Raw genomic sequence first — 72,089 nt, 5'->3', positions numbered from 1 at the left:
TTTGAAGATTTCTTTTTTGCCCAGGGAATCCTAACAGATGAGTCCAGTGGCTCCAGCGGTCACGTAGCAGACTCCTGCTCATCACTCATTTGTCTGGGCAAATTTCATCTCACGATCGTTGGTCTCGCTCACCAGGATGCCAGCTCCCTGACAGCAAAGACTCTTCACCTCTGCGCCTCTGGACCAGCACCTGGAAGAGGGCCTGGGATAAGGAGGCGTGCCTGGGACACGGTTAGCTCAATGCTTACTGACTGAACTGCTACATTCTCAAGGAGAGAGATTTTCCAAAAATAACTAGTGAGTATGAATGAATAGAAGCTCAGATTATACTCTGAACTTTGCATCTCACACTATATTACATTTAGTTTTTATGCCAACATTTCTTATTCTACATTTTTAATTGAATAGACAGCTTCTACTCTAATGAAAGAATTTTCAAAAATAAACTATTACTCATTTGTTCTTTTCCTACAATAATGTCCAACAGGAGCTACTTCAATTTCTATTCTTCCCTGACTCAGGCAGAAAAAATATTTGTTTTTCTCATTTCTGTTCATAGTACTTTATAGTGCTATGCTCCTATTATACCATTTGCCACAGCATAATTATTTCTTAATGTGTTACTTTTTTCATTAGTCTTTGAATGCTCCAGAAAAGAAAGCATCTTTAATTTTTTTTTATACAAATCCCTAGTACCTTGTAGTTGCTCAAGACCATTTTCTGAGATATTATTGAAAAGCAAAATAATTTTCTTACGTTATGCCTTTTGACAAACAGGTCACAATAACATGGTAATTTACTTTTTAAAAGAAAAAATATAGCTAATTTGGAATTACCAAATAGCTACCATTCTTGGTTAAACTCCTCTTGTAATCTTGCTTTGGAAAAACAAAGTGATGTTTTCTTTTAACCTGTTGTAGTATCAATTCTTACAATGTAACTTTGTAAACATGAGTCGCCTTTCCTTGGTTGTTTTGTCATCTCAGTGGATTACCTTTTCCATTTAATAGTTAACAGGATTTTATTTTTATGAAAGTATTCAATAAGAGACATAATTGGTTTTTTCCTGCTTTAAAAAATTTTTTTCCCACTAAAATTCTTAGAGAAAGGATTTTGCATATCCAAAAGCCTGGTTAGCAGTTAGTATTTTGGTTTGACTCAAGTCTTTCAGTTAATGCAAAAGTAATTGTGACAGTCTTTGGGACTGGACTTTGTAGGTCTAAGCATTACATTTCCACCCTCTACTCAAATTTCATGCTCATGAACTAAGCTATCTAACATAACAATATAGAGCACAAAACCTGATATGATTTTAAGATGCCAAAAGCTCCTACCTGCTTTCAAAATTTTTCATCAAAATAAAAATCCTTTATCAATACCTGCTCTTTGCCAGGTGTTTCACTGTCTTTTTACCTCAGCTACCAAGTCTGTTTTCAGGTTCCCTGTTACTAGTCATTCTTTTTGGTTTAGTTGAACTTATATCTTCAACTATTTATTGGAGAACTACTATTCTAGGTATAAAGATGAGGAAAATGATCTCTGCTTTCAAATATTTTGTATGCTAAAAGAATTATACTACTAATTAAATCAAACAATACAATATGTCTCTTCTGTATGCAGGATTCAGAGAAGAAAAATAAGATCTGTTACAAGCATCTATTGAATGCTAAATGTGTTCTCCAGATAAATGTGTTAGCTAACAAAGGGATGGTCATTGTCCTTAAAAGAGCTCTAAAACAGTGCAAGTCAGAGTAGAGGCGTACATCGCTGAATGACGGGGATACATTCTGAGAAATGCGTTGTTAGGTGATTTTGTCATTGTGCAAACACTCGACAGTGTACTTACACAAACCTAGGTAGTATTGCCTAGTACACACCTAGGTCCTACGGTACTAATCTTATGGGACCATCTTCCTAAATGCGGCCCATTGTGGACCAAAATGTCGTGATGCAGGGCGTGACTGTAGTTTTAGATATCAAGTGATCTTTCGTGAATGTAGATCTGATCATGGTGTATCTCTGATAAAAATCCACAATGGCTTCTGTTTTCCACTGATAAAACTCCCTGGGTTGCATAACAGGCCCTTAAACATCTGACTGATGTTAGTTTACCAGCCTTATTTTTAACAGTTTCCTGCACTGCACCACCCTTCCAATCGTGAAAATCGTGTCCTTTGGTGGTATGAAACTTGTTTACCCAATGACTATATTCTTACAATTTTGTCTTTGTTTAAGCTGTTTCCTGTGCCAAAAACTGCCTTTCTGAAATTTGTCTACTTTTGCTCCCATCCAACCAACTGCCCGCTCAGGGCAGAGTTTGGGAACTCCATCCTCTGTGCTTCCATTGTGTCTGATGTCATTGTGTTGTAATCATTTCTTCCTTGTCTTACTCCTTAAGGACCAAACATCTATTCATCTCTGCATCTCCACAAAGCAGTGTATACTATAAGCGTTCAAGAAATAACTGCTAAGTAGATAGACAAATGTATCTGATGTCGGTGTGCCAAAATGTTCATATATATATAATATCTGCTATTATATATATTACATAAATAATATTTAGGTTTCAGAAAATATCTGAATAGATTGAAGTTTTCAAAATTTCCCTGGATATTGGATGTGATACGGCAACAGTATTTTCAACACTTCCTCCTTCTGTCCATGTCTATTGTTTTCTCTGTTCATTTGTTTTCGTATTCCCAGCAGAATAAGATTAAAGATAGGTTTTTATTTTTTGCCATTTTCTCTGCATGATTTTCTACCCATGTGACCATGCAGTGTCAGGTCTAAGATTAGTGTTTCATTAGCAATGTCCTTTGAAAATAATTGTTGTCATGGGCCCCAAAGGTACACATTGGAATTAGGCTATGTCAATAGATTTTAGAACATAGACAGCTTTAGAACTAGGCTCTGCCTACTTATGTTTAACAGATTGAAAATTAACTGAGAGTAAAAGGGAAAAAATAGTGTTCTTATCTATGGCCTACAGGAAATATTGGGAATCTAAATGTTAATTCTGCCTTTGTGTTAACAAGACAACCTCTTTTTCCTCTGATTGTAACTTTCTTGCACAAAAAGCAAATTTTTTTTCTTGATTTACACCAACTTTAAAGTGTGCTTGCCTCTGGTAGCTTGTAAATTAAAGGGCTTTTATTGTATTCTGGAATCGTCACTTACTCAATGTGTCTCTTGCTTGAACATGTAAATTTTAGCAAGACTTTATATATTCTCAGCTACATCCAGTGTAGTAGTTTTGCCATAATACCAGTTGAAAAAGTTATAAAATGCCTGGCCATATGGTCCCTTCATGCACAACATTTAATACAAAATTGAAAGTAAACATTTCCAAAGTATTTTTGGAATCATTACCAAATGTTGATGCTACATAATAAAGGCTATATGACAACACTCCAAATGTTAAGCATTCTTAAATTGAGGAGCATTTTCACAATAACAGGGGAAAAAAAGGTTGTAGAAGGAACAGAGTTAGGCATTAGACTTCACATGTAGTCAACTCAAATCAGATATGACTAGTTTAAATTAAAGATGTCATGTCCTTAAGCCTCAAGGTCACAGGAAAAAGATTATTTTAGGAATAATAATATAAATATCTTTTAATTATAAATCTTCATTGAAAAAATTTTGGTTGTAACAGAAAGGATTTCTTTCTGAACATTATATTTGTACAAGATTATGGATTGCATCAATGCCTCCTAGCTGCCTAAATTTCTTCTGTGATTTTAATTGGTAATTGAATTTTATTCCTTAGTAGTTGGATTATGTTGAGTTGCTAATATGCTGTGCATAGGAAGCACACCATTAAAAAGTAATGCACCTGAAATTGTAAGGGTAGAATCACATGGAATTTTCTCAACTTTGATTATATCCTGATATCTCCAAGATGTTTATAGTTTTGTGCATTTTTTTGTCAGCTTTTTTGAGTTATAATTTATATACAAGAAAATTTAGTAATTGTGGGTGTAGAATTACAGGAATTTTGACAAATGTATATAGTCATGTAACCACCATCACAATCATGTTATGGAACCTTTTTATCACACTAAAAAGTTCCTTAATGTGCATTTGCAACAAATTCTCTCCCTGCCATTCCAGCCCCTGACAGCCACCAATCTATTGTCTGTCATTATAGTTTTACTCGAATTTCATATGAATAGAATTAAAAATACACATAATATAGTCTTTTGGTTTTGGTTTCTTTCACTTGGCACATTGTTTTTGCGATTCATCCATATCGTTGCACATATCAATAGTTTGTTTTTTTTATGGCTGAGTAGCGTTCCATTACATGAATGTATCACAGTTTGTCTATGCATTCACTAGCTGTTGGAGATTTGGACTTGTTTCCCTCTTATAGCTTTTGGGAATAATGCTGATGTGAACATTCAGGTAACAGTATTGGTTTGAACATAATCTTCCATTGCTCTTGTACGCTCTCAGAATTGGATTGACAAGTAGTAAGGTAAGTGTATGTTTAACTTTATAAAATACAGCTAAGTGGTTTCCAAAGTGGCTGTGCCATTTTGTATTTTAACTAGACTATATGAATAGTCTAGTTGCTCCATATCTTCACCAATATTTCCCAAATTCATCTACAGGTCCAATGTACTCTTAACCAAAATCTGAGTAGACTTTTTTTTTTGAGTTGACATCCTGATTCTAAAATTTATATGAAAATGCAAAGGAACTAGAATAGCCAACTATTATAATAGCCAATTTAATGTTTGAAAACATTAAATAAGGTTGGAGGACGTATACTACCTTATTTCAAGAATTATAAAGCTTTAGTAAGAATGCATTTTTGTATTGCTGTAAAGATAGACTAATAGATCAATGAAACTGGATAGAAAATCAAGAAATAGACTCACATATATACGGTCACTTGACTTTTGACAAATGTTACAAGGCAATTCGATGGAAGAAAAACTTTTCAACAAATGACTCTAAAACATATGGATGGTCACGTGCAAAAGCAAATTAATCTCAATCCTGAATTCATACCATATGCAAAAACATAACTCACAACATATTATAGACCCAAATATAAGAGTTAAAACTCTGAAAACTTGACCAAAACAGGATAAAATCATTAATGACATTGGATAAAGCAAAGATTTCTTAAATATGACACCAAAAGCAAAAAATACGCTAAAAAGTCAATAATTAGGCTTCATGAAAATTTAAAACACTATTGAAAAGACACCACAACAAAAAATAAAATGTCAAGCCACCAATTGGGAGAAATATTTGCAAGACATGTGTCTGATGAAGGAAGTGTATGTAGAATATACAAGTAACTCTTCACAGTAATAAGAACATAAGTAACCAAATTTTAAAAAGGGCAAAATATTTAAATACACATGCCACCAGCAAAGAAGCACATGAAACAATGTTCAACATTATTGATCATTAGGGAAATGGACATTAGAATCCCAAAGAGAAACTACACAATCAATAGAATGGCTAAAATTAAAGACTGACAATACCAAGAGCTGATAAGGATTTGGAGCAAGGGGAAACTCTCATACACTGCTGGCAGGGGTAAAGAATGGTACACTATTTTGGAAAAATATTAGTTTGGCAGTTAAATAGAAGTTAAATAAGTAGTTTGGTAGTTAAATAGTTAAGCGCACACCTACTCTATGACCCAGACATATCACTCAAGGGATTTACCCAAGAGAAATGAAAGCAATCATTCACAAAAAGATTTGTACACAAATTTTTCTAGCAGTTTTATTTGTAATAGTCAAAAACTGTAAACAACACAAATGTCCACCAACAGGTGAATGCATAAAAAATTGTGGTATAAGGGACAATAAAATGTGAATGAAAGTTTTTATGATGAAAACATTGTTGATCATTCCCTCAATGATTATTCTGTGTGAAAGAAGTCAGACAAAAGAGGGCCTACTCTAGGAATACACTTACATCAAATTCTAGAAAAAAGAAACTAAACTAGAATGACAGAAAGCAAATCAGTGATTACCTGGAGGTGGTGTTGGAGAGGGGAAGGAAGGAAGAATTTTCAATGGGCGTAAGGAAACCTTTGGGCCTGGTAGATATCTTCATTGTCCTGATTGTGTTGATGCCCGAATTTATCAAACAGTACTCTTTAAATATGTGCAGTTCATTATACATCAATTATACCTCAATACAGATGTAGAAACATTTTTCTCTTAATCAATGTTTTCAGACAATTGTCTTAACTTCTAATTTATATGACAGAATATAATGCAATAATATGCACTGTTAAACTTCCGTGTTAGATTTTATAGAGATTCTGAAATTTCCTCTCAGGGATTTTGTTACTCTGCTGTTGTTTATTTGTTTTGCCTTCTCTGCTTTATTTTGTTTTAAGGAATGGGACAGGTGGTTAGATTAAATGTCTCCTTTCTGATTTACTTTAAATTTTACAATTAGGATTAACTATTTGGGCAAGGACTTTTCATGACTTTGAACTCCTTTGGGTATGTGGACATGAATTTAAACCCAATTAATTAAACACTTAAAACAAAATGCATTGGCTATTTGACTTGGTCTACTCATTTACTTGCTTTTGTACTTGGATAAAAGTCTTCCAAATTCTAAAATTGGTGAGAACAAGAAGACAGAGCATATTACCTCCCTTACCAGACGGTAGACTATCCATTTGGCATCTTGCCTGGAAAGTTGCAAACTCAATTAAATGCACATATGGCCCACGGCAGTAAGCATTCATCTTTGCCAAGACTCATTTCTCTATGGCATTTCCAAACCATGGCTATGCTATAAACCTTTTCCATGTAATGAATTGTCTTTTTTTGTTTAATAATGTCAGACTGAACAGTGCTTTCTCTACCATGAAAGTAATCAGGGAAATATACCAAATAGAATATAAGTACAAATTCTACAAGTGTGTTTTTCCTACTGAGGTGCATTTTATTTAGGAAATCAGGTTTGGAGACATCCAGCCTTAATGAGAGGTTGTGGTAGAATTAATAAATCTCCCAGTATTCCCTGAAGCAGCTGCTCTCCTTTGAAATAATGAGCATATGGTTTCATCATATTTTATTGATTTGATCCCCTTCAGCTAAAGAAATATTTCAGTGGAATGCAAACAACTTTCACAATTTCTGCATATTTCTCAAGCCCTCTATTTTCTTGGCTAAACAGAAAGCTCAGGAGCATACAAATGAAAAGCCAAAGGCAGTATTTAGAGTCTTAACCAAAGTCAAGACAAAAGTGAAGATGGGACACATGAAACATCTTTATTTTTGAGATGCCTACTTAATTATTTACTAGATTTTAAAAACAAAGTGAGATGGACTAAAATAAGTTATTGGTGTAAAGAGGCCCCATGTCTTGCATAGATGCTGGAGTTGTCAGTCTTTGAGCCAACAATGTACATACACTAGGAAGGCAGAAAGCGACCATAGCTTTCTAGTAAAATGTGACCAGGGTTGATTTGAGTATTATGTAAGGACTCATGGAATGCTGGGCTGAGGTTCAATTAGCTGGATATGAGTAGGAGTCCATTAGAAAACATATACAAGCCCAGAAAGGATGGAAAGAGGTCAGATATAGGACACAAAAAGAAAGAATGCTCTAATCAGCCCAAGATTGGGTAGAAAGCAGCAGAGTTAGTGGAAAAAGAATTAGACCAATGTCAGAGGCAACAGACAGATAATTTCCAAAGGAGGAAAACTAAGCTATTTGAGATTTACTGAAAAAAATTTGTGTTTTAACCAGTCTTTCACACCATCGTATCAATGTTCCCTTTCTAGGAGAGCTTATCCTCTTAGAATTATGTAATTTTATGGAACAAAGTTATTCTTTCAGTTAGAATTTCTCTCATTCTGCTATGGTAGGGCATGCTACTTCTTCAGATCAGACTCTGGCTGGTGTGCTCTAACAATTAGACTGTTGATTTAAAATGTAGACTATTGGGCCTCACTCTCAGAGAACAGATTCAGTACATATGGAGTTGGGCTAAGATCTGCATTTTAACGAGCTCTCCAAAATGCTCTGGACTTAGAATTCCTCCCCTCTGGTTTCCTGCTGCATGTGGCCCTTGATGCTCTAACTGAGCTCTGTAGGAGGCCATTTATGACTCTGATCTTGATTAATTATACCAAAAAAGAGCTATTTCCATGCACATGACGTCAGATGAAGCAAAGGGTTCAGCCTAATTTATTTGTTATCCTCGAGAGAGATGACAATGAACGAAAATAGTAGGAATATATTTTAATATAGGGCTAAAAGAGGGAACTGTTAAACATGTTGTGTTCTTCAACCATAGTCTTCTGTTAGTCACAGTTAATCCAGTGTCTTCGCTGCAAGACGTCTCTAGGTCTTTCTCTTGCATGTCAAGGTATCCTGTGAATCTCCAAGAGGAGTGATTACAGTCTAGCATTTCTGAAACATTTGACCACAAGAGTCCCTTTAGGAAAAGGAGTATCGATTAATATTTTTTCCAGAGCTAATGTTCAGTAGAATACAGTATAGGAAATGTTAGTTAACTGACTTAAACCATGATATATTTCTACAAATATATAGCCACAGTGAAGAAGAGATTGCTCAAGAATGCATGTCCAACCATTATTGCTAATTTACAGTGGGAGCTGGACACAGGAAGTTGTCAAGTTTAACCAGACCAGAGAAAGGCTGAGTGAAACCTGAATTAATGTTTCTAAACCATAGTGCCAGATGCCACCATGTTAGGGGAAGACTGGGTTGTAGTTGTGTAAAAATCATTGGTTGCTAATGGCCTGAGAGGCAAAGTCAATGACCAAAGTATTTAAGCTGCACGGGAAGAGCTGTCCAAGAAGAGCTAGACTGTAGATGGAAAACATCATTAAGGAAAAAGAATGACTATACAAGCTGGGGAAAAAATGCTAAAGTGTCTAGAGGAAGTGAATTCCAGGAACAGAAACAAGGTTGAAAAGTGTGTGTGGCCTGAGTCAATTAATGTCATAGCAAGAACATGGTAGAGTTTCATATGTCAGACATTATACTCCTAGGAGATGTGTTTTTAGTGTACCTATCCTTTATTTGATTTCTTTGAGGTGATTTCTTACCCAGCTCTTTAAGTTAAACACATGTAGCCTTTAAAATTAACAGACTACCCATATTGAGTGTTTATTATTCTATATTCTGAATCCATGTTAATCACTTTTCTATATTATCTATTATAAAATATAACCTAAAATAATACTCACATATAATCTTTATAACATACTGTATTGGATAATTTATTAGATGCTAAATTATCTAGTGCAATTCTCACAAAATGCCTTATAAAGTGAAGGCAAAGCAACTTGTCCGAGGGCAAGCTCCTCCGACCTAGGAACGTGGCAGAGACAGGATGGTTTATTTATGATGATTTCATTTAGTTATTATCACTCTTTTGGGGGGATTTTATTTCTGTTATTTGTGACTTAAATAGGTGTGGCTGCCTCCTTACCTTTAAAATTATATCATTGTGCCCTATTCTCTTAAAAGGTAATGATAAACTATAACAGTGACAAAGAAAACTGTTTATCAAAAAGTTTGTTCTGCTATTAGTCAATAATGATTCCCATATCTTAATTGTTTTGGTTCATTTGTTGCCCCGTACCTCACAAAATTAACTGATTATTAATAATACAAGATAAATCAGTTATGATAGTGGCCTGAAAGGAAATATATTGGACACTGAACTGAACAGATGTAACAAATTATCCTTCTGTTTTTCCGTGTTATGGTGAAAAGGGGCCACATGCATCATGTGAGGGCATGAACTAACAATTACTCTAAATGAAAGGTGTGGCCAAGGCTTTAGCAAAATTTCCCTATAATTCAAAATGTCACCTTTATTTTTGTATTTGTACTGGCTGTTTAAACAGGTCCTATACCCCCCTCCACAGTTCATGGAGGAATTCTGTTTTCTATTAGGTTAGAAGAAAGTCTTCGATTGGACCCAGGGTTGTCTGGCGTTAACACATCATCCAGATCACGACCCAGATGTTCTGATCTTAAACACTTCAGATCAGGAGCTTTTCTTGCCACCACAATTCAGAGCAGCTATGGCTTTCATTGGCTTTTGAGTCTGAGACCCCATGAGGTCAACGCTATTTTCCCTGTTTTTCAAGTGAGGAAAGTGGCAGAAAGCAACTTGCTTGAGTGTCACAATCAAAGCAAGTCACTTGCAAAATTAAACTTTGAGCCTAGAGCATCTGAAATACTGGCTTACCAACAACTAAATAAAGTACATTTCTCACACTCTAAAAATCCTTACTTCTTTTTAAAATAAAATATTGTAAATAAGGATCCACATTATTTTTTTCAAAAATGAATTTAGCTTATGAGTCTACAGATGGCCCTAGAAATTACGATAAATAAACAAATAAATGAGTATCTAAATATAGATAATTTGGGGGCACAAAGCAACTTTTCAAAATATTATGAAATGCCAATTACTTCTATTCTATTATATGCATGACTATCTTTTTTGTTTTTCAGTGAAGAAGATTGAAGAAGATGAAGGGCGACCTGAGGTAACATCTGCTTCCAATCTTTCTCTTTTTGTATGTGAACCACCACCACAGCATGACCACCAACAGACAAGTGGTGTAGGTCCATGCCCAGAACCGAACCCAGACACCAAAGCAGAGTGCGCTGAACTTAACCACTAGGCGACGGGGCTGGCCCACATGACTATCATTTTTTCTCATATGGGCTCAAAGTTTATTTTTTGAAGAATTAGTAAAAAGTACATTCACACCACATGTTACCTGGGGAGAAACATCAAGACCAGACTGACGCATTTCTGCTGTCTATACTAATCTTGATTGAGTTTCCTCATTTAATGTTAAACCAAATGGATCTCATTATGAAAGGCAGGTCTTAAAATATATAAGGTTTTCAGGACTTATAGTCACCAAGAAAATCAAGACTTATTTACTGAAATCTTTCTCTATTAATAGTGTGACACGAGTTTTGTCAGATTTTAGTGCAGCAGCTCAAGATTATAAGCAGAAAGTTGATTTCTCTCAGTGATACTCAAATGGCAATAACACAGGGAAAGGATTACTTCTGCTTTGTCCCGTGATTTTTATATTATCGTTTGATATGTGTTAGATATACATATACATACACACTTACATACTTGTAACATTCTGGTATAGATATTTTACTTAGGCAAGATATTTAATTTCCACAAATTATCAATCTTATAAATATTTGGTGAATTAATAAATGATATTCTTACATAACAATAAAAATAAAAATTCTGAAATTATTCATTTCACTTTTTTTCTTCATAAATTCATGTAAACCATTTTGGCCCTGAGAACATCTGGTTTTATGTGGATACATACTTAGGTGGTTGGCTCACATCCAGAGAATACACAGATTCAGCAGTGACAATGAAATGAAAAAAGAATTGAAAGCTGTTTTGCCATGTTAACACTTGCTGAAGACTGAAAAAATATTTCCTATTTTTAACAATTCAACTATTTAAAATATGCTCGTCATAAAAGAAGATTAGTTGGAACAAGAGATATCCACTGAAACATAGGAGAGATGGAAGATCCATTTTTTATCTTGTGTATATCAAAAATCAAATATTATTTGCAATAGTTTGATCATCTTTTGTAGGCAGAAAAGAAAAATTCATCCCTACTTGTGCATGTTGTTTTGATTTAAAAGGGCGAGTAATGTAAGCCTAATTGTGAGCAAATTAGGAAGAAAGTCTTTTGTTTATAAAGCATTTTTACATATAGTTTTCTGAATCTTCCTCTAAATTCTTGTGCTCTACAATACTCAGAACTCATGCATAACTCAGTATTCTTCACTGTGCTGTCCTGTCAAAGGATAATTCAACTTGGGAAGAAGGCAGTCTTTCAAAATTACTTTTTTTGACCCAATTCTTTTCATATTCCAAAGACACATGATCTCTGAACACTGTTTCAGAAGGAAAGAAAGATGATGAAAAAATTTATATTAATGTGAGAGTGACTTCAAGCCTATATTTTACATTTTCTGGAAGTTATTTGGTAGAAAAATCAAAATGGTAACCCACATGATTGAGTCTGTTTTGGTGCAAATTCAGAATTGCAATAAGCCTGTAAAGGAGTGTTTCCTGGGTCCTTCAAATCATATCCTATCAGAAAAGGCGATTCCAATGAGTAGAGGCAGCATGATACTAAAGGGCACGTGCTTTGGAATCAGATTCAGATTTGGATTTAGGACAATCATTACTTGTGAATTGGAGACTTTGGGCTGGTTTCCTAATCTCTCCAAGTGTCAGTTCTCTCATTGGTAAAGTGAAATTTGGAAAATCTGCTTCTATAGCTTGTTATGATGATTAGAAATAATATATGTGAGACATCTAGCACACAGGAGAAAATTGATACATAAAAGTTATATATACACAATGAATAAAAGGTCAGTATTAGAAGGAAAGCTTTAAAGAATACATGTTTGGGGATTATTCATGGCTCTAGAAACATGCTTAATTTGACATTTAAAATAGTTTCACTGTATGGTTTATTGTTTTCCCTATCAAAGTAAAAATGTCAAATGATGCTGTAAACAGGATTAGCAAGCATTGAAACCAAGAGAAATTGGAAGAAGAAAACTTGGCAATCAGGTGTCTTACATATTTGAACCACATAGTGAAGAATCTAAAATGACGATGGGATTTCATCTTAAAAAGAACAGAATTTGATCAAATTTAGATCTTATTTACATTATGTCACCATATATTCTGTATTATTGTCACGACTCCAGAGACAGTGGAAATAATGCTTATTGCTTTAGAAGAGAGAAGGATATCTTGATGGATATATAAATTATTTTATTAAATTCGATTCAGATATTTCAGTAATGGACATTTGTATGTTACTTTCTATTTTATAAAGTGTTTTGCATAAATAATCTTGTTTAATTCTCTCAATTAGCTCATGAAGATTCATCAGCTGAGCAGGTAAATGTTCATGTAGCTGCCATAAGGAGGATATGCTCTTTAAAGTAATACTTGAGACTGAGTCCATCTTGCCCACGTTCCAGTTTCCAGCAGTCAACACCTGGACTATAAGCTCCTACCTCTCAACCCCTGACACTTTCCCCTTGCCCATGGGCGCTTTCCTGCACTATCCTTCCTAAACCCTAATACTTCATTGACCTGACCCAGGACTCCCAAACCAGGCTCCTCAAACTGTGACCTACAGAGAGCCACATCTCTGAGGGGAAGAGTCCTGTATTTCCTTAAGGAACTTCTGTGACTTAAGTGAAACTGGTTCTAGCCATCATTTTCTCTCAAATCTTTTCGAGCCGCTCCTGTTTTTATTGCTCAGTAATCTTGGGGCTGAGATGTGCGATCTTTGCCCCACCACCCATCACCAATGCCTCTGCCAAAAATTTCCTTCTTTATCCTCTTAAGAAAAGAAAGTCCCTTTGAGATTTATGGTATTCAGCCACAACACCATATTCCCTTGTTTTTATTTAGCAACTTTCAAGTCAACCCCTCTCCTTTGTTAGCAATTTCATAGCTTGCCTTCAGAATTCCTGCGTATCCTTACATACTTCATATCTAGCCATTGCCCTGGTGACTTAAATGTCCCCATGAATGGCATAATTGACCCAATGGCCTCCCAGAGAGTCAGATAATTCAGCTTCAGTGACAGTTTCCTCCTCTGTTTTAGCTATTTTCATCCTCACACTTTGGCTCTTGTCAACACGTGTAACAACTATAAAACTAATAATCAAACATTTCACTTGGAATACTATCTACTCTCTCTTCAACTTGCTTACCTAATTTTGTTCTTCAACAAAAAAAGAGACTACCTATTTCGGGGGTTCCTTCACTCCTTTCCTACTTAGATTTCACGGTACTTGAAACATGGTACATGGTCCAGAAACCCTCTTGCGAAACTAAACTCCTTTGCCTACTTTTTCATTGAACATATCTGCCCAAACTCCTACCCTCAGTGAACCTAACCATTTGTTTTCTCTAAGCCTGCACTGATTATTTTTAAACCACTGGAAAATGTCTCATTAGACAACATATTAATTCCACCGCAAATCGAGAAAAAACAATTTCAAATGATCCCTCAGTACTGCCGCATTTCTCTGATTCTCCGATAACTCACTTTTACATTCTCCACAATTACCTCAACTTTCTCAACTCTTTTTGCAAACATTGGACTAACTTTATCCTGCTTACTCTCAGCAATGACCTTGACTTCTATTTAAGGAAAAAATCCCACTAGATGGAAACTTCCTAATTTTCCTCATATAGAACATTCCAGCCTTCCCATATCCATGCGTATGCTTTCTTCACTTTGGATGGTTAAGTAGAAAACCTGTCCCTCCCGCTCCCCAGGGTTGAGGCTGCCACCTCCGTGTTGGACTCTATCCTCTCTCATCTTTAAAAACCATCAATGATCAGTTATCCTTGTTTTACTGTTCAACCTCTTCTCTTAATGTGTCTTTCTTATTGTTTTTTAAATTGTTCAATCTTTACTGAAAAGTATAGGAAAAAATCTTTCCTATTGTTTCCCAAATTGTTCAATTTGTACTAAAAATACCTTGCTTAGTTCCTCATCCCTGCCAGCTGCTGCCTCATGACTGTCTTCTTGAAAACCAAACCGTATCTCTTCATACCTCACACACTCCTCAAACTGCTCATGTCTGGCTTACTTTCTCCTCTTTCCAGCACAGTTCTAAGCATTCCAATGAATTTAATGTCACTAAATGCAACTGACATTCCTCAGTCCTTCCCTTGATGCTAACGATCACCTCTTTCTTGAAACACTTTCCCCTCAGTTTCTATGATACAATACTCTTCTGGATTTTCTCCTTAATTCCATATACTTTATCAGACACTATCTTTTACTCCTCCATTCGTGTTAGAGGTTGAAATTTTTCAAGGTTTCTTGCCAGGCCCTCCTGCCCTCATTCTCTTCACACTGTCTCCCTCACACCACAGGCAGGTGTTCAACTACCTTCTATATGCAGAGGGCTCAAAAGTTAATATCTCACCTCCAGAGGGCATTTATCATTCTCTCTCTCTAAATTTACATACATATATGTTATTATATAATTATATATGATATATAAATAACACATAAATATATAATATATAGAATCCACATATATACTATATAAATGTATAAATAATGCATATATTAATTATATATATTATATCAATATGTAATCATTATATATGTATATAAAACCCATATATATGTGCATGTGTATTAGTAAGTCAGGCAGTCCATAGATAGCTGGGTAGATAGACAGATAGACAGGTGGCTGGATTCTCTGACTTACTGACTCACAGACTTTATCCTGACATGATAGAACAGCACATAGTGTTTTCTCTTCATTTCCAATCTTACCCCACATCTTGGACAAACCTAGTCCATTCTGACTCCCTGGATAGCACAAGCAGGCCCGCAGAACATAATTTTGGCCATTCTCTTGCAATTTCCTTCTTGTCCTTACCCACTATGGTTCATCTTCTTAACATTTACATCTGGAGAGTGCCATGTGAGCTCACCTAGTACGAGGAGCATGTGAAACACAGGTATTTTAATGAATATTAACATCTTATTAATTACTGCCTGTAAAACAGCAGTAATAGAATAAGAAAGGACAATGGTAAAGGAGATATGAGAAGGAGAGAGTTAAACCCTGGGGAGGCTTGACAAAGAGAAACAAGAGAGAAGACTATTTGCCCAAACCCCCCCCCCCCCAAAAACAAAGAACAAGTGTGTATCACATCCTATTTTATTTTAGACAGGAATTGTCATATAGCACAACCTTGTTTTTCCTTTTGTTAAATGAAAACTCTCCCTTTAACCACTATATACCTATCAGAATGGCAAAATCCAGAACACTGACAACACCAAATGCTGGGGTGCACCAGGGCTCCTCATTCATTGCTGGTGAGAATATAAAATGGTACGGCCACTTTGGAAGACTGTATGGTGGTTTCTTACAAAACTGAATTATTCTTATCACATGACCCAGCAGTCATGCTCCTTGATATTCAGCCAAATGAGCTGAAAACTTATGTCCACATAAAAGCCTGCACACTGGTGTTTATAGAAGCTCTATTCACACTTGCCAAAACTTGGAAGCAACCAACATGCCTTTCAGTAGGTGACTGGATAAATAAACTGTGGTACATCCAGGCAATGGAATATTATTCAGTGCTGAAAAGAAATGAGCTGTCAAGTCGTGAAAAGACATGGAGGAGGCTTAAACGCATATTATTAAGTGAAAGAAGCCAATCTGAAAAGGCTACACACTGTACAATTCCACCTATATGACAGTCTGGAAAAGGCAAAACAATAGAGACAGTAGAAGTGCAATTGGTTGCCAGGGATTAAGGTGGTGGCAGGGATGAATAGGCAAAGCACTGAGGGTTTTAGGGGAGTGAAAATGCTCTGTATAGTACTGTAATATGGACACATGTGCTTATACATTTGTCCAAACCCATAAACATACAAAAGCAAGAGTGAACCCTAATACCAACTATGAACGTTAACTACATCCTGTGTTGTGTCAATGTAGGTTCATCAATTGTAACAATGTATCACCCTGGTGGGAGATGTGGATAATGGGGTCATGGGCAAGGAGCATGTGGGAAATCTCTGTACCTTCCACTTGATTTTTCAGTGAATTGAAAACTGCTCTAAAAGAATAAAGTCTTAAAACAAAAAACACAACTAAGCTTATGGTCTAGCCATAGATCTATCATGTGACTCTATTGCAGAAGGTTTTGCTCTCACTGCTCCTTCCCCTTCATAAACCCTCAAGGGATCACTTCCTGGAAACACTCTCATCATCCTTATTAAAGCTTCTACATATCGACGAGCTCCGAATAGCCCCACTGGACTTCACACATGAATATAATTCCAGCTTTACAAAAGAGAAAACCAAATCAAGAGTTGTAATTTGGGGTACAATTGAAGTTACTAAACTTATAATAATGGAGAAAGTTTTCAGTCCGGGTCTTCATGAGAAATGGCATGATTTTTCTGTTTGCTACTGCTGTTATGGTCGACCACGTCCCAATAATTGAGTTAAGCAAATAGCTGGGGTTAAAAAGGGAAAAGAGAACTAAGTTTATGAAAGCATTTCCTAATGGATTAGTAGAACTTGTGACCCAGAAAAATAGACCACAAACTAGCTAATTATGCCCTCCAAATGAGCAAGCTAAAGTTGTCTGGAAAGAAGGAACATGCTACCAGTAGGGTTAGTCTTCTGCAGAAAATCAAGAGGTGCTCTTCCGTCAAAGGCATAGATGGCTAGTCCACAAGTAAAAGGACTAAAATAAAATAGGTGATTTTTTAAAATAGAAAATAAACATATTTGGTTTAAAGTGGTATGTTTAAGGTGAAAAATACCTCTTGCCAAGCAAATGATGTGTTGGGGAGGAAGGTAAGTGTTATAGGGATTCTCAGATTACAAAAGGCTAGAAATATAGAAGAAAATGAATAAAATATTTAATTTTAGAAATTAGCCATTTTATTACATTAAGGAATAAAAGTAAATATCTCAGGACACTAAAGAGAAGACATTGCCTTAAAACCACTAGGAAAATGTACTAAAATATATTGGTTCAAATGTTTTCTAAAATTATCAGACTAAGGCCATGTAAAAGCTCAATAAGGGCAAAATTTGTGAAATATTGCTAAGCTATTTTACAAGGTGATGGTTTATAGCAATATTTAAATAAATAAAAATACATAGGTGTCCCATTAAATAAACTTTATATATTTCATCATTATTTAATCAACTGAGGTTTCTCCAAAGATAGGAGAATAAAACCAAGCAATTATCCAGATACTTTTTCTGGCTTTTTTAAGTTATGTTCCATACGATGTCTTACAATATGTTAAGAGACGCCTAAATATCACACACACACACGCATGCTTGTGTGCAGTAGAATTCCATGGTGAAACGAGTATGGAAACTAGTGTGTATGTTATCCCCTTGTTGATACGCACTTTAAACATTACTAATGTCATGGCTCAGAGAGTTCTGTTGTGAAGTTCTGTAGTGTACTTTGTTTGGGTTATCAATTACCAAACAATTTTGAGTGCAGACCCTTTGTGATAAGCATGGATTTATGTTTTGCATGTTATCAGCGACTTTTGGAAAATGATTAGTGAAACAAAGTCCATTTGTTTACCTTCTGAAGTTTGGGCTTCAAAAAAAAAAATGATTAAAACATTCTCATGAATGGCTTTTCTTTTCATTTCCAGGATTTATGGGGAGAAAAATATAACTGATGGCTTTTATGTAGCACAGATTCTCTGAGAATATGCAAGGGTGCTCCCAAAAGTAGCCGACCAGCTTGTATAGAACCAATGTTTGGTGATAAGTAAATATATAGATACATAGGAATAATTACATAGGATCGTGACAGTGACTAAAATTTTCATTTGTGGACTCAATAACTTCTAAAGCTACTTAATTACTAAGTTTTGCTCTGAAGTAAATATTTGTGTCTCCCCACCCCTGACCAAAAAAATTCTTATGTTGAAACTCTAACCCCCAGTGTAATGGTATTAGGAGGTGGGCTCTTTAAGAAGTAATTAAGTTTAGCTCAGCTCACGAGAGTGGGGTCCTCATAATGGCATTAGTACCCTTATAAGAAAAGACCAGACGGCTTCCTCTCTTTCTGCTGTGTGGCAATTGTGAGCATAGTGCAAGAAGGCAGCCATTTGCAAGCCAGGAAGCAAGCCCTCACCAGAATTTAACCATGCTGGCACTCTGAGATCAGACTACCCTGTGAAAAATACGTCTGCTGTTTCAGCCACCCGGTCTGTGGCAGCTTTTTATATCAGCACAAGCTCACTAAGACAGTTTTCATCTGCCTTTATTTGAAGACAATTTCTTTGCTTTACAACCAGCTTTTCTCATCAACTGCCATGTGTGTGTGAAATTGGTAATTAAAGGGGGTCATATTAAAAAGCTTCATTGTCCATCAATACTCATCTGACTCACATAACAGAAAATACTGGAAAGAAGAAGTTTAGCATAGATAAAAAATTAATCACTTCACAACTGAATGAATTGCTACCAGTTTAGAATTTTCTGTTGGGTGCATTTGAGTGTGGCTTTTTTTTTTTCCCAAAGTCACAGACTTAACCAGTAAAAATTGTATTTTAGGTGTCAGTCTGTTTCATGTTTGATATGATGTATCTCTCTTCATGGGAGAAATATGTTTCAACAGAAAGACAGGATTCATTGGCCTTGGCTAATTTTTTTCTCCAGAGACATAGACTATTTTTGAAGTCATACAAATCCTGAGATGAGAAATAGAGAGCAATGCAGGGCCATGTCCATTGCGCCACATTCCACAAAATAATTCCTCCCCAAAGAAATACCATTGGGAGGACAGGAAATTCCAAGTTAGAAGGACACAGTTTTAAAGTGTGCCACTAAAGATACTAATAAAGAACATCTTGATTTCAGTCAGTCAACTCTGGGTTTTTAAAAAAATTCTGCTAACGTATAGGACTGAAATGTTCAACATTTTGAATCCATATTTAAGAAAAAAATCACTATGAATCAAAAAATTGGAAAATTTATCAGGAAAAGTGTTCATAATTTATAAAGTTGAAATACATTTATTTATTGTGGAAGCTCAAGTTCATGTGTTTATGTTTAAACACATTATTCACACTGACAACTTCTCAAGATAGACAAAATAAACCCAATAAGAATTCTACCCCACTGAGTCTGAGAGAAGGATTATCTAGTATCTGTAATCTTAGTAAAATAAGAGGAAAATAAAAGTCTGGTGATAACGAAATTCTTACATCTAATAAATTTAAAATATAAAAACTGTATTTGGTGATTAAAAATTCTGAGGAAAAGTGTTGGGAGATAGATGAGAATGGTAGTTAAGATGCTTTGACTGCAAGTAACAGAAAACTGCAATTTAAATACCCTTAGTTGGACTTTATTTCAAAATTTACTCATTCACTTAACAAGAAGCTCAGGGAAGGACAGGAGAAGAAAACTCTAGGACTGGTTAATTCAATGACATGGTAAGAAAATTAATGACTCAGTATATCCATATCTCTGCTCCACCTCCCACTCCCCACATTTGTTGGCCTTGCTCTTTGGTTTGCCCAAAGTTCCACTTGCAGGCATGGTAGTGGTGACCATTGTCAAAAAAGAGAAACTCTTTCTGTAACTTCTTTTTGAAGAGTGAAGAAATCTTTTCCAAGTGTTCCCTCAATAAATTTTCCTTCACACGCCCTTGGCTAGAATTAACTACCATGATGGGCTTAGACAAATTAGGATTTACTCACTGGTCTCAGAGATGGGTCAGACTCTCAGAGTACAAAGAAGGATGGAAATCTGAACAAAATCAAGTCTTTTGGGAAGAGGTCAGGGGATGGAGATAAGTGATGTGGAGAATGGACTTTCATAGGCCACTTCAAGTGTATGTTATAATAATATCTTCTGTTTTTAAGTAATATAAATAACTTTATAGGATGGCTTGTGCTATAATTATGAAAATAATTTTCTAGATGAAATATATATAGTGATAGTCATTAGAAAAGCATTTATTGGTTTCCTACCATTTGCTAAGACTCTGTTGGAAACTAGGAATAAAAAGTTCTTTTTATTCTGAGTGGTGTAGATGTTAAAGGTATCATTACAATGTAATTTTGCTATTTAGACTCTAAATGATTTTGCTTAGAGTTTGCAGTCCATTAAAAATTAATTATAAACAAATCACATCATAAGGAGACTATTGCTTTACTTGGTCCTGAGATATAGGAATACTTCATGTAGAGGATTTCTATAAGGAGGACAGGCTGTGACTTAGGGGACAATGTCCCCAAATTGAACTCTTCAATACCTAAAACGAGAAGTCCCATATGATTGTTTTATAAAATACGCTTCAACTTGGCCAGTCGTATAATGGCAAATGACAACTCGCACACAGACACACATCCCTCTAAAGAGGACCAAAACCACATGGACAGGCAAGCAGAGCGGCTCTCACACAGTCTTTCTTCCAAGATAAACAGTGGAGTGTTAATAGGTTCCAATAACATCAGGAAATGTTGAGGTAAAGTTACACAGAGCAAGTGTCTTTAATTAAGGACTTCTCACAGCCTTTAACATGCTCACATACATTAACAAAAATAGCTAATATTTATTAAGAATTTACTGAATGCCACATACTGGCATACAGTACTTCAAATATTTCATTTAATCAACAAAATCATCCTATGAGGCGAGTACTTATACTTTCATTTTAAGATAAATCTGACCTCAGCTAGAAGCTAAGCTGGGTAAAAAGTCCAGCAGGAGGCAGGTGGACTTCTGTAGTTAATTTAGGAACCTACTCAGACAGCAGAATTTTTTCCAGCTGAGTGGAGGGCTTTCCGTGAAGAAGATTAAGATTTCCCTCAGACAGCAATTCTGGATCTATTCTAGCACATATAGCATGACAAAATAATTGTAACCTAGAACACTGTGAAGAAGATGAGCCCATTTCAAAAAAATTGAAAATCTCACTCAGCACATCTAAGCAATGCGATGCCCTACTGAACAGAGTTATGTGTTCCTAAATTATTAAATATTTGATGTTTTATGTCGGATATGTAGATATAAGTCCATTAGATGATACAGGTCTGCAAAAGTAATTCTGCTTCTTTGCAGTAATGGATTTGTTTTCAACAGTTAAGATTCTTATTTTTTAGTATAAACATATACTATACACGTTTATATCAACCGATAGGCCAGATCAAAAATATACATAAAAACGACGAATTGTAAAATTGTTAGAATCAGTATAAACAAATCAGCACACATTTTGGCCCATTTGCAGTAATGTAGTAATAATGCAGGTATTTATTATAAGTTTGCAGTGCATTTACCTTAAAGAACTTATTGTTGATATAGAAATGACACAATATATTATACCCCCAAATTCGAAATGTGTTAGTCTTGCTATTAAGAGACAAGAAGTAAGATTAAAGTTGTACAAAAGATGTCCTGTATATTAAATAATTATTGTTTGTTCTTATAAGTGCTCTTGGAAAAAAGCTAAAAGTGATAAAAACGTAAACACATAGTTGTACGTAGAAGAGGAAAAAGCAAAGTAAAACGAACGTCCGAGACTTTTATATCCCTCCCAGCTTTGTAAAAGTATCCAGTATATTCTAGAATTGAAAAGATATACAATTGGATTGGATGTTTTGCTATTGACCATATTAATATTCAATATGCTAACGTTTGCAGTATTGAATTATAGAGGAATAAAATAGACCGTCTTTATATTATTTAGAGGCACTAAAGTGTCAAATAACAAGGATGTATTTAAAACAGATTTTTTTGTGTTAGTTTTAATCTTGAAAGTAGCTATGAACCGTGCCTTGGAGCATTCAACAATATTTAATCTGTGAAAACTTGGCAAATGGTAAATCCTTGCATAGCTTGGAAGGGAACATATGCTCTACAAGAGATAAGTGTAAATATGTATATTCTGAGTTGTATTTCATTTTTAATCTCAAGTTCTTTAGGGTGAATTGCATTTTGAATGTTAAGCATTTTGTTCAGCTTATTGCAGTAAATTCTCATGCTTTCACAATTATCACTTCTTGTAGGCATTTTTTGCAAGGAAAAGAATCCCAATTCTTGTCATCGCGTTAAATTACCAGATGAAGAATCGACAACTTTTGTTGCTTCCCTTCTTGCTCTGGCATTAGGATCTTTTAAAAGAACTGTCTGAAGTTTGCTCTGTATCAGTCTGTTTCATACCAAGCTATTAGATGTTAATGTTGGCTGTATGAATTGGAATATGGTACCTTTAGTTCATAGACCCCTCCATGTTGCATGCTTTGATGACATCACAGTGTGAATGCACTACTGTTGGTTCAATTTATATTAAGAAATTTCTGTCTCTCTGAGTATTTTCTACAGGGATCTTTCAGATGTATTTGAAAATGATGATAATTTACAGGGTTCTTTCTATAAGCATCTTACTATACTATGTTGAGAAATTTTGTATTTTTAAATGTGAATTTTTTGCTCTCTCTTGAGGAGTTTGAGAAGCAGCTCTTCAATACTGAGACTGGGCCACCAGTAGCAACCTACAATTTATCAGAAAATATGTTTAAAAAATAATCTAAGAGTATGGTGTGAATCTACTAATAGTAAATAATCTTATTGATAGTTTCAAATTTAGGACTTTTGCCTTAGAGTAAACTAGTAAATAAACATTTTTGTAGGAAAACGTATATTTCTGTTGCCACTGTCTTGTGCATATACGTATATTTCAGCATTGAAATATATTGAAACACAATTCTGTTGATATTTTTCAACTTCACCTAAACATGGACTTTCTTATCAATTCTTTTAAACATTGTACATAGATTTCTTGAGAGTGTCTTGGATTCAAGCATCTGATCTGGAGATTAAAATATAATAACGTGCAGCATAAAGTCACCTTGAGGTTTGAATTGGAAAAAAAAAAAAACCTCTGACGTTCCTCCCTCAATAACTGAGGTCGTATAAAACACAGGCTAAGTTAGAGCGATTGCCGGACCCTTGCCCTCCCGGTCTAATATTTTTGTAAACTTTATACATTTTATCTAGTTTTCCCCACCAAAGTTCACTGTAGTTTGGCACTGAAGGTGAACTACAACACAAATTCCTTCAATTGGTGGAATAAAAGAACTTTCCATGAGAAGGGAAATTTCACATTATACATATAATATGTGCGTCTGTCCTTGTCTCCGTTTATCTGATAACCCATCATGGAATATTGGCTACAACAAATTGTTATGGTGTTTGGGGTTATCTAATAGACAGAAAGTCTGTTTTGTGGGACTCTGGTGGAGGGACATCTCAAAGAGATAAACAGTATTCTTGAGAGATTTTGAGGAACTGACAGAAGCTCCTGTAACTTTGATTGGAAAGAGACATGCTCTCTTAAAACTCCATGGACAGGAAAAATACCACATTGCTAAGTATTAACATGGATTTTTAATTGAGTTTCTTTTAGTTGGATATTCTCTGGACTTAGAGACTATAGTATTAGAAAAAAAAGCTGTCTGTTTAACAATTCTCAAGAATATTTAGGGCAACTCACATAGTGAAATGGCCAGTTCTCTATCAAGGCACTAACAGCCTAATCACTCCATTGGGGTCAATTGTAGCACCGAGAAACTGCACAGCTAGGTTTGCAATCTGACCCCAGCACCACCATCTCCCGGTACTTCATTCTCCCTAGAAGATGATCTGGTGAGAGGAAGCGGTGCACTGTGTCATTTCAGAATGTCCCCTCCAAGGACGCTGGGATGCTATCACCTTATGAGATCACACAAGTAGCTCCAGCCTACAGCATCGACCTGGGTGCTGAGCATTCTCAAGCCTCACTTCTCTCTTACTTCCAGGTAAGGTGGAGTAACTCTGGGTGTTAGTTCTCAAAGTCCTGCATCCTGGGAAGCCCCTCCGTCCAGACAAACACATCTATCTATCACCCTCACCCATATGCTAAACTCCAGCCCTGCATTTCTGAGTCTCTTTTGTACCTTAGGGCCTAAATGCTCAAGGAGTATTTCATACTCAAAAATCTGCAATTTAGTAGAATAATAATAGCTCACAGATATTTAGCATGCACGATGCCAAGCACAATTCTTAGCACTTTCACAGCGTTCACTGCTTTAATGCTTAGAGTCTCAGAACAGTCTTTTGAGTACTTCCTGTCCTTCAAAGATGAGAAAAAGAGGCACAGAAAGATGGATCATAATTTGCATAAAGTTGCATGGCTAGTAAATTATGTGAGAATCAATGTCTGGCTCCAGAATCCTCAGACTTAGCCACCTCATGGTACTGTTCCTCGTACCACCTTTAACAACAATAAGCTTCTCTTCCAGGTTTTAATAATAATAATAATAATAATAATAATAATAATAATAAATCCCAGCCATTTAGGCTCAGAGCTCAGATTTAATCTCTTCTACTGTGCTGATTGTACTTCCATAATGCCTCTCCTCTCCATTCTCTTTTGTCTGTTACAACGATTCTTGGTCTGCCTGGGGTCTTTATTTCTACCTGCTGGAACAAGTACAATATTCTGCTTTGGAGAAATTTCCATATCAGCACATGTACACATGTTATACTCTTGGAACGGCAATGATAGTGTAATATTACATGAATAGAGCACAATTTTTTTTGCAACCTGTCCCTGCTTGGTGTTACCAGACTTTTTAATCTTTGCCAATATGGCATATGAAAGTCGGACACTTTTGAAACATGTTACAAATATTTCCCAGTTTTCATGCCTTTTGACTTTTTAAAATATATTTTTGCCATTCAAAAGTTTTGACTTTCTAATTGGTCAAATAATTCTTTTTCTCCTCAGCTTCTTCTCTGTTTTCTGATATGCATAAAGAATTACTACTCACAGAAGACGACGAAGAAATATCTCTATTTTCTTCTGCTACTTTTATGTATGCTTATGTGTGTGTGCGAGCATGTGTGTATGACTTTGTATGTGTGTGTGGGGATGTGTCTATTGTGGTTTTTCTTTGCTTTTTTGTTGGTAGTTTGTTTTACTTTTAAACCTTTGCTCCATCTGGAATTTGTTCTTCGACAGGGTAAAGTAGAGATTAGGTTCTCTTTCTTTTCCCCTCAAATGCCTCTCCAAGTGGGCCCGACATAATTTATTGAAAATATTTCCTCCACTGATTTGAAATACAGCCTTTAAAACAAACTAAATTTCCAGTCATTCCCAATCAATTTTCTTGGGTTTTCCTGTTACACACTTACGTTGATTACAAATCATAATACACTTTCCTCTTTTTTTTCAAAAATATCTCATTCTTTTCTTGCCTAATTTCACTGTTGTCTACACTCAGAATACAAAAAGGAGAACGGTGACAGTAGAAATTCTTACCTTGTTCCTAATCTTAATGGGAATATTTCTAATTTTTACCACAGTTTTATATCCATAGATTTAAAAAAAAAATAAGTAATGTGTGGTGAATTTCATCAAATGTTTTTTCAGCATCTGTAAAGATTATCAGCACTTTTCCTTTGACCTATTAATATGGTGAGCTATATTAATGTTTTGCTAACACCAAATCATGTGGGCATTTGTGGAATCACGTAGCTTGGTTGTGTTGTGTGTTTCTTTTAATAAACTACTTGATTCTATTCGTAAATATTTCATTTTGCCTTAGCATCAAGAGCATCAATATTATAACAGAAATTGGTCTGTAGTTTTGCTTTATATTTATATAAATATATTTATAAGGTTTTAATATTAATTTTAGAGTACACTTTGTAAAAAGTGTTTGAAGATCTTTTTTCTCTAGGTTATGAAGCAGTGTAAACCTTTGCAATTGGACATGTGGTTTGTTAACTAAGAGCATCAGTGTTATCCGGGAGCTTGCTAGAATCTGAGCTCTTACCCAGACCAACTGAAGCAGTATCTGCTTGTTAATAGCATCTCCAGGTGATTGTAAGCTTGAGAACACTGGTACCAATCATAGAGGAATTATGTGTTTTTGAAAGCTTAGTAGAATTCACGTGAGACAAACGTCCTAGTGTTTCACACGTGTTTATATTTGGGGAGGGCAAGCGGCAACTGACAACTTTACGCATTTTTTAAATCCAAAGTTTGTCTGTTTATTTAATTTATTCTACAGTCAGTGCCTAATTATATTTTCCTAGAAAAAGACAAATATGCGCATAAATTTATCTTCATGTTTTGCGAATGTTTGATTTTTCTTCCTTTCTCACTATAAATTTTGCTTATTTTGAATTTCCCCTTTCATTCTGGATTACGATATTTGTTTACTTGCATTTTCGGAGAAGCAGGCTTGTATGTGTTGGCTAGTTTGATGGTTTTCTTGTTCATCAATTTCTGTGTATACATTTTATTTCTTCCTTTTGGTTTCCTTACCTTTAATTCATTAATATTTTTCATAATTTAAGATTATGTCTAATGTCTGTTTTCCTATCTTTTTCTGTTTTGGTTGCTATTTTGCGGACTTTACTTAATCCCGAATTGAAAATATGTCCTCTTTGCATTCCCGTGATTTCCCAACAATCCTTTCATCTCTGATTTCTCCTTTGACCCAATTTGTGGAAAAACAAAACAGAAGGATTTCTCTTGCCACTGATGTGGCTGGATTTGGAGGGGTTTCCTGTTGGTTATCTGGGCCTAGTTTCCTTACACTTTAATCAGAGAAAGTGGTCCATTCTGTTTCAGCAGTCTGTCACGTGAGAAAGCATCCTTCAGGGCCTAGTACTTGTCAGTGCTTCATGGGAACTTGAAAAGATGCTTTCTTTTCTTTTAGGAAGTAATTTAATGTGTGTATCAGCTTTATTTTATTGTTAATAGCATTTGTATCCTTAACTTCTTTTGTTTACTTGATCTGTCTTGGATTGAGAAGAGTAAACCAAAACAGTTAAGTATACAAATATCCTTCTACTACAGATTTGTCTATTTTTACTTCTGTTTCCTGTAGGTTTTACTGAACAGGTGTTGATTTTATGTTACTTGGTATAAAATATTCACACCAAATGGTTTGGGATTGTATTTTTCTACATTTTGGATTGTATTTTTTATCATGATAAAGCGTTCTTTTTTTTTTTTTTTGGTGAGGAAGATTCTCCCTGAGCTAACATCTGTTGCCACTCTTACTATCTTTTTTTGTTTGTTTGTTTGTTTGAAGAAGATTAACCCTGAGCTAGCATCTGTGCACTAAAATCTTCCTTCTATTGTATGTGGGTCACTCCCTCTGCCTGGCTGATGAGTGGTGTAGGTTTGCCCCCAAGATCCAAACCTGCAAACGCGGCCCACTGAAGTGGAGTGTGCTGAACTTGACCACTGTGCCACGGGCTGGCCCCCTACAATGTTCTTCTATATTTGAAATTTTTGCCATAAATTCAACCTATATATTTCCAGCTCAATTGTTGCTTTCTTTATTGGTTGGTTTTGGCATTTGCTTTATTGTGTTTAGTTATATTTTTACTTTTACCCAGAGATGATTGCAATATAAATTTGCTTTAGATTTATCTCATACAAGTGTGGTTGACTTTCATGTATATATAACATCTGATAATGCTTTTTATTTCCTAAATTGATTTATCCCAGGTACAGTTAATGAAATGATAGACAATTTTGTCTTAATTTATATTAGATTTTCTGTTTTGAATACTTCCTCTTTCTATTATTTGCTAGGTCATCATGTTGTCTTTGGTTTTAGTCTATATATATTTTCCTTCTCATACTTTGATGGCTTATGTCTGTATTTTTTATTTTCTAGTGAAATACTTTATAATATAATAATATATTTAAACTTCTATGCCTCCTCGATTATAACAGGTGAAGAAAACGGTTTATATATGTATTTTTCTACTTGCTTCTTCATGCTTTGACCTCCTGATTTTTTCATTTTGTAATTTTCATCCAGTTAAGATTTATAACATTTGTATTCTGTTACCTTACCTCCTTCTATTTTTCAGGCCATACATGTATTGAAATGCGTTTAGCACTACTTCTCCATTTCTAAACTCTTCATTTGGATGTATTTCTCAGCAGAATTTTATCATTCCCTTAATTATGTAAAACGAGTTTATGGGTGTTATAACTTTATAATTTGAATTTTAGCATGTTTGAGAATGCTTATCTCCTGCTTTTTTACTTGAAGACAACTCTTACGTTAAAGTTTAACACCTTGAAGTTGTTGTGGATCTTTTGTCACTGTCATCGGCCATTCAACATTGAGGTAAAGAAGTCTGAGCTTAGCTTGCATCTTCTTCCCCTCATACGTAACTTAGTTTGCCTGAACGTCCTAAGGATTCTAATATTGGAAGACAGGAGCATTACCAGAATACATCTCAATGCTGATGATTCTGTATCAACTCTTCTTATGATACAGCATGACTTTTAAGTCTGTTTATAATGATGTACTTTATTTCAGAAAATTAAAGCTTTCTTGTGAAATCAAATTATGTTTGATTTTATTTCAATCTGTCTTATTCTTGTAGAAACACAAGTTAGGTATACATTAAATAAGTTTATTTTTATTTTATATCAGTTATTTTCTCTCTATTTCTAGCTTTTTACTGTCATTTCGTTTGTTTTATAAAGCTTATGTTTTATGCCTCTGACTGTTTTCTATAGTGTTTCTTCTAATTTTGTTGCCTTCATTTCAGTAATGACTTCTTTTTTCTCCCCCTTTAATTCCTGGATGTGGCCGTATACTTAGCGCCAATTGTATTGTATTTGACAACTCTATTTTGGAATTAATGATTGTTCGTTCCTTTTTTGTTATTATTGTCATTAAGAATGGATATAGCAGAAAAAATATTTATTCAAACAATCCTAAATACAGGATAGCCATTATTTTAAAGAAAATTAACATTTATCTTTTTAAAATATTGAAATTAAAAGATGAAAAATCAGGAAGAGAGTTCCAGTTCCATTGATGGCAGAGTACTTTGTATTAGACTAACTGTCTCACCAGAACAACTATGAAAGCTGGAAACAGAGATAGAGGGAGAGAGAGAAAGAGAGAGAGAGAGAGAGGAAGAGAGGGAAAGAACAGAAGGGAACAGAAGGGAAACTATATCTCATATTTCTTTTTTTATTCTCTTGCTTCTAAGTGTGATTGAGCATCTCCATTAATTGCACTCTGTGAATTGCTGGTATGTATCTGCTGCTTATTTTTTTTTCCTACTATATGCCTACAGAATGTAAAAGTTCCTCATATTCTAGATTATTAATCATTTGTCATCAGCTTCTCTTCGTCTATACTGGATATTTTATGTCTTATGGTATTGTTTTGATGAAAATAAGTTTGAGATTATGATCCCAGGTAAATATGTCAATCTTTTATAGATTTGGTTCTTTGCATCTCGTTAAAGAAATCTACTTCTCCACTTAGGTTATAGTGATATGTTTCTATATTCCCCTATATATTTTTTCAATGTTTTAAGTTTTTCATGAACTCTTTTTGGAATTTATTTATTTTTGCATAGGGTAAGAGGTCGAGATTCAGTTTTAAATTTTTTGCTGCGGATAACCAATCATCCTGATACTATTCATTGAATAGTATGTCCTCTTCACGCCGCTCAGTGATGCCACCTCTGACATAGTTCAAGCTGCCATGTGTTCCTGGTTCTGGTTCTGTCTCTCACTTGTTCTGTTACCTAACAATTCATCACGGCACCAAGTTCACACTGGTTTAAAACAGTCTTCCAGCTTCCACTGCTGCTTTGGAGGAGCCCAAAATGTTTATAATTCTATGCTCTTTCATAGTTCATTCAGCAAATAATAAGCACTTGCTACATGTCTGCAAACATTCCAGGTGACAGAGAGAGCATATCAAGGATGAAGGCAAATTTTTCTCATGATGCTCACATTCCTGGGGACAATCAGATAACTAACAAATAAACATATAACACAATGTTAGATGGTGACAGGAAATATTTAAGAATACTGTGTAAACTGAATAGGAAGATAAGAGAACAACAGTGGGCTATGTTAAATGGAGGCAACAGCAAAAGACTCTCTTTAGAGGGAATGTTTGATTTGAGAACAATCAAGTGAGGAGATAAGCCACGTGGTTGTCTGTAGTAAGAGTATTTCAGGCAAAAGGAAGCAAGTACAAAGGCCCTGAGGTGAAATGAACGTCTTTGAGAAGCAGAAGTAAGGCTGATTTTGCTAGAGTGGAATAAACAAGGGGAAGAAGGAGAAAATGAGGCCAGACAGGGAGCTGGGGAACTTTGTTAACCAGGGCTCTGGGAGTCTCGGTATGGATTTTGGATTCTCTTAAGTGTGATCAGGAGACTTTGGAGCAAGGGGCTGTTATAACCAGTCATAAGTGTAAGTAACGTTGCTCAGGATGCTGCCTGGAGAACTGCTGGTAGGAGAGCAAGAGCGGAGGCAGGCGAGGTTTGGAAGTTATGAAACAGTCAAGCAATAGATGGTAGCAGCGCAGGTGGAGAGAAATTATTAGATTTATGATATATGTCCAGAAGGAATATGTATGACATCTGAGAGATTGTGAAACATGACTGAAAAAGAGCTGTCATTTTCTGAGCAATGATTAGTTTCACTCCTGAGCTAAGAGAGACTGGGGGAGGAGCATGTTTAGAGACAGAGGGAATGGAAAAATGGGTTATTTGTGGGACCTCCTAGGTTTGAGATGTCTATCGGAAATTCAGGTGTAGACTTTGAGTAGGCAATTGGATAAATGAGTTGGAGACCAGAGGGAGGCTGAAGCTAGTAGATAAGCTCACCCAGACATGAATTTAAAGAGCAGAAGAGACATGGGCTAGAGCCCTGAGTCCTTCCAACGTTCAGAGTTAGGGAAGATGAAGCGTATCCAGCCAAAGTGACCGAGGGAGCCGATATAATCAGAAGAGGACCAAGCATGCACGTATCTGGAACCCAAAAAATTGCTTCAAGGAGCAGGTAGTAAATCCACCATGTCAGATGTACTTTAAATGTTGCCACTAATAGCTTAGATGATGTGTTCCACTCTTATCACTGAGAACAGAAATGAGTGGCATCAAGTAAAGATGGAGATATTCTATCTCTGGCAGGAAATCAATTAGGTGTTTTCCAGGAAAGCATCCATTTAGGAGACTACCTGGAATACACAGCAACAAGAAACCACCTTGAGAACTGCTACATTATCCCTTCTGTAATTTGCTCTGAGTAACTTCATGATATGAGGAGCCAAGTGTTCTAACAAGTCAGCCCATTTGAAAGAATTGGTCTTTTTTTTGGGTTTAGAGAAAGGATCCTCTCACAGAAAATGCAAACTTAAAGGATATGAAATATTCTATAACTATCTTTATTGCCTAAAAAATAATTTTAACACTCCTCAGTATTCCATGGTGTTCTGGCTGCCTTCAATTTCTACATCTTAATTTTTACTTTTTTTTCTTTACATCTTATGTTGTATACCAAGCCACACTGATTTTTTTAAGTAGTTGGAGTTCCACAAAAACAGTATGCATTCTTTTTTTTTTTTTTAAAGATTTTTTTTTTCCTTTTTCTCCCCAAAGCCCCCCGGTACATAGTTGTATATTCTTCGTTGTGGGTCCTTCTAGTTGTGGCATGTGGGATGCTGCCTCAGCGTGGTCTGATGAGCAGTGCCATGTCCACGCCCAGGATTCGAACCAACAAAACACTGGGCTGCCTGTAGCGGAGCGCGCGAACTTAACCACTCGGCCACGGGGCCAGCCCCAGTATGCATTCTTTTTATTTCCTTTTGTACACACTTTCCTTTCAGAAATTATTTCATAATTTTGCTTTGAGAATTTAATGGGTCCCAAAAAGTGCACGTGACATGACACATAGTAAATCCTGCTTAGGTGTCAAGTACTAATTTTAGTTTTGCTTCCTCTTACTTTCTAGCACCTTCCAGGACAAATTCACTTACTGCCTTTTCTATATCATTTCTGAGCTCTTAGGGAAGTAAGTAAAACTCATGAAGTCTCCCAGGCAGCAGGTGGCAGAGTTAGGAAGTCTGTCCAGCTCCAAATCTCATGCTCTTTCCACCTTGGGAAGTGAATGTCATCCACTTAATTCGTGTTCATTACCTACTTCGCAAACTCTTAATGGTCTTCTCCAATTTGTTCTTACATCAAGAGGACGCATTTCATTCAGAAACAAACTCATGACTGTTTCACCCCTGCCTCCTCTTAAGCTCCTAAATGGCTAGAAGTGTGAAAGTTCTGAAGAGTAGATGCTTTGACAAGTCCCTTTCACGTAAAAAAGGACAACATTAGGAAATAAAAAGCAATTTCCTAGGTAAGGTCTTTCAAGAAAGTTTAATGACTTTTTACCTTTGGGAAGTTACATAAACCTTAGAGAAACTAACTAGCATCTGCATAAGAGAAGAAGGGAAATATTTAATTGGACAAGCCACCTTAGTCTAGATTACAAAAACAGGAGTCGGGAAACAGGCACGTAACTAGATTTCGGAAATTTGATAAAAATAAAAACAAAAAACAAAAACATCATGTAAAGAAATGACACCAAACCTAACAAAACCTAGTGAGGGTTTGTCATATAGATCCCAAACTTACAATGGACAACAACATCAATTTTAGGAAACCATCAGTGCCTATGGTCTCATTCTGTGGGGATATTTTATGCATGAATAGCAAGTGCAGACTTGATGACTCCTCAAACCCCAACCCCCACATACCCTGGGTAACATCGTGTTTCACTTAATTTAAAATTATTTATTTTCATTAATAGCTTAATTTTAATTCAAATATAAATTATAAATAGTCTAGTCCTTTTGCCATTCCAACTTTTAACACAATTTCAAAAAGCACCATTCTCTTGGCAGGTTGATAATAATCTGCAGTGGCCCGCAGTGATTAAACACAATAATTTGAGCCATCAGTAAAGAAAGCTGCCTATGCAGCTTTCATCTGACAGATTATGTTATTAATTCATGGATTGTTTCTGGTGTTCTGATTCAGGGGGTAACACAGAGGTAACGTCGGGAAAGTAAAACAAATTCGCTGTTAGTATATTTTTAAGTAAAGGGCTCAGTAGCTTCAGTAACCGCTCATTTATTCAAATAACTGCTTATACTGCTGACTGTTATTTCCTTTAATTTCATGAAGCTATCATTAAATATGGAAAAAAGACACCACTTGTTTAGAATTAGATACATTTGGCCTTACCTATTGTCGGGAGAAAAGAAAAACATGTATATTTGTGGAATTGTTGCACTAAAAAACTGAATATTTCAGATTTGATCCTGAGTTTTAGCCTATATTAATGGAATGTTCCTTTTTCTCTTTAACATGAATTTGAGGTTCATGAATGGGGTTTTTCTTAATCTTCTGTTCATAAAATCTGGCACCACAGTGCCGGGCACAAAAGAGCCATTTGTGTTCAAAATAAACTAGTAATCTATATGTATTTATAGAATTTGATTGATGATGATTGTGGCCAATGGATGTTAAGGAGGACCAGTGTAGGAGTCTAAAGGGCTCTCTTAGAGCTGACATATGCTTTATTCATTAAATTTACAAAAATAGGCTTAATATCCTGGGTACCTGTTCTTTCTATACCAGCAATACGTCATTTTCTGGATATCCTATCTAAATGTTTGTTTGTTTTTATTAAGAAACATAATGAAAATTAATTTTTTAAAGAACCACTTATATCCTAAATCAACTAGGTCCAGTCTTTTGTAATATATTAGTTCTCTATTTTTATTTCAGAGATTTTTTTTCCACTCAGCTAAAAACACTACAATGCTGACTGATAGTTTCATGATAAAAAGATTTTTAAGATTTAAAGTATTTCCCCCTATGCCATGAGAATTAGGGTTGGGTGGCAGCCGACAGCTCTTCTAAGCAGCATGAAGTCAGCGCAAATAGACGGAGCCTGTTATAGTACCAGCATCTAGTTCCAACTGGCCCGCAGCAGTCAGTGATAATCCTGGCTTGTCCTTTCTCACTACCATCAATGAATCACATTCTAGTGACCTAAATATTAAATGCAGATATGCAAATCATCACATTTGGCCACATGAGAGAGGCAACTGATTGCTCTCTCGTGGAATACTAGTACTTAACAGACTGACCAAATATTTATTGAGTGTTATACTATGAGATGGATATTACATTTCATTGCTTGAGTCTATGAAATTGACATTAAAAAATATTACCAATAGTTTCTCTGCCCTTAACAGTAGGTGTGTGAAATGAAACAATCCAAAAATTATGGGAACAAGTACAATGTTATTGGTGTCTTAATAGGTATAAAGTGGCATGGGGATTATGGGAGAAAATAAATCACATTTCATTTTGGTGAATAAGGAAGTATAATATTGCATTTAGTTGGGCCTTAAAGGTTGAGTGGAATTTACAGAGGGAAATTCAGGAAGGCGTATTTTATGAAAGTAACTTGCACTCATATAGGAAATAATGATCTTTGGTAAGTGTCTACGGATAAGGCTAAGTGGCAGAATGCTGCATCTGACAGCAGAATGTTGCATCTGTGGCTGTTTCTGGGACTCTAAGATTATGTTTCTATATGAAAAAGAGCTTTATGTGAGCTCCATCAGTTAAAGAGTCTGTACACACGTGTGTGTATTTTAATTATCCACATTGCAACTGTCCTGCTTTTCACTGGATAAATCACAGCTTTTTAAAAATCTATGTTTATGTCCCCTAAACAGGCTCTCCTTGAAGGAAAAAGTTAGCAGTGCTCCTGAGCATTCTGAGGAAGTTGGCTTTCGTTCTCTAAATAAAACTTTCAAGTGTCCCTGATGTTTTCATTTTATCTCCTGGCTGTTTAGCATTTGAACACAGGGTCAAAGTGTTCTCCAGGTGGCACATATTCTACATCAACTGACTGAATATTCAGAATCCTTTAATGTTTAAGGCCAAACTGAAATTCTTTACTGGAGGACATTAAATAAATGGAGAAGTAGCCCACATTTATAGAGAAGAAGAGAATATTTTAAAGATGCCACTTTCCCTAAGTTTATCTATTAAATTGATAAAATGTTGATCTAAGTTCTAATAGGGCTATTCAAGGGATTTGATAAATTGACTTTAAAATTTATATTAAAGACCAAGATGCTCAAATTAGCCAAGACTTTTGCAAAGAAGGATGACCAGAAGAAAGGAGAAAGAGCTTGCCCTACACAATGTAGAGACTTATTATAAAGTGATAGTTCTTAAAAGCAAGTGTTATTCACTCAGCGACGGACAAACTGACAACTGAAACAATAGAAAACCCAGAAGCAGGTCATGCCTGTCAGGAATTCTGTCAGGTGACAGAGGGGACACAGCAAGGTAAACCTCAGGAGGGGATTCTTCCACAAATGAGCTTGAAGTAATGGTTATCCATAGAGGAAAGAAAAAGAAAATAAATCTCAGCCTTACACCAGCAGAAAAACAACTCCAAATGGATTAGAAGCTTATATTTCAAAGGCAGAAATTTAAAATTTTTAGAAGAAAATATATGAGTATATTTATCAACTTGTAGTAGGGTATGATTCTTAAACAAGACACAGAAGTGCTAACCACAAAGGAGAAATAATTAATGAATATTGCTTCACTAAACTTGAGAACTTTTAACTATCAAAAGTCACTTTAAACAAAGTGACAAAAACAATGTAAAAAGACAAGAAAACCACCCAAAAGCCAGAAAACTGGGCAAAACATGACCAGACATGTCACAGAAGAGTAAATATATATGACCAGTAAGCATAAAAAGGCACATGCCACATTATCAATAATAATCAGACACGCAAATCAAGACCTTGATGTGTTCATTTGATAAGTGTTGATTGTAAAAGTTTAAATCCCAAGATTGAGAATGGATATCCATTAATGACACACCCTGACAGCTTGCTAATGAGCTCTTAGTTAGCCCAAGCACTTTGGAATGATTTTGTAGAGTTTAACCATTAGTACTATGACTCTACATATACTCAAGAGAAACTTTTCTATGTGTTCCAGGAAACTTGGACAAGAATGTGCTGGCACCACTGTTCATGATAATAAACAAGTGGGAATGATCCAAATCCTCATCAACAACAGAAGGGATAAATAACTTGTGCTATATTCAAGATTGGAATAAAGTCGTCAAAATTAATGAACCACAAAGAAAGTAAATAACACGTATGACTCCATATGTTATGAAAGTTATTTTGAAAATTATTTCTGACATATATAAAAATATAATTATAAAAGAAAGTATATAAGAAATACAACATTTAACATTGGTTACCTAGCTTGAAGGATGGGAGGAAGGAGACAGTGTTCAGAGACTATAAGCCAGAGAAAGAGCATATGTAGGGATGTGAGATATTACAAACATTTTTCCTATTGGGATAGATTCTACATTCAGTGTTGCTCATTATATCATTAAATACATAAATAAAATAGGAAGGCCATGCATGGACCGATGATGATGATGTATCAGAATCCAGGTTATGATTAAATCAGGTTATGCATCAGAGGTCCAAGAAAAAATAATTATGCACTTACAGTTTACAGAATTAAAAAAGCCCCGAAAGCTCTTGGATTGAAAAAGTTCCTAGAGTATGAAACAGGAAGGGTGTGGAAAAACTCACACTTAAATACATTAATTGTAAATTTAAGAATATCAAAGGGAGATAACTTATAAAAGCTTAGAGAAAGTAAGAAGAGATTGCTCACAAAGTAATAACATGTGATTGATTGCACATTGCCCAACAGCAACACAGGCTCCAAGAAGATGAAGCTATTTTTTAATAAAAAGTAAGAACTTTAAACTTAGCATGCTTATCCAATCAAACAGTCATTCAATTATGAGGGCATAATAAAAATACTCTCAGGCATATGAGGTCTTCTGTGGTTTAAGGAACAACACATTACAGGGAATTGTGCCCTTAAGAACCGACATTGGTAACACTTTCGGAGGACGTACTCAGTACGACACATGTTAAGGAAATGCTGCAAGAGACAAGTAGAGTAATTGTGACCTGTTTTCTGGGGAAAGTTTACCTTGCTTAAAAAAAAATAAGTTAAGTCAAGACAAAGGTAAAGGAAATAGGCAACAGATGATCAAAGGAGCATGAGAGCATGTTAAATGGCGTACTTACCTTTCTGGGGAAGGGTCTATCTGGAGGACAGCAGGAAAGATTTAAAAAAATCTAATAAAGAAAGTACTATATTTGAAAATATAAAATAAGAGAAAAGAAATAATTTCTAATATAACAGATATTACAATAAATAAAATGGATTAAACTCACCAATTAAAAGACAGATGGTTAGATTGGATAAAGAATCTGACACAACAATATGGTATCTTTAAGAAAAATGGTTAAAACAGAGAAACATTTGACATGATTGTGGGGTCAAGGGAGGATTTTGACTTTGTTGTTCTTTTCGATAATAAAGGTCACTGGAGAAAGTTAGTTGATGGGTATAAGAAGCAGTAGAGAAATATTAGATGTTCATGAGTGAGGGAACGTTAGAATCAAAAAAGCAAGTTTTTAGACATAAGAAATGATGTAAAGAAGACCATCGAAAAGATAAGTCTTCAGAGGGGGCCAGTATACTCTTTCCTCTGATGCAAAGATGGAAGTAGGAAAAGTGTAGTGAAGTCAAGTTATCTTGAGGAGGTAAAGTACTGCATCTCACAGATTCGTGAATTCTGTTAATCAAAAAGTCAAAGTAATCTACTAAATAAAGGAGAAGACAGGATAATTGCAGTTTACAGGCCAAAGAGTATATTATAATTTGGAAAAGAAATTGTGAAAATATTATAAAGAGTCAATGAAAATTTAACAAATGGCAACTGATTTGAGATAGGATGTGTTTATAGAGAAATCTCAGAAGATCGCGATTTTGTTAAATGCTGTTCCAAAATCTGAGAGTGGACAATGTACGTGCTGGAGTGTCAAAGTTTTAGTTGCATAAAGTTGGAGGTAGAGAGAGGATCCCATAAGGTGCAGGGGTCCTTGAAGGAGTTACTGCCGACGTTGACTGTGGGGTCTAGACAAGAAGGAAAGCAAATATACCCAGAAGGGGCTAACGGTCTGGGGAACACGCAGGGATTGAGGAAATGAAAGTATAATGAGGCCAAGGAGGAGGTTTGAGAGTAGTAATTAAGTCGGAGAGGGAAGAAGAGAAGTTGAGACCAGAAGATGGAACTTTTGTGGAGCTCTTCCAATGCACAAATATTCTTGTTAATGTGAGTGAAGGTGGAGGATTTTGGAACTTAGAAGTTAAAAACTTATAAGGCAAAGAGATTGGAAGAGTTACCTATGAAATCAGAGGATATGGGTAAGACTTCTTTTTGTGTCACTGAAAGGGGAGTTTAAAAAATTACCTCTGGAAAAATATGAAAAAAATCATAGTTCAGGGTCCCTTCCTTTTATTTGATAGGTTTCCACTGAATTGTTTTTTAAATGTCAGAGTGACTCGTTGCCCAAACTTCAAAATGTGGTTCTTTTTTGCAGGTAACTTGTTACACTTACAAGTGCTTGATGTGTTTGGTTTAAATTCCCCAGAGTTGAAATGAAGACATTGGTCTGAGAAGGTGGCATTTGAAGCAGCGTAAGCTGTGAAGACTGCGCATTCAGTGTGGAAGTAGGGCTGCCTGTCTCTTATCTTGAAGGTAATTAGAGTTCCCCAAAGACAGAAAATCAATGCATTCTAAATGAGAATAATTTAGTTGTTATTGCACTGAGTAAGCATAAAACCACCAAAAGAATCTCTAGAACTGTATATATTCTCATATCTTACTTCAAATAATGTTTGTAGTGCTGTCAAATTACAAGTGTTGAGTTACATTAAAAATGCTAACAAGACAGATGATGACACATAATCAATATGTGCAAAGCTTCTGTTAGTACCTTAATGCTCCATGCAAAATAATTACTTTTGAGAAATGACTCTATTTAAAATATGTTAACATCTTTCTTTTACATGGAGACCTCTTTCCTTATAACATTCCTAACAATACAGCCTCAAGATTCATGTTATGAGGAATGCTACAACAATTTGTTATGACCTGTTCCCCACCAGAGATTGCTAGACACAATTGTTGAAGGGCATGAACGAATGCTATGTGAGAGTTTTCAAGACCCTACACTCCAGGATGCAAGAGTAGAGTGAATTTCTTTGCAGCCAGAAACAAGCTCAAATTTGCTATTTTCCAAGATAATGGACAATGATCTCACCTTTAACAGACTTTCACCTCCATATGTAGTTTAACCTCTAAGCCAAACGCCTCCGGACAAATCTAATGTATTTCTTAAAAACAGCACAAGGCTTATTCAACAATATACGCATATAATGTCTTTCTTAAGTACAGCACAATGCATATTATCATTTGTAGCCTGTTGCCACGAACTGTTCATTCTGTGTTCATTTATTCAATAAGTATTTGCACAGACAACTAATGTGGTAGGACCTAGGGCAACAGTGGTGATCATGGGCTCTGCCTTCCTGGATCAGAGCGTCTAGTGAGAAAGACAGCATTATAGTAAGCAAATAAATCATAAATAGTGTAAAATTATAGCAAGTGCCATAAAGAAAACAAGATCTTCTAAAAAAGAAGTACAAGATGGGAAACCTATTTTTTTTTTTACTTATCTTTTTAAAATCTATTCTATAGAGGTCACACTGGTTTATAGTATTACATAAATTTCAGGTGTACATGGTATTTTGACTTCTGTAGACTACTGCATAATGTTCACCACCAAAAGTCCAGTTTCCGTCTGTCACTGTACATATGTGCCCCTTCGCCCCTTTTCCCTCCCTCCGTCTCCTTCCCCTCTGGTAACCACCAATCTGTTCTTCATATCTATGTACTTGTTTGTTTACCTTCCACATATGAGTGAAGTCATACGGTGTTTGTCTTTCTCCGTCTGACTTATTTTGCTTAGCATAATTACCCTCCAGGTCCATCCATGTTGTCACAAATGGCACAAGATCATCTTCTTAATGGCTTAGTATTCCATTATATAAATATATATATATGCCACATCTTCATCTTCTTTACCCATTCCTCTGTTGATGGGCACTTTTGTTGCTTTCAAGTCTTGGTTATTGTGAATAATACTGCAATGAACATAGGGGTGCATATATCTTTTCAAATTAATGTTTTCATGTTCTTTAGATAAATACCCAGAAGTGGAGTATTTGGATCATATGGCATTTCTATTTTTAATTTTTTGAGAAATCTCCATACTGTTTACCATAGTGGCTGCACTAATTTACACTCCCACCTGAGTGCATGAGGGTTCATTTTTCCAGGAGACCTAATTTAGATAGAAAGTCAAATATAGATCTCTGAGTAAAAAATAATTAAACCAAGAATGGAAAAAAAAGTAAAAGTTAGTCGTTGGAAATGTGGGGTGAAGTGTTGGAAGAGGGCTAGTTGAGGTGGTAATTGAGTGGTCCAGGAAGAAAGATGAGCATGTGCAAAGATCCTGTGGTGGGACTAAACAGAACATGCTTGAGGAAAGGAAGAAATGTAGCAAGGAAGATGGAACACATATGTGATGAGGCTAGTAATATAGTAGAGTTAGAGTATGCAGGAATATTATAGCAAGCTAAACACCCCAGAATATTCTCTTTTCCACATATGAAATTCATTTTCTGTTCTTCACATCTTCCATTTCATACCATGCCCAAGTTTCTCCTGCTTTTGCAGGAAGTCCTCCCCTGTAAAATCCCCATCATGGAAATATGTGTGTATGTGAGTATAGTAGTCTCCTCAGTTATCAGTAAATATGCTAACAAAAACTGATGACGTGAATTGATAATTTGAATGACAAATCACATGGCTATTCTTCCTTTTTAAAATAGTTTGAAAGCCCTCTGCATTCTCCTATGGAGTGTGTGTGCGTGTGTGCGCGCACACATAGTGGGTTTCAGAAAGGGAAAATGTGGAATTTTTGGAACATGAGTCATCAATACTGCATAATACATTACATCCCTATGATTGCTTTATTATTCACTACTTAATGGAATATATTTTGGAATAAATTTCACCTGTGATAAAGTTTGTAAGCATCAATTAAAAAGTTTGGCCATAATCATGAAAAGAATTTGGAAAAATCTTCAGATATTTAGATAATAGAAGAAAATATTATTTAAAAATCTTACTGATTATCACCACTTAATCCCTCTAAAGGGATAACATATTTCACATTAGAAGGAACATAAATCTCTATATTACTCTCTTTTATTCAGGGACTGACAGGGATGGGAAAATAGGAAAAAGTGTAACATCAAAGCCTCTGCCAGCTTTTCCATCTATGGAAGGGAAGAATGAGGATAAAGAGCCCATTGTTTTAGCAAAGGCATTGAGTCTTTGGAAGTGAAAAATCATGTCTGGAGTCTTGTCAGGCATAATTTAGAAAATTAGATAGTTCTACATAATAAAGTGATTTGAGTATAACCTCAGAGTGACAGTTTACAAAAAGGAGAAAGTGGGTTCTTATCAAAGAGTCTTGAGAGGAAAAGGGATGAGCAGCTCCACGGTGGAAACCACTCTGTTTTCCACAAAACTTTAATGAAATAGGCTCTTCTCAGAAGTGCTTGTGTGAAGTTCATTTTAAAGTGTGTGTGTGTGTGTGTGTGTGTGTGTGTGTATACAGGGAACCTTACAAAGAGATTGAAGTCCGTGTTCACATAAGTGAAGAACAGAGGGAAAATGAGAGCCAAGGAGTGTGAGGTACAAGTAAAATGGGTAGTTCAGAAGTAACAAAAATTCAGAAGCAAAATCAATTCTAAAATTGGAAGACGTCTGGAAATTAGAAATCTTGGGTAGGGCCTTAGAATAGCAACAGAATATAGGTTGAGACAATCAAAAATCAAAACATCTTTTTCTTTTTTGATTTCAAAGGACAGAGTGACAATGGAGTTTCATTAATCAATAAACAATACAAATGCAGAAGCTAGAATTCAGTTACCCCTCTGGCCAAAGGAAGAGCTATCTTAAGGATAAAGCACATCTAATAATCATAGCGTTACTTTATCGCCTTCAAAAACATTTCACTTCCCTCTGAAACACTCCTCTCTGAGATAATAGCTTAGATATGCCTTAGTTTTACAAAGCTAAACTTAGTCTTACTGTGCGATCCAGCAATCCTGCTCCTAGGTATTTGCTCAAATGAGTTGAAAATCTATGTGTACATAAAAACTTGCACGTCTGTTTATAGCAGCTTTATCTATAATAGCCAAAACTTGGATGTTTAAATGGTTTGTATTTTCTGTGCTCTTACTTAAATTCCTTCTTATTATAGCTATAATCATGAAAAATTTAAGAATTAAATGAAGGCCACCAGAAGAACAATGAGCCTTAGGAATGATATATACGTTCAAAGCACAGAAGAGGAAATGAGGTCTTGGACAGATTAAAACAAAAATTGTTGAAGCTGTTGGCTACTGAGCTATTATCTTTCTGCTTCAATCTTGTTCACCCTTTTCACTAAGCAGGTGACTAGTTGACTCTAAATTATTGGAGATTATCGTCAGTTGAGCATTCCTCTTTCCTTCCAGGTTCTAAACAACTAAGAATAATTATGAGAAGAAAAACGGGGATCAAAACATCAGTTCTATAAAAAATACATTTGAAAACACACTGGACTTGAAGATGAAGAGTCATCTTACTCCCTTGCCCCTGATTAAAGATAACCCTCCTCCACTAAGTGCCTGGAGCACCCGCTCGGATGCTCATGAAGAAGCCGGAACACAGAAAGCAGCGACCTGGCTGATGTGCTGTTGGTTGGATGTGCAAGATCAGACGACTAAGTCTTACTGTGTTAAGTGCGAGATACAACAAAACAAGGGAACGAGACATGAGACAAAAATGCACAGGCTCTGATAAGAATCTCATTCCAAGGAAACGATGACAATGTGGTCTAAGTTGACTTATTCCTAATTATCCTTCTGCTCTGAGTTAGTTCACTGCCCATTGGTAATGTAATTGCGCAATTTCCCTCACAAAAATAATTCATTCTCTTTGCCTGGATAGATAGTTGGTTTATCAGTCATGTGAAATTAGGGTACCAAAAATTGCCACTATACTTTTAGACTGTTTCTTCCTGTTGATTTTTAAATGAAAACCAGGATTGAAGGATTGAATTCTTCAATTGAAGGATTTCCCCACTTAAATTAATTGGAACTTACTTACTAGGTTAAAGTCTATACACATGATACTTTGTGTGATTTTCTCATTTATTTAATTGGACATTATTAAAAGGGCTGGAGTCTAGCAATCGGTTCATGTTGGAACCTCACAATATTTGGTGTGTGCATACTTAATTATCCTGTTCAAGTTAATCGAAACATCTGTTTAAGTAAAGCAAACAGTACTCCCCAGATGGGTAGCAGTTCTAAGTAAGTGACTGTCTAACTCAGATTTGTCACTTTGTCACTTACAAAAGTAGATACCACCTAGTTATTTAAATAATAGTCTACCAAATCAGACATGTTATTTCCAATGCCTCTGCTCCAAGGAATTTATTCGGTAAAGAACAAAGTTAAAAGCCTTAGGTCTTTTTAATACTGCATGCTTCACCAGTTAAATTATATTAAATATCGTATGTCATTATCCATGACATCCTATTAATGTGACATTTCCAAATATCGTTCTTGGTTTTATCAGTTGTTTTCTGAAACTTTATTAAGAGTTGGGGTTTTTTAGTTTATGTAAGGAAAAGATATTAACATGTAAGTGATTCTTTAAGTATTCTAATAATACCTTGTTTGAGATATTCTAAATGTGCATCTTAGTCCCTATTCTCTAGTGATTATAAATTCAATATCAAAATCAAATTGGACAAGATTAGACTAAAAATCAGGCTATGACAAAAATGTTCATTTGTAGATGGCAATATAATAGCAGATAAAAATTAAAATATAGGTTAATGGGTTAAAATATTTTCAAGATGTTGATGGTCAACATACATGATAAAAGTATCATAAAAAACACAATGAAGTATATGTGAATTGAAGCTGTGGGTTGTATAGTGTGTTCTAAGATATCCACAGCTTCATTTCTGCTCAGTGTGCTCATCACTATAGATGCACAAACTGATAATGTTTTAATTCTATCCAGTTGTATTTTTAAATTTCTTGAAATGTGGAGTATATTTTATTATTCTGTCGATAGCAACCACAGCTTTAGGTTGTAAGTTTTTAATAATAATCCTACATATGGAATTTTGCTTAAAGTTGTATTTATTGTACTATTTTATGGACTCTTTGAAAGCCATATTTTTCTAAAAGAGCCTTCAGTTATAAAACATGGATTTATTACTTTTCTAAAATAGCCATAGTCATTAATGCACTAATTTAATAAAATACTTTTTTATACATAACTAAAGACAAAAATCTCACTTGTGTATGTCTCATTGTGTTCTTTGTGCTTTTAGGTAAGTGCGCATCAGGAGGTTGTTGACTTCAAGAGCATTAGCCAGAAATAGCTCAATATCCTTGCTGACATCCATAAACCAAAGGAGAGAAAATAAATGGCTATTTTTGAAACTGCATTTAGGAAAATGAAAGTGTCACACGTAAACCAAATTACTCAGAAATTCTTAGTATTGAAAAGCTCTTCTAACAGCTTGCAGCCAATAAAATTGTGGCAGAAAGAGGAAAGTATTTTCCCATATATATTTCCATTTATAAACCTAAAATATTAACTGTTGAGTCATGAACTTTAGACAGTTTTCAAAAATCACGCTTATTAAAATTGAAGGGTATTTATAGAATGTTCTCAACATCCAAGTTACCATCATACATTATCTTCCCTAAATTTTAATACACTAAATCTAATTTTCTCACCCCACCTATTCAGAATATCATTATTGCATTTTAATTTACTGACTTTTGAAATAATTTCTTCTTTTGCTTTCTGCTGCCCCCAAGTATTGTTGATAAGGATGATTGTTCAAGCAATTCATTTTTTCTTTTAAAGAAACTGTATGCAAAAATAGTTATCCAGTTTTGAGAGTCATTGGTATGTGATATGCTAGAGAAATGCCAAGATCATTTTATTAAATAAAAATTTGACAAATATTGAGAGACAACCATGCAAAGGGCAAGCTATATGAATTTTTATTTGACTTAACAGTTATCACTTTTAAAGGGCAATTCAGTGCCTGTAAAAAGAAGTCAAATTATTCTAGTTTGCAACTGATTCCTTGACAATGCTAGTTAAGTATCATTCATACTTTTAGGGAGAAAAAAATGAGGGAATTTTTTTTTGTTTTAAATTTTAAAGAATCTGAGGTACATATTTAACTAAATTTCATGGCAAACAAAGAGTGGTAGGCCTTAAAAATTATTATTCTGTTAAATCATATAGTTAACCATAATGTCAAATTAAAAATCTAACTTTTCAATATCTTGTCAATTTTAGTTATATATGTTTTAGTGTTATATTCACTCACTTGCTAATTTATTTGCTAAGAAAGTACAGCCTTCCTTAGTGAGCGTGAAGCTCTCTGCTTAAACCCAATATGTATAAAGAAAACAGAATCACTTGGTGGTTTTCTGAAGCCCGCCTGCTCTTCTGAAGTTTCATGATAATTATCGTGACTTCGGGAGCTTTGCTCCACATCAGGGAATCCTTTATAAAGCTGACCCAACACACGCACATTCCAGTCTCTCTGTTTCTTTGTTTCGCTTCTTCAGGGAACTCCCATGAACTGATCTCATCTTTCTTGATCCCAGCCTCACAAATCATAATTAACTAGGCAGTTTGTGGATGGTCACTACTGTGTCAGGAGCCACTCTCAATCCAGTTAGCCATTGGTGTGGGGTCTTGTAGTATAAAATACACCTGCTGCCCTTCAGAAGGCTCTGATAAGGGCAGTTTTCTCAAAGAGGCTTTTGGCAGGTCAACAGTCAAACTCTGCCTATTGCATTTCTTTGCAAGGCAATGTCATGTAGTGGAACAGATTGGGTTGTTAATTATAGCAGCCCTGCATTTGATCCTGAGATTTGTGACCTTGAGCAAGTTACTCAAACTCTGAGCGTTAGTTTGCTTATCTAATGAACTCTCTGACTTTAGGCAAGTTACTTAAGTTTTCCATTCCACAGTTTCTTCCTGAGCAAATGAAGACAATATCAGTATTTACTACATATTTTATGAACTAATTGATTTATATACAGTGCTTAGCACAGGCCCTGCATTTAGGAAACCGTTGAGCAAATACAGTTGCATGCATTCATATGAGGAGGGGACCTTTCTTATCCAGTTCTCTGGGTTCCAAGAGCCCCCCCTCGGGGAGGGCTGAGGTGCACAGCATTGCTTATGGCTGGATAGAAAAGCTCTAACACTGGGGTTAGCCTTTAGGAAGCACAAGGGTGCTTCACATGTTAAGCCTCTACCTACCAACAGCCTTTTTTAAGTGTTACGAGAATGGTGTTTTTCTACCTATTTCTTCAATTCTATCTTGTATCAAGTGAGTTCAGATGGGAAAGTGGGGTGCGTTTGCTGAGTCCCCTTAAATATACACAAAAATATTTCTTTGATTACAAGTGAATAGTTTGGTATATTTTAGTGCAGCAAAGTACTTCCTTTGAGTTGTGCAAATTTTCAGTTCCTAATCTAGGTGTGTGTATGTGTGTCTATCTCAGAGAAAGTCTCATTTTGTCTATATCTATCTTTCTAGTCTATACATACATTTATACATGTCTATATATATATACAGTGTTTGCGTGTGTGTGTGTGTCTTTTTTCCGAATCTATTTATTTAAACATCCATAGAGAGGACTTTTTCTTTTCATAAAATTCCTGCAAGCTTAGTTACTGTCGTGGTTTCAGAAGTTGGTCTAACCTAGCTGGAATACACACTTTCCAATGAAAATAACTGTATTTGTATTCAGTAAACATATAACAAAAATGATGACCAGTCAGCATCTATTATGGCCCCTTCAAAGAAAGAACACAGACTCTTGAATGCATCCTCATTTAGAGGAGCTGTTAACAAGTCCTACAGGGAATAATGCAGCGGAGAGACCTCACCTAGATGTGTTGGGGAAAATTGAATTTGAACTGTAAATCAAATCCTCATTCATCGATTTTATAGATTCAGAGATGTTTTATCTTCATTTTTGATCTTCAGGAGACAGGATCTGCTAAGGCTTTCTATAGGACAGAGGGAAGGATTGTGCAGTGGGGGAGAGAAGTTCACTAAGATACTGTGTTCAACTCTCATGATAAAAGTTGAAAATGACAACACCTGTTGGCAGTATCTGTTTCCAAATGGAACTCCTTCATTTTCGGGGTTCCATCTGTTTGTTCTAAATTTGTTCTGCCCCAAGGTCATAAACGCTTAAACTACCTAAGAGGAATTTGTTACATAAAGAAAAGCGTATACACATTTTTGTCACGTGAATTAGACTCGCTGGTGCCTACTCCCTTGGAGAGTAGAAGAGATCATTATTTGGGCTTTAAGGAAGAAAATAAAAACACAATTTTTTATATATGTGTCTTTGGGGTACAGGACTCAAGTCACAATTCAGACGACTCAATACATTTATCTACCCATTTAAGAGCGTCTGCAGAAAAAAGAATTAGGAAACTTTGCCAGCCAACATTGTAAAATGTCTAAAATTACCCCAACAGCAGAAAGTCAAAAAAGAAAAACATTCCTTTTCTCCTCAAATTATGTATCCCTCAAGTGGCCTTTTCTACCTGTCTTTCTCTCTCCAGAGCTCCCTTTGAAAATAACAAAGATATGACAATTCTTTAAGGAAATGTGATCTATCTTCCACTGGCCACACAAGGTTGTAGAGGGATATGGGGTCACAAAACCATTACTTTCCTGGATTTCTTCTGGTTTTTATTATAAAAACCAGTATTCTTCACATTCTGCCACATAGTTCAGATTTCCCAAGGGACGCGTAAAGAACAGACCACAGATCAACCATTTTGGCTCCTCTTCTGCCTCAGCTAATTTTGATGGTGTGATGGTTAATTTTATGTCTCATTCTGACTGGCCACAGGGTACCCGGATTAAGCATTATTTCTGAGTGTGTCTGTGAGGATGCTTCCAAACGAGCTTAGCATTTGAATTGATGGATTCAATAAAGTACATTGCCCTCCCCAATGTGGGTGGGCATCCTCCAATCCATTGAGGGCTTGAATAGAATAAAAGGCAAAGAAAGAAGGAATTCACTGTCTTTATTTCCTGTCTCACTGTTTGAGCAGGACAGCTCATCTCATCTTCTCCTGCCCATGGACTGGGATTTGTACCAATGGCTCTCTGGTTGACAGGCCTTTGATCTTGAACTGACTTACACCAGTGGCTTTCCTAGGTATCCAGCTTGCAGACAGCAGATCATGGGACTTCTCAGTCTCCATAATTGCATAAGCCAATCCCTCGTAATAAAAAGCTCTGTGTGTGTGTGTGCATGTGTACGCCTGTGCATGTGTGTGTATCCTGGTGGTTCTCTTTTTCTGGAGAACCCAGACTAATACAGATATTGTCTCTGTTATTCTCCAGAAAAGAGGTTTGAGCTATAGAGTGACAAATAGAAATGGCAAGCAATAGGATATATTGGAGTATATAAGGAAGACATTTGGTGTAAACCTAATTCGACCTGACTATGTTTTTCTAAAAGGGCCTGACATGGCCATCAAGTATGCATTATATATCTGCTTTAAACATTTACTACGGCAAGAACAAATGCCCTTAAGATAAAGGTGCAACTTCCCCCACATTGGCATTTCCTTAAGGATAAGTATCTCTCCCTACGCTAGGAACCGATTGCTGTGCTCATCTGTGACCACCCAGCTCACTTCTGACCACCCAGCTCGAGAAAGCAGACCTGCCACCCTGCTGTGTCCACCGAGACAGCAGACCTACCTGCTGTGTCCATCAATCGCTTTGCCGACAGAGCAGTCTTGCAACTACTGTAAAACAGATGTTTCAATCATATGTGAAACATCCTCTTTGGGGGTATATAACCAGTCTGTACACCCCACTTCTTTGGTGCCCCTTCTTCCTTTGGGAAGAAAGGCCCGGCCCATGGTCTTCATATTTTAGCTCAGAATAAACTCACCCAAGTCTTCATTTATAGATTGGTTATGGATTATTTTCGTTGACAAGAGCAAAAGCACACAGAATGCTTTGCTGCCGCGGCTGCCTATCACCCAGGGCCTGTACCGAGGCTGTCTGTCCCCTAAGCCCTTGCCTCCTGAATACTCCATGCTGGCGCTGCCCACTGGTAGGGCTACCACAGACACTACTGCAGTTAGCCACTGAAGGTGCCACCACGGGGGTCAGAGCCAGCCAATTTCTACATGGCAGCAGCCACTGAGAGATGCAAAGATCCCTTCTGTCTGTCCTTCTGGCATCATTGCTCATCCTTGTCCATATGATGACATCATCAGTCCTTGCCTCTGTAACTGCAGACAGCAACTTCTGAGGCTCCATGTTCTCAAAACTCTGTAGAAGCTTTAAGAAAGAGACATTTTTAGTGTCCAACTGCTCTTTTATTATAGGCCTTTTCACCCGAGGATCAAGAATATAAATTTGTACGTGCTGGATGGAGAACAACTTGAGTGACAGGCATCAAGCTGTACTCAAATTTGCCCTCTAGCAGGCATCTACTGCTTTTGAAGCAGGCTAGTGCACTTTTACTTTGTCTTCTTGTAGAACATAAGCTTTCTTGGTTTCCATGTAAATAGGGCCCCTGAATGGCCAACCTATGAGAACGGCAGAATATCCGAGTATTCTTCAATGCTAAGTTGAACAGAGAGAAGATTCAGATCGAGACTTCTGATAAACAGCAGTTGAATAATTGCTGCCGTGTACCACATGTCACACTAGAGCAGTTTGGGGCAAAGGCTGGAATGATCAACTTTTTTTTTAGAGCACTTGATATGGGGAATAAAAAAATGAATATATAAACAAATTCAAAATGTTCCTTATTTGCATTAGTAGCTAAGTTTCTATTTGTGATTAACTAATACTGGAAAATAGAAAGGGGGAAAATAAGATATTTTTCTCAGAAATATTGTCTTGATTTTTTCTCCCCTTTGAAAAATAGAATTGAAAGTCCCACTAATGTCAGAGCTCCAATAAGATGTTTTGCTCAAATATGGATTACGAATTAAAGATAAAATTGTACTTAATATAATCCACACATGCAAAAATCTGATGTAAAAAAGATAACTATGAGGGCATACAGCAGTTAGGTTTTTCTCTTCTGCCTGGGTCTAAGGAGGAAACAACCCAATGGGAAACAATTCTTCCATTAGTGAAGTGACAGCCTTGAGGAACAGGGCTGAGGAAGACACTGGATTTGCTGTGATTAACAGAAAAGGACTTGGGTGGGGGTTGGAAAGCACTGTCAAGCCAGAGCCCTGGAAACAGACAGGGACTGCGACATTTGGTCATTCAGCCATCATGTATAAATAACCCACTCGGTTTCAGCTCCAGCATCCTCCATTTGCAGGGCAAGAGCTAGCCACCAAAACTGAGTTGTTTTCCAGAAAGAGGTATTAGCACAAGGCTAGCCAAAGGCCAAAAACATCCTGATAACAAAAATATCTATACACACTGAAAGTGTTTATTTCCGTGACATGGGTGGGAGAATGAACAGAAACGATAGTGGGCATGGTGTCCCTTTCTTCTTTGTCTACAAGAATAAAATAAACAGACCTCATTTGTTTGCTATCGTTGTTGTTTGTTGAAGGCACCAGATAAGGTATGAGCTAGTAGAAACTGAAAAAGCCTTTCCATAGAATTTCAAGCTGGCTCAGAACACATTCTGCACAACTCTCTCTTTCCAAGTCCTCCCTCCCAAAGTCCAAAGGATGCCTTCCAACATTACATAGCTAGTCACCATGTTTGAAAAGAAATATGCACTGGAATAATTTTTTAATGTTTCTTTGCTGTAAAAACATTTGTCTACAAATATAAAAAGTATCATTGAAACCGTCCCAGATAGCTTTTTAAAATGACCCAAAATATCTATGTCGTCCCCAAGACTCCAGTGTTCTAAAGCAAGTTGTGTTGTTAGTTAAATGCTTAATGTTTGTTGCAATTAGCATATTAGTTAATGGTATTTGTTTATGATGCAGTACAGATGTGGTTTATATGCCATGTGCATATTTTATAGTATTTTGGGGCCTGTTGTACAGATCAATGAGTATAATGTATTCCATTTTAGAGGGGTTTTATGTGGGATATTTGTGCCATGGTGTTAAGGTCTATTGATTTAGAGCTCAGAGTTTTGGTCCCAGATCTGCTCCTGGACACATAGAGGACACCTGGCAAGTCAATCAATCCTTTGGAGCCTCAGATTTGCTATCTGTAAAGCACGGAGTTGCATTAGTGGGGCTCTTTTGACTTGAAATGATTCTCTGGCTGAGATCATAAATCATAACTTTTATATTAAAGTTTACATTACTACCAAATTTTACAGTCATTTTCTGCTTTTTGTGCCTATCAGAGAAGTAAATTGACAATCACTGTACCAGGAAATGTCCTGATTGTCTCTCTCTATAATGTTGACAAGGCCTCAGAAGTCTTCCAATTGCTGTGATCATCTCGCAGCCTGAATTAGGACGGGGGCTCACAGGCAGTAGTAGCCTTCCTTGAATTTGTATTGCAGAGCTGGGGTTTGAAAATGGGACTGCTTACCTTCTAAATCTTTGTTGCTTCTACTAAAACAATCTTTTATTAATCACATGTGTGACTTATTTGTTTCCAAATACTAAATCTGAATGCAATCCTCCACTGCATCATTGTGAGTATGGAAAGATACTAAAAACTTTATGACCATACACTTCACAACACAGCTCCAGAGAAAGCAGTACTGTGCAGCGGCAAGTCTGCATTCAAGCAAACATCCAGGGTGCTATGTCAACAGTCACGGAAACAGAAAGCCAGTGCTTGGCATAGTGGTAAAAACATACACTTGCATAGTTAACCGTACTCTATGGTGGGAGTTGCCTGTAGAAATATAAAATTTGGAAATGTTAATCTGTGTGTGTTCTCTCTCCTCCTTCTATATCTTGAGCCTGCCTTCAAGCAGTCAGAAGCATGTGGCATTGAGGAGAAGGAGGATTATTAGACAAAGAGAGAGAAACCATTGATATTCAGTGTTTTGACATATAAACTAAGCTTTTCAGAATCAAAAGGGAGAGTTTCATAGGTAAGGAACATAGGGACTGTGGACAGCCTCCCTGTTGACTGTCCCTGCTGTACACAAAGCACACGACAGCAGAGAGTTGGCATCTCTCCCCTTTCAGCTAGAGTACAAGGGAGGAGGGGAGGTGTTGCAGCAAGGAGGGCGCTCGAGAAAGGAATTCTTGAAACTCGTGTCTGAGGCTCAGGCTCACCTTCGAGTGTTCCATTCATGGAGCCAACCAGAATCAAAACGGGAGCAGCTTTGAGAACAGAACGGCACGGAATGCCACCCACGTTTCAGGCTGCCCTCTCTGCAGTACACAAGCAAGGCGGACCAAAAGACCACTGCGGAGCCTCTGTAATCTCAATTGCCATTTGAATCACAGTCCACAAAAAGCGATAGGATGTGAATTTTGAACCTAAATACTACCAGTTCAAATGAAACATTTAAATAGCAAACAGAGGCACAGGGGACAATATTAAAAATATTCAGGATACAATCCAAAATTACTCAGCATACTAAGAAACAGGAAAATCTCAAGTCAAATGAGAAAAGGCAAGAGATAACAATGTCAAGAAAAGACAGATATTAGAGTTCTCTGCCAAAAACTTGAAGGCAGACATTATAAAAACGCTCTAGTAAGCAGTCATGAACATTCTTGAAACAGATGGAAAATTAATCTCAGCAAAGAAATAGAAGATAAGAAGAACCAAATGAAGATTTTAGAAGTGAAAAACACAATAACTGAAATTTTATAAACTCATGGGATGGGCTCAATAGCCCATATATCCAGAATAAATAAAGCATTTTCAAAACTCAAGAGTAAGAACACAAACAACCAAATTAAAAAACAGGTAAATGCTTAATCAGACACTTCTCCAAACAGAATATACAGATGGCAGAAGTATGTGAAAAGATGTGTAATACCATTACAAATTAGATGCAACTGAAAACCACAATTGGATATCATTTTACAGCTATTAGAATTACTAAGACACAGAATATTGGCTATCACAAGTGCTGGTGAGCAGAGGAGCAACTGCATCTCTCATACACTTCTTGCAAAATGTCAACTGATGCAAACACTATGGGAAATATTTTGGCAGTCTCTTACAAAGTTAAACATGCGCTTATCATAACCTAGCAATCCCACTCCTGAGTATTCAACCTAGAGAAATGAGAACTTATATTCATGAAAATACCTGTACAGGAACACATGGATATTTATAACAGCTTTATTTGTAATGGTTAAAAACTGGAAACAGCCCTAATGTCCTTCAATGGGTGATAAACAAATATGATCAGCAAATAAATGAATCATGGTGCATTCTTTGAATGGGATACTACTGAACAATAAAAAGAAACATTCTATTGATGCTTGTTCCTATTTGGATGAATTCCAAGGGAATTATGCTAAATGAAAAAAGCCAATCTCAAAAAAATGTATGGAATAATTCCATTTATAGGACATTCTCAGAAGAACTAAATTTTAGTGATGTAGTGATGGAAAATAAAATGTCCTGTTGGATGTTTGTGTGGAGAACATGAATACGAAAGGATAACACGTGGGAGTTCCTTTGGGGTAATGGAAAGTTTTTGATTCTGGTTATGGTAGTGGTTACGTAAATACACACACAAAAGACTTCATATAAAAAACTGATGAAATCTGAACATGGTCTGTGGTTTAGTTAATGTATTTTTATGCCAATATTAACTTCCTGGATTTGACTATTATACTGTGATTATATAAGATGTTATCTCGGGGGGAAATCCAGATGAAGGGTAAATGGGAACTCTCTGGAGTTTTTGCAACTTCTCTCTGAGCCTAAATTTATTTTAAAATATAATTTTAAAAACCATCTTATTGTGATATGAATATATACTGAGCTTGTGTCAGAGAATTATTTAACTTATTAATGATGGAACTAGCAAGAGGACGAAACTGGTTCAACAGGTATGCGAGACAGATGTATAAGCAGTCAACTAAAGGATAGAAGCAGTCAACTAAAGAATAAAGAATGTATAAGTAGACAACTAAAGAATAGAAAGAATGAAATGAGATTACTAATTAGATACAAAACTATTTAAAAGGCAATAAAGCTATAACATTTGGATATAGATGCACATATTTATATTTGCATCTTTACTGGCAAAAATCAATTGCAATTTCTCATTTTTCCAAGATAACACCTAACTTTACAGGCCCCAAGCCCTAATTAATATATGATGGTCAAATGAAGTTACAAGTGCCTAAATAGTCAGGTGGCTCCTAGGAAGACTTATGAGACAATGCTCCAATATGACATTGAAAGGATATATAGTTATTTTATGGTCTTATTTCCATGTTTTGAAAACTTCTTTCTTAATACCTTCAGTCTTTTTGCCTTCTGGGGGAGATATGGTGTGTCGTCTCTATTACCATTTATAGAAGGCCTTTAATAAATTGTTGCTTGATCTTTACCCATGGCTTGTTCAGAGGAGGTTGATCACTTTTGCCCCAAGAATACTGAGTGCCCATGCAAATTGGCTCTAGGGGCACAGACACGGCACATGAGACCAGCACTCCTGTTAAGATCCTCCCTTAAACAGGGATGTGCTCTTTGATTCCCACAGGAACAGTGGTAGTATGAAAGGAAAAGCCCCAACAGTAGTACTCAGAAGGAAGCAGACCACGGGAAAAGCCACCTGTAGTAATCTATACGAAGAATCCCCATAGTCACACGTGAATACAATCCAATTGTGTTTAATAAATCATAAAAATAGCATTTCTGATCTCAGGTTTTGTGACAAAAAATTACTCTATCCAAGTGTCAATTGTATTAGTAGAAAGAAGGTACTGAGATGCATAATGAATATTAGATTCTAACTCTACAATTTTGCAACAGTGAATTTGCTTCATGGCTGTAAATTCTGCAATAAAGAACATCAGAGTGCTGGTAGAAGATTGTTGCCTACCACGTGTTATTGGTCTGGTGAAGACATGAGGATGCTGCAAAATCTACTTGGCTAAAGGATAACTCTGGGATAAGAACAAAATTAGACAATAAGAGAAGCCAGCAGGGAATACTTTAGATGTGACGCATTTTCAATTAAACCAGAGAATGAACACTTCATTTTTCCCTGTTATTTGTACAGGTTTGATTTCCCTAGAGAAATTTAGGTCTGCTAAACAGTTTTCCCAAATGCTTTGCATGTAGGTTCTAATGTATTGACACTGAAGGAATGATCCAATTATTATGTGATTAATTGTGGACTGCTGTTGGTCTTAGACTGATTACATTGATGGTTTATGGAGCAGAATCAGTATTTGGCTCCAATTTCTTCACCTAAACTGGCAACTTCTACCTAGGGAGCAGAACTACATTGAGAAAACACTGCGAGCAGAAGCACATGTAATAATTATTCAGCTAATTCCCATTGTCACTCGGAGACATGCTGTTACTAAGCAATGGTAATGACAATTGCAGCATGTGTACTGCTGTTGCCATGTTCAAAATTAATGAATATTTTATTGTCAACACACAAATATAGAAATATCCTGCATTTGTTGTGCAGACAAATCCTAGTGTTTCAGCAACAAAGACAAATAAAATTTACTCCCATGCAAATTTAATTACAATACGAAACATGAAAGAATGAGTGACATTTCATAAATTAGAAAGAGAATTAGAAATTCAAAAATGCTAATTTTTAATAAAGCCAATTAACACACACTAGAATTAAATGCAATCTTTGGCTTCATCAAATGATTTTTCCATTATTCTTTAGTGCAGCATTAAAATTCAAGATGTGAAGGAAAGAAAACATTCAGGAAATACTAATTATACAAGGAAAAGAGAATGAATTCAGGTTTCCCTTTAGGGGTTACATTTAAATAGGGGACTGATAACTAGAAAAAATTTTCTTCATTTGCTACTTCTGAGATGCCTGTCTGTGTTTAGTCAACGCTCTCTTCTATTTTATTTGTAATATCTTCTCTGGTTAGGAATCTTCTAAATCCATCCTTTGATTCCTTGTGTCATACGGTTCATTTAATCACAGTAGAGTTGGAGACCAATTAAGAAAATAAATGGTCTAATACTGAGGCCACAGAATAAAGATTGTTTCTATTGCTATTTCACCAATGACTTTTTTGATGAATCTTTAAAAAGAAAAGAAAATACTGTTGAAGTTTCTTCAACGCATGGGGTAGAAAATGAACAGTTAATCCTTTCCTAAATTTGAGGTAGAGTCTTCTGCCACCTATATAGGGTACAAAGAGATTTTTGTTTGTTCTTGCTTTTGAAGGAGAAATATAAACATAAAATTAGGAAACTGACTAAATGTGTAGAATGTATAATAGGATTTATTCTGATCTGAAAAGATTACCTCATAAAGAGAGTTTACTATTTTACAAAAGAGGGAAGATGAGGTAGCCCACTGCAGTGAAGCAAACTAAAACTTCCATTACAATTTGTTGTTACTGTTTTTAGAAATAACATGAATCACATTTTTCACATTTCCCACCGCCCAACACTGAAATTCATTCTTGTTAATTGTATTGGTCAACTCTTTTCTTTTCTGCCCGATCTATCAAATATGAGAGAACTGTAACTGGATACGTTTGTCCTTATACTTCTGTCAATTTCATTTTATGCTTATTTCAGTTTTTATTTGCATACCTAATAACTAACCAACTCAAGAATTATATAGCTTCCTGGGAATAGAAACTTTTAGTATTAAGATTAAAGTTGTCAAGACCTGCAAGTGTAAAGAGTGTACCCTCTGCTCTCTGAATAAGACTGACACTCCCCATGGAGGATAGGGAGTGAGAAAGAGTAGGAACTCTGTGTTCCAGACAGCCGAGAGGTCATGAGGGAGATGCAAGAAACTAGACTAAGACTACTCTTCCCCAGGCCTTGATCCCTCTAAAAGCAAGAGTTGAGAGAGAATTCAGAGTGCCCGAAAGAAGACTATCATGACTCCCAGCCTCTCCCTTGTAAGGTATCTCAGACATCCTTTCATTTCTGTTCCCTAAAGCTCACAGCCCAGACTCCATGACCTCTCTTGATACTACTGGTGTAAGGCCCCTGGGTGTGTACCTAAGTGTGAAATTGCTGGGCCCCACAGGAATCTAATGTTTAACATTTTGGGGAACTGAACCCATTGGCAGATGGGTTTTAATTTTTTCCATTGTCTTTTTGATTATAGCCAACCTACTAGGTATGAAGTTGTGCCTTGTTGTGAGTCAAATGTCTTTTAATGTTTATTTTTAAAGGTGTTTTGAGTTCATAAAGGTGTCACTTCTATTACAGTTTGTGAATTTGTCCCCTAACTAATAAAACTTGAATAAATATAGACATTTTATATGTGTATATATATGTTTATATAGACATAATATACATACCTAATATATAAGCATATATATACATATCTATTAAGATATATATATTTAGGATAAAGATATACATTAACTGAAAATTTTGTCAACTTCCATAATTATCTTTTATGCAAAATGCATTTGGATGTATTTATTTATTCCTCAGGTTAATATACTAAATACCAGGGTAACATCATCTCTCAAGCTGACTTTGTACTTAAAAAACATCAAAATTTTAAACACAACCATATACACCAGCCTTGCTTACCAGTCCCTACAAGCCACTAATTCTCTGTATTAAAATCCTTACTGTGTGGAATACCTGGAATGGCTTCAGTTTTCCTGGCCAATCTCTGACACACCAACAAATGAACTTACCAAAACAGCTTCCTAGCAGCTGTGATGTCAGTGATATTATGAGAAAGCTTGATCTGTTACATAATTCTCAGTGTCCATAAAATAGAAGAGAACCATTTACTCATGGAACATACTATCCTTAGTATAAGAGAGCTTTCCCTCAATAATACCCTCCAGATAAACAGAAGTTTCAGAATACTCTTATTCTAAACATCCTTCAGTGGTGGCTTTGGTTTGTGGGAAGCTGGTGTGAGGAGGAGACAGGCAATGCCATGCTATCATGGCACTCAGCTCCCAGTTGACATAGCTTGTTTCAAGAATACACCTGAGAATATCTAACTGAGTGGATAGTCTATTCTCCAAGAGGTCTTTGCTTAGCTTAGTCTTGATGATTATCTGTTGGTGGAGGGTTACACCACGTGGGAGAACATTTTAATCCAGAAGACGTCTATTTTGGGTTGCCAGTTAAATACAGGATCATAGGCTTTAAAAACAACCAACCTAGGTGTAATACTACCTATCTCCAAGCAAAACTAAGGAGGCTGGTAAGATTGAATTCCTGATTAGAGACTCAAAATTCCCCCCCTTTCCTTGAAAGTTACAAAAGTAGGACCTGCATGAAAAATCAAGACTCTCCTTAGGAAATTGCTTCACACCCTCTCTGGCAAAAGGATACCTGGGCAATCAGGGCCTATTGACAAAATTCCTTGAAGTGAAAGTTCTAATGAATTTACTTATGCAGATTTTCTTTGGAAAATGTGAATGTTCTTAAGAAGCATGGTTTATATTACAGTATTTTATATAAAAAATCCTTAATTTCTACTTAAATTCTAAAAGTAGACACTCTTTGTGGATTGCCTCTATAAATCACATTTTAAAAAAGCCACTTATTTAGGAATTAGAACACTGTTGACTGGAATTCTTCCTTGACAAAGACACATCCTCATCTGTGGGACTTTAGGTTGTTGCTATTTAAAGCTTCAAAAGACAAAGGGTCATGGTTGCATTTTTGAAACTAATAGTGTATATTTATTCAATCATCCAAAAAAATTTATTGGATACCTACTATATTGTCAGACATCGTGTTTAGGTGCATGGATACAGCAACTAACAAAACAGATAACATTATCTGCTCTCATGTTCTAGTGGTGGAGCTAGAAAAAAGTCAAAATAAGTAAAATAAGTTGTATATTAGAGGATAGTGGGTGGCACTGAAAAAATCTGGAGGAAAAAGGAATGAGGAAAGGCAGGGTTGGGAGTTGCAATTTTCAATAGAATTAAAAGGGAAAGCTTCAATGATATTATGAGATTTGAAAGAGGTGAGGTCATGAGCCTTGTAGTTACATGGGGGAGAACAGACCACACAGAGGAAACAGCTGGTGGAAAGCCCAGTAGTGGGGACATGCGTGCATGTCTGATGTTCAGCCAGGTCAGTGAATATGGTGCAGAGCATGAAGGGGAAAGTAGGAAGAGATGAAATCTGAGAAGCAATAAGAAGCCAGATGATGGCAGGCCTTGTAGGCAATTATAAGGATATTGGAATTTTTTCTCATTGACTTGGGTAACCACTAGAGAACTCAGTGCAGCCAAATGATATGATCTGATTCACTTCTTAACTAGATCAGTCTGACTGCTGGGTTGAGAAATTGGAAGTGATTATTTCCAGGTGCATCACTTTCCATTTGTCTCACTGAAATTCTTCTCTGACTTTTTCTTGCTGGCATTTATCTGTTTGAAATCCACTAATGCATTATGTCTACTTGAAGAAGAGCTCTATCAAGTAGCTTTATATTTCACATTGCATTCCTTCCCCCAAATTTATTATAAAGTGTTAAATAAGATTGGACTCAGCACCCAGAAGCTTCCACAATTAACACTTTTACATCCAAGTGTGTAATAATTGTGTTAAGCACTCTATGTTAGATTTCAGGTGATAAACAAGGATATTCAATCATACATACATGCACATATCCAATACAATCTCAAATATATAAATACAATGTACAAAGAAAAGAAGATCAAACAGAAATATCCTAAATTTCCAAAAGATTATTTTCTTCTTTTTTGAATTTTCAATATATTTTAATTCATATAAGGAAACAAAAATTATTAGAGGGTGCAAGAAGTCACCCTCTGAACATACGCTGTTATATGTGAGTTCTTTGAAAACAGATGCTGAGAAGTTTGGGATGAAAGATATTTATTGGGGGGCCAGCCCAGTGGCACAGCAGTTAGTGCACACGTTCCGCTTCGGCAGCCTGGGGTTGGCCAGTTAGGATCCCCGGTGCAGACATGGCACCGCCTGGCAAGCCATGATGTGGTAGGTGTCCCACATATAAAGTAGAGGAATACGGGCATGGATGTGAGCTCAGGGCCAGTCTTCCTCAGCAAAAAGAGGAGGATTGGCAGCAGATGTTAGCTCAGAGCTAATCTTCCTCAAAAAAAAAATAAAGATGTTTATTGGGGATGAATATCAGTGAAAGGAAGATGGGGGATGGAGAAGCAAGACTTGGAAGAGGACTAAGTCATGCGGCGATGGAGGTCAGACAGCATGAGCCAACCCCATGAGAAGTTCTGAAAGAAAAATTGCCATAAGTGTTGTCCTGGTTTAGACCAAAATGGCCCGGCCTTTATGTCCCTACCTCAGTCAGTCACTGGTTGAACGCATGGCCTCAGATGAGGCAGTTTTCTGGGGGGAGGCACACCCTGAGCAGTGACAGCTGGAGTTGTCTAATGACCAAACTTCCCTCTGCTGAGCGAGTCCTTTTGAAGTGTAGGCACATTTCTGTATTTCCCATCACACAGGCCTTCTACCAAATGTGTCACACCCATGCCCTGTGACAGAACATCATCGCCCTAGTCTCTCATTTCTTATCCACTCTCTCAGGAGAAAAATAATTAAAACGGAACAGTTTCCTGCAACAGACGTAGAAAGAAGAAGAAAAGGACTGTAAACTCTTGGGCATCTCCAGGTGGAGCGGGTGGGAGAGTCAGGAGAGTAGGGCTCATTTCCCACATTGCAAGGACACACAGGAAGCAAAAGTGGTCTGAGGCACTGAGGTGATGGAACAGGAAGTAATTAGAGGCAGAAGAAGTGAGCAGTCTGACACCTGCTTTCTTCATTTCTTTACCTTCCACTATGGCTTCTGTCCCTACAAATCCATTGTAAGAGATCCAGCCAAAGACAAAGACAAGCACGGTTTTGACAAATCTAAAGCACATTTTTATTGCTTCCCTTTGCTTGGTCTCTCCTTAGGATTGGACATTTCTCATTACATATCCTTCTTAATTGCATGTTACCACACTCTCCTTGTTTGTGGCCATTTATTCATATGCTCCTTCTTGGCGGCTGGTGTTGTTGGTTTCTCCTTCTCCTTCCAAGATGAAAATCTATAATTAACTCAGAGCTATTTCCTACATCCCTTCACTTTTATCTCTGTATTAAATGCCACGTGATGTCATTACTTTGCATTGAGTTTCATAGAACCTTTATCAGTTGACTCCCAAATTTACTTCTCCAGCCAATCTCTTACTTGAGTTCCAAACTTGTATATCAAATTTGTCTTTGAAATTTCCACATAGATGCCCCCAAGGCATCACATAATTAACATATGCAAAACTCACCATTTAATTCTTAATCCCCCGTCCAACATACAATAGCCCTTCTCCAATCTTCCCCAATATTCGTATGGGCAGAACATCCAATTTTTTAGCCAGAAATCTAATACTCATATACTTAGTATACCAAACATAGTTCATTTGAATTCCAAAATATGTACTTTCTCTTCTCTCTATGGTCAGTTCCATGACTCTAGAATATGTCATCATCAGATGTTATTCAGACCCCTTCTATAACCTTCTCCCTCTTTTCCTGCAAAAATCCATCCTCTAAAGGGTAGCCAGAGCGACATTTTTGAAATACAAATAGGATGATATGAAAACCTTCTAATGAGTTCCTATTGCACTTTGTATAAATAAAATCCAAATTCCTTACTACACCTCCAGGTACCTGCATCATCCGGGTCTCATTTGACTCTCCATCTTCATTCCTTGCTCTTCCTTGAATCCACTCTGCCTCAGACACACTGGCATTCTTTCTCTTTCTCTGACGCACTGAGCTCTGTCTCGCTCTCTTACTTTTGCATATTCTGTTTCCTTTTCTGGACTGCTCCTTCTCATTTTCTATGTTTATATCAAAAATCGTTTCTTTAAATAGGCCTTGTTGAGAACTCACTCTTGAATAGACTCCTTATGTTACTTTCTGTTCTTTTCCTATACAGCACTTAGCACAGCTACAGATTTTACATCTATTAGTTTCATTGTTTACTATCTGTCTCCCCTATCAGAATATAAGCTCCACAGAGGCCAGGAGAGCATCTATTTTGCTCACTACCGAATCCCCAGCAATTAGCACAATATCCGACATCCAGTAAGTCCCTAACAAATATCTGTTAGATGAGTTAATAAATTAAAGGATTTAATCTATATGAACATTAAGAAATGACACTTATAAACTTTTATCTTAGGAAGATAAAATGTCTTGCAAATTTGCTCACATTTTGTACATGGTGAACAGGAAACACAAAAGGCCTGAGGACCTTGAGGACATCCTCTAGCCCAGGACAAGCCTCCACTGTGTCCCATCCAGACGACTTCCCAGCCTCCTCCCTGCTCTCCTCACTTCTCCCTTGTCCCTGCTGAAATTCACTCTCCACAGAGAAGCCACATCTGGGACTTGGGCAAAATCGAATTTACTCTTTCGCTATGTTTCAAAGGAAAGGAGAAAAGGTAATGAAGAAAATAAAATACAGTTTAAGATGAAGCCGCCAAAGGCAACTTATGCCCATTTAGTTCTTTCCTTCCAAACCTCTTGACTTCTTAGTTACTGAGAGAACGATCACTGGGGACAGACCTTCTAAAGAAGGCATTGGTGGCTGCCTTCAAAATCAGGAAAAGTCAATACTGAAATGGCAGTGGGAAGCAGCATAGATCAAGTCTCCCGAGGGAACTCATCAGTCTATTTCCCTTCGTATCAAAGCACAATGACAAGCTCATTTGACTTTAATTAAGGCCTTCTGGGGCTCACCAATAGGTGAAATTTCCTAGCATCTCTAGCACAGAAGATAAGTAATTTGCCAACCAAGATAAGTGTGAAGATACTGCTGCCCCAGGGCAGTTATATAATCCTTAGAAGTAATTAGTAAGAGATTATAACATGTTATTCTGCATTCACAGCAAAACACCTTGTTATCCTAGCAATGGCCTAGATACGTGTTAATTTGACACTTATTGAACAAGTGTCTTAATAAAATCAACACACCTAAAAACAGAAAAACAGGTTTGTGTGTTAATGTCATCATAATGTTTCCTATGATCATGATGATATTTAAATACAGTACTCCTTAACACCTCTGTTCTATTGTCATGCTCCATAATTGGTAAAATTATAAGAAAGCAGCATTTTCAAAAAGAAACTCATTTTTTTTTAGTCCAAAGTCATGTAGGACACTGCAATACTAGGCAAAGAACAAGAAAGTTTAATAAGAAGCTAGAGTTTAAATTTACGTTGGATGCCAAGTTTGCAAAGACCTTTCAAAAATTTTTATCCATTGCCCCTTACGGCAATCTCATAAGGAAGCACAGTGCTCATTAGCATCATCATTTTACAGTGAAGAAAATGGAGATATAGAGAGGGTCAGTGAGCTGCATAGGGTCTCAGGGAGTCAATGGGGCAGGGATTAGAGCCTGGAGCCCTTCTTTTCAGGCTAGCAAGTGGTACTGGCTCCATGGGGTTCCCATCCTGAGCAATAGAAATCCATATGCAAGTATCTATGGACATTTAAAATGTATAAGAACTTTTTAGAAAGCAATTCTCTTGATGTAAAAAGTTCTTCAAAAAGAATGATTTTCCAGATAGGTATAATGGAAGTCACAGTGAATTTTGACAAGAAGCTTTCTCTTTAATTATCATCCTCCACTTACTAGTTATCTGTCCCCAGGCAGAACAACTTCTCTATGAGTCACTTTCCTCATTTTTAAAATTGTTACCGTCACAGAAGCTTCCCTCACAGGATTGTGGGAAAACAAAGAACAAATTCATTGAAAGGTCAACAAATGACTCCTTGAGTGTCCTTTATATGGCAAGTACTCCAAATACTAAGATTTGGGGACCTGGTCTCCGTCCAGGAATGCAGCATTACTGAAAAGTTTAAGGTTGTTAATTTTATATTCAGGCAACCAAGTGTCTTGTGAAAATGTGGGCACACTGTCTCCTCTCAGCACATATTCCCTCAGTAAATTGACGTTTATTTCTGAACCAGAGATTAAGACAAGTGTCCCTTCAGAGCAAAATGCAAGGCAGCTGAAGGCAGTTCAAAGTTTGCTCAGTACTTCCTGAGAGAGAGAAATTATCAATAACAGCAAGTAAGCAGCATGAACATTCCAGAAAAACCCATGCAGGTGATTATTAACTCTAGAAATAATATCAAGCTAGACACATACCATCCAGATTGCTATGAATTAACGTGCAGAATCTCCACCCTGGCAGAATTATGTGTGACTGATAAAACATCAATTTATTCTTTTTAAAGAAAAAAACTAACAAAAGAGAAAAGTATACCAGAATTTGTCTTCAAAATTCCTTTCTTTTGCAATTTTCAATGAGCAATTTTTTAATCAAATAAGATTTGTTATGCTTCTTTCTGCAAAATATATTCCTGAATTTTCAGAGCATTCTGATTTATTTTGTAAGAGAGATGTCTGAATTCACAGGTTTTACTTTATAAACAGGTAGCATCTAATTTCTTTCATTATAAATTTTGTAACTAAAACATATCAAATGACTTTAAAATACTTTTTCATAAGTAGTGTGTTAGCTATCAATTGCGTAGCAATTTATCCCAAAACTTAGTGGTTGAAACCATAAACATTCATAAGTTCACAGCTTCTGTGGTTAGGGATTCAAGAGCGATTGGCAAGGTGGTGGACCATTAATTGTCAGAATGTTAGGAGGGGCTTCAATCATCTGAAGGATTAATTAAGGCTGTAGAAACTGCTTCCAAGATGATTTATTCACCTAGCTATTGGTAGGAGGTCTCAGCTGTCCTCACATATGAGCCTCTACATAGCCTGCTTGAATGTCCTCAAAACACGTCATCTGGCTTCTCCCAGAGTGATCCAAGAGAGAGGAAGGCAGAAGCCACATTCATAAGGACTGAATCACTAAATCCAGCCATACTCCAGAGGATGTGATTAGATTTCACCTCTTGAAAGGAGTATCAGAGAATTTGTGGACATATTTTAAACTATCATGGTTATTTATTTTAGAGATATTTCTAGTATTTGGTTATCACAAGGAGGTTAGCATATCGTGGCAACGCCCAATTCTCTATCAATTACCTCTGAGGCAGTGAGACCATCCAGTGTAGTGACTCAGGGCCCTAATGCTGGGGCCAGACTGTCCAGGTCAAAATCTTGGCTCTCAGTACTAGCTGTGTGATCCTGGGTAAATTACTTACCTAATACGTGCCTCGGTGTGTCCTCTTCAAACAGGAGCTAATTATAGTTCTCACCTTTTAGGCTTTTTGTAAGGACTAAAAGAATGGATGTGAATGAAGTGCTTAGAATATTGCTTGCCACAGGATAAACCCTCAATAAGCTTTAATGACTATAATGAGTTGGTGTTGGTTGTAATCGCTCAGCTACATAGCAACGACTTTATTTCCATAGTCATACATATATTTTTATTTCTTTGTCAAAAATAGAAGATTTTGGGGCCAGCCTGGTGGCATAGTGGTTAAATTTGCACACTTGGCTTCAGGGACCCAGGGTTCACCTGTTCAAATCCTGGGCGCAGACCTAGCACCACTTATCAAGTTATGCTGTGGTGGCATCCCACATATAAAGTAGAGGAAGATGGGCACAGATATTGGCTCAGGACCAATCTTCCTCAGAAAAAGAGGAGAATTAGTGGCAGATGTTAGCTTAGGGCTAATCTTCCTTCAAAAAAATAAAAAAGAAGAATATTTTGAATTAAACCATTAGAAAATGAACATATCTTACCTAAGACAGAACAATTGATCACCCAATATAAAAAATTCACCTTAGAATAGTTCATCACTTAAATTTCCAGTCAAGGATTACCTCCTCATCTCCAATTTGGGAGTGATTTTCTTTTGGGTGTTTCAAGTCTTATAAGTAGTTTTATGTTTTCCTCTCTAAGATAAGGATATTTATTCATCTCAAATGGTTGAATCAAGTGAAAACAATGCTGTCTGCAATTAGTTTGGTTAATTTGCTTTTCTCTTTCCAAAAGCTTCTATCTCAGCTCTACCTGAATGTGCTTGGTTTTTATTCTTTTGACAAGCTTATCCCCTACTATGCTGTGTTTCTTTACAGCTTGATTGCAGTGTGTCAAAACTGCTGGGCTCTAATTATGAACTTCTTTTCAAAGATTCAGTTGCCTTCCAGTAGCTGAATACTTACATCCATCCACCGACTGTTCCTGTCAGCATCCTGCTGCCTCCTCATAGGAGGACTTCCCAAGCCCTTGTTACTTCCGCAGCTTAATGAGCACTTTGAGTTGTGAATACAATTTTCTCTGTGAGGCCAGGAACAGAATCCCCCGAAGTCTGCCCCAATACCCGCATTAGAGAGAGAGAGGAAAAACGCTTCCTCCCTTCCCGCCCCGCCATTCTTTCTCCCGGCAGATCACAAAAATTCTCTCAGCCCTTCTACACTAGCCATTACCAATCTTGCAGTCTCAACGTCTCTCTCTGCCTCCTGTTCAGAACCAAATGTAATTTTTCTAGAAGCAACTTGTGACAGCAGATCTGTCATACACCAACATGATCAGATTGGGGAAGCCCTTCCAGGACTGTAGAGTAGGAAAATGTGCTGTGTACAAATAAACTGTTTACCTGCAAACTTGTTTCTTCAAGTTCTCCTTTCACTTCTTTCTGAGAGTATCTGGGGGTTTTTTCCTGAGAAGACAAAAGAGGATATTAAATCATATTTCTATTATATAATTTGCAAAGTTTTTGGTATCACTAGGTACATGCTACTCAGTAGTTTTATTTCCCCTCCCCATTTCCACCTCCTGTGACATATATACTTTTCCCTTTTAAATACACACACACTCACTTCTCCCCAAAGTGGAATCACAATATACCAAATATTTCTTAATTTGCAGCTTTCTAAAATTAATATGTGGTTTCTGGGTATACATTATTTTCTGGATTACATTAATTAATATCTGCATCTACATACCATCTCCTCCTCTCAGCATTGTATTAAATTGAGTAAATTACTAATCTTTTTAACCCTTGCCTCTCTGTAAAATGGGGATAGTATCTACCTCACAGAGTTATTGTGAATTAAATATGATATAGTAGGCACTTAGCACACTGCCTCGCATTTGGAAAGCAATCCATGTATTTCAGTCACTAATACAATTATAATTATTGTTATGTCACAATGATTTAACAAATTTACTTCATTTATTAAAATGATCAAAAATAATATTCCATTTTGTGGGTTCATGAATCTCAGTGCATCCAACTAATTCCCTGTTAATGGCTGTTTATAGGGTTTTAAATTTTTTGATATTACAATGTGATGACGGGCATTCTTACATGAACAGTTCTGCACATTTATGGCTATTTTTCTGTTTGCAACCTTCCCCAGATTCTCACTAATCCTGGAGACAGTGACGACACAACGATTAAGAAATTTTTGACCTTACTGAAGTGGTCCTCTTTCACATCCTACTGCCAGCCTAGGCAAGGGAGCAAAATTGCAGCTCGCCCAACTGCTGAGCAGAGCCTCTAGTCCTGCCCCAACAAAAAGCCTGGCCAGAGGACCTGGGCAGCCGTGGAGTCCATCCTACAGCCCTGCTCAGGCAGGGAGTCAGGTCAGCAGCCATGTCCAAATGTTGAGCATAGTCTCTGGCCCCATATAACTTGAGAGTCTGAACAGAGACGCTGGGCAGCCTCAGAGCCCAGCCAACAGTACTGCCCACCTGCGGAACCTTTCCCAAAACCCAACCCCCCCCCCAGTATGGGGCACAGCCTATGGCCTTGCTCAATTGCTGAACATAGACTGGGGACACACACAGGTAAAGAGCACAGCCAGTGACCCTGCCCAGTGGTGGGACATAACATGCAATCCCACTCAACCAGGGAGCTCAAACAGCAACCTCACCAGACTGGGGAGCACAGTCTCCAAACCCATCCAACTATGGGAAAAAGCTAGAGACCTTGCCTAATGAGAGAGCCTAGCCAGCAACCCCCCAACAACAGAAAATAGCCAAAGGCCTACCTGATGGTAAAGCCCAGTCTGAGGCCCTGTCTTACTGTAAAGCCCTGCTTGCGGCTCTGCCTGAATGTGGAGTTAGCTAGATGCACCATTGGAGTTGGGGAGCACAGCCTGAGCCCTCACCTAAACAGAGGTGATTGCGAGCCCAACTAGAATAATAATCCTCTCAAAGAAGATCGGTGAACTACAAGAACATACAGACAACAAAACAAAATTAGGAAAATAAGGCATGAAAAAAATGATGAGTTCAATAAAGAAATAAAAACCATCCAAAAAAAAAAAAAAAAGAGAGAGAAATCCTAGAGCCCCAGAATCCAATGACTGAACTGCAAATTCAGTAAAGAGCTTCAACAGCAGATTTGACCCAGCAGAAGAAAGAATCAATGTTCATGGATCGGAACAACTAGTATTGTTAAAATGTCCATACCGCCCAAAGCCATCTGTAGATTCAATGCAATCCTTATCAAAATTCCAATGGCAGTTTTTTACAGAAATAGACAAAACAATCCTAAAATTCATATGGAACTACCAAAAGACCTCAAAGAGCCAAAGCAATCTTGAGAAAGAAGAAAAATCTGGAGATATATATATATCTTAGTTATATGTATAGAGAGTAATGTTTACCTAATTTTCCCATGGGAGGCATCAAAATCATAACTTTAAAAACGTATTGGGTAATACAAAATATTGAACAACACAAAAGAAAAAATAAAATGAGAAAAAAATAATCATGTCAAATCATCAAAAAATAGCTAATGTTAACATTTTTAATGTGTTTTTTTAACGTACATTTTTTTCTCCTCTTAATATTACAAAAGAACTTAGAACTTAGCACAGAGCAAATGGTCAACAAAGATTAGTGTGTATTGTACATAGCTGTGGGCATCTGAGTTCTGACACCACATTGAGTGGATTTATCTAAACCAGGGAGTTGCCCAGAGCATCATCTTGATGGTTATTATTTTCTTTTTGATAGACACTATTTTTTAGAGCATTTTTAGGATCACAGAAAAATTTAACGGAAGTAACAAGATTTCCCATATACCCCCTGCAGCCGCATATTCATAGCTTCCCCCACTAGCAAAAGCCAGCACCAGAGTGGAATGTTTGTTACAATCAATGAACCAACATGGACACATAATCACCCAAAGTCCATAGTTTACAAGAGCATCCAATCTTGGTGTTCTACATTCTATGGGTTTTAGCAAATGCATAATGACATGTATCTATCATTATAGTACCATACAAAGTAATTTCACCGCCCTAAACATTCTCTGTGCTCGACCTATTCACCTCTCCTCATGCCGCCCCAACCCCTGGCAACCAATGACCTTTTTACTATCTCTATAGTTTTGTCTTTTCTGGAATGTCATAAAGTTGGAATCATACAGTATATCGTCTTCAGATTGGCATCTTTCACTTAGTGATATGCATTTAAGCATCCTTTATGTTTTTTCATGGCTTGATAGCTCATTCCTTTTTAACATTTAATAATAGTAATAATATTCCATTATCTGGATGAACCATAACTATTTATCTATTCAGCTACTGAAGAATAATATGGTTGCTTCCAAGATTGGGCAAATATGAATAAAGTTGCTATAAACATTCATGTGCAGGTTTTTGTGTGAATATGTTTTCAGTTCCTTTGGGTAAATACCGAGGAGTGCAATGGCTGGGTCATATGGTAAAAGTGTGTTCCGTTTTGTAAGAAACCACCAAACTCTTTTCCAAAGTGGCTATACCATTTTGTATTCCCACTAGCAAAGAATGTGTTCCTGTTGCTGCACATCTTATCCACAATTTGGTGTTGTTAGTGTTTTGGATTTTGGCCATTCTAATAGGCATGTAGTGGTACTCACCATGGTTTCAATTTGCAATGCCCTAATGACGTATGTGATTGAGAATCTTTTCATATGCTTATTTGCCACCTATATATTTTCTTGGTAAGCTGTCTGTTCAAGAATTTTTCCCATATTTTGACTGGATAGTTCATTTTCTTATTGTTGAGTTTCAGGAGTTCTTAGTATATTTTGGATAACAATCTTTCATTAGACAAGTCTTTTGCAAATATTTTCTCTCAGTCTGTGACTTGTCTTCTCATTCTTTTGACATTGTGTTTTGCAGAGCAGAAGTTTTTAATTTTAATGAAGTTCAGATTATTAGTTTTCTCTTTCATGAATTGTGCCTTTGGTATTATATTTAAAAGTTATCAGCATGCCTAACGTCATCTAGATTTTCTCTTATGTTATCTGCTAGAAGTTTTATAGTTTTAGATTTTACGTTTAGGTATATGGTCCATTTTAAGCTAATTTTGTGAAGGGTGTAAACATCACATCTAGATACATTGTTTTTGCAGGCATGTCCCGTTGTTCCAGCATATTTGTCGAAAAGACTATCATTGCTCCATTGTATTGCCTTTGCTTCTTTGTCCAAGATTAGTTGACTATATTCATGATGGTCTGTTTCTGGGCTTTCTGTTCTATTCCATTGGTCTATTTATCTCTTCTTTTGCCAATACCGCACTGTCTTGATTACTGTAGATTTATAGTATATCTTGAAGTCATGCAGTGTCAGTCTTAAACTTTTTCTCCTTTGTTATAGTGTTGGCTATTTTGGGTCTTTGCCTCTTCATACAAACCTTAGAGTCAGTTTGTTGATATAGACAAAATAATTTGCTGAAATTTTGATTGAGATTGCATTGAACCTATAGATCAATTTGGGAAGAACTGACACCGTGACAATATTAAGGCTTCCTATCCGTGAGCAAGGAATATCTCTCCATTTATTTAGTTCTTTGATGTCATTCATTGGAGTTTTATAGTTTTCTTCACATAGATCTTATTCATATTTCGTTAGATTTATATCTAAGTATTTCACTTTTTGTGTGCTAATTTAAATGGTGTTGTGCTTTCAATTTCAATTTCCACTTGTTCATTGCTGACATATAAGAAAGTTATTAACTTGTATATTAACCTTATATCCTACAACCTTGCTGTAATTGCTTATTAGTTCCAAGAGTGTTTTTGTTGATTCTTTTGGATTTTCCACATAGATGGTTATGTCACCTGTGAAGCAAGACAGTTTGATTTCTTCCTTTTCGATAATATACCATTGACTTTCTTTTCTTGTCTTATTTCTCTAGCCAGGACTTCCAGTATGATATTGAAAAGGAGTGGTGAGTGGGGACATCCTTACCTCCTTACCTTCTTCCTAATCTTAGCAGGAAAGCTTCTAGTTCCTCACCATTCTCACCATTAAGTGTGGTTTTAGCAGTAGGTTTTTTGTAGGTGTTCTTTATCAGGTGTAGAAGTTCCTCTCTATTCCTAATTTAGTGAGAGTTTTTACCATGAATTGATGTCGGATTTTGTCAAATGTTTTTTATGTATCCATTGATATGCTCATGTGGTTTTTCTTCTTT

Source organism: Equus caballus, chromosome 6 (assembly GCF_041296265.1).
Source record: "Equus caballus isolate H_3958 breed thoroughbred chromosome 6, TB-T2T, whole genome shotgun sequence".
NCBI lineage: Eukaryota > Metazoa > Chordata > Mammalia > Perissodactyla > Equidae > Equus > Equus caballus.
This window is presented reverse-complemented; position numbering follows the sequence as displayed.